Source organism: Centruroides sculpturatus, unplaced genomic scaffold (assembly GCF_000671375.1).
Source record: "Centruroides sculpturatus isolate CEXI.00-Female unplaced genomic scaffold, Cexi_2.0 scaffold135, whole genome shotgun sequence".
NCBI classification, from domain to species: Eukaryota; Metazoa; Arthropoda; class Arachnida; order Scorpiones; family Buthidae; genus Centruroides; species Centruroides sculpturatus.
In genome coordinates, this window is record NW_019384343.1 from 947,918 (window position 1) to 1,006,291 (window position 58,374).

The 58,374-nt window shown below is 35.3% G+C and overlaps 1 protein-coding gene and 1 long non-coding RNA gene across 2 annotated transcripts; both read right to left on the reverse strand.

Moving 5' to 3' along the window:
* Nucleotides 1-21,523: 21,523 nt before the first annotated feature.
* Nucleotides 21,524-38,610, reverse strand: LOC111634916. The gene is made up of 7 exons (XM_023379752.1): nt 38,507-38,610; nt 38,311-38,416; nt 35,154-35,243; nt 34,951-35,055; nt 32,151-32,234; nt 30,636-30,786; nt 21,524-21,744 (listed from the first exon to the last, which is right to left on the reverse strand). The coding sequence occupies exons 4-7, from the start codon at nt 34,973-34,975 to the stop codon at nt 21,609-21,611; spliced, it is 396 nt and encodes a 131-aa protein (XP_023235520.1). The 5' UTR covers nt 34,976-35,055; nt 35,154-35,243; nt 38,311-38,416; nt 38,507-38,610; the 3' UTR covers nt 21,524-21,608.
* An 8,559-nt stretch (nt 38,611-47,169) lies between these two features.
* On the reverse strand, nt 47,170-56,166 carry LOC111634922. The gene is made up of 3 exons (XR_002758301.1): nt 55,994-56,166; nt 52,810-52,878; nt 47,170-47,253 (listed from the first exon to the last, which is right to left on the reverse strand). It is a non-coding gene; the product is annotated as an uncharacterized LOC111634922 (long non-coding RNA).
* Nucleotides 56,167-58,374: the final 2,208 nt, after the last annotated feature.

Here is a 58,374-nt window from a genome sequence, read left to right on the forward strand (position 1 = left end):
GGAAAATTTAACAGTTTCGGCGAACTGTACCGACCACCCGAGTAGAATCGGCCATATTCTTCAGGTTAATTCTCAAAGGAGTAATCATGCATGCCTGACCTTTATAATTTTTGGTAGTTTATGGGGGACAATTTAACAGCTTCGGCGACCTGTATCGACCACCCGAGTAGAATTGAAAAACCATTTGATTTTCCTGGCACAGTGTCAGACTGCGTAGGCCGACCTAAACGTGTGTGAGAACAATGTCTCGTCAATGTTTGGAAGAATTATTTTCTATAACCTTATTAACTTTTATTATTTATAACCTAATAAATTAATTTTTCAGGTTATAAATTATTTTTGGATAAAAAATTTCTTGAGTAAATTAAAATTATAAATAATTTTAATATTTAGAAAACTTCTCAATTCATTTCTTCCGTTTTCATAAAACATCTCGATACTCTTTATCATTTTCTTCTACATTTTAAAAAATTTATTGTTTTAATATTCAAGTAAATTAAAACGTGACAACTTAAAATAAGACAAAGTTTAATAAATTCTTTTTAATTATTAAATTATAAAATTAATTTGCGATAATAATGTTTATAATTTATACTAATATCGGATGTGGTTGAGAATTATTAATATATATTCGTCTATAAAATTTAATCCACGAATTTTTTTGGTAGTAAAATCGACTCGCCATTGATCTTTCGCTGATAAATTGGTGCTTTTTAACAGAATCTATAGCCCAAGATTTCTCTTGAAAAATTAATTTTGTGATCTGAAACAATTCCGTTAAAAATTATTCGTATGAAAAATTAATTTTGTGATCGGTGCTACCCAAACCACTACTACTACTATTTTCACCATAGACTTCTATGCATACTTTTTTCCCGCGAGTTTTAATAGAATTTTTGCCAATAAACATCAGTGGCGTAATAATAAACACAATGGCGTAGCGAACATAACTGCACCCGGACCGCGACACTATATTGGCGCCCCCTCCCCTCCAGAAACAAATTTTGTTTTTCTTGGAAACCATTTGGCTCCCCTCTGCCAGTGGCGCCCGGGGCAAGCTGCCCCACTCTCTGCTGAGAAGTTTTCTTCGTTTCTGAGCGATAGGAAATTCTGAAGTTTCTCGAGGCCAGGCAGCCTCAAAGGATTAACCCATCGTGTATAGCCGCCTTATTTGGTCATTTCTCGTCCGGTCGCTCGGACTTATGGGGGATCACGGGACATCGTGGTCCCTCGGACGTTGAAAGTCACCCCGCTTATTACGAAGTTAGTGTGAAAACACAAAATAGCGTCCGTATTCTCACATAATCTTTTATTTTTAGAAATTTCACCGATCCCATTGTTTTATATTTTTATTGATCAACAATTAAACTAAATGGCTGTTTCTAAAATCGAATATACGAATGTTGCTAGTGCAGAATTATCCGAAATATTTTTTTTAGATTGCTTCGGGTGGACAGTTATTTCTATCATTTCACCTTTTAATTCGCAGTTTAAACACTCGAGTAGATTTAGAAAAAGCGATATCGTCGGGCGCCATTTTCTTAACGAAGTAAACTAACTCTTTCCTTCGTGAACTTCGTTAGAGTTTCGTTCGAAACGTCATCACCGCAGTGCACGCGCACTGGGCGAGACTCCTACTATTTGAACGATTCGTTACTAACGCGTTTAACTCGTTCGACTTTACGAACGTAACCAAACTTTTGCCGGTATGAGGGACTACAACCCAACTGCATATCGAGAGCGTTACGAAAGAGCACTTAATCGGGAGAAACACAGCCATTTGTAAGATAGTTACGGGCCTCTAAACATTTGTAAGTGTGAGACTAATCGGGCGTAGGATGTTTACTTGTTCTTGACTCCTACCTCTTACTCGACTCGAGACCTTGAGGTCCGGCTCCCTTGTCTAAAGGATGGATTCTTTTGAGCGGAAGGGTTTTAACGTTAAGGATCGCTAGATCCTTATTTTATGTCAGGATCTGACACCAATCTATCATTTCCGTCGCGGATAGATACGCGGTTAAATGAAGGAGGAATTATTACGACCGATCGCGTGCAGGACTTTGGGTTCAGTATGGAGTGGATAATGTCGGAAGAAACGCGCACCAATCCAAGTTCGTTAACAATATACCCGTTTATTATTGAACAGTTACATAGATAAGTATTTCCTAAATCTAGGTTGGAGTTCCCTCACGGGATTCCATAAGTTCGATTCATAAGTTCGGGGTTGACAAAATATAAATTAGTCGCGATCCAGAGAGAGCTTACATACTCTCGCGAGTAGAATAAATACCTCTGGTTACGTCGTTATAAAGTTGATCCGGGGCTCGTCCTTCCGAGTTCAAAGTTCAAATTAGTCCAAAGTTCGAATCAAAGTTCCAAGTCTGTTGAAGACTGTGGCGACGAGAGGCAGGTAAATCTACGGCACACTCACAGTATAGAAAAAGAACTGTTTTCCCCTCTGTGTCTTCATCGCATTTTCCTTTTATATGGGGGCTATGTTGTCAAGATTTCCCCACATACGTCACAGGTGACGATCTTCTTTGACCAATAGTGGGCGAAGTGACAAATTTATGACACAACGATTAACTCATCTACAAGGAAGTATCCCCGTGGGAACAGAGTTTTATGAGCGATTTTTATGAGAGAATTTGTCGGTTGTTTTTCTCGTTTGGAGTTAACTTTAACTTTTAATCTAACTTTTAACCTAATGAATAAAAATATTCGAATCTTAAATCCGGGCCCTCACATAAGCTTTCATTTGTGAAAGAGTGTAATAATTTGTCGTCAAAACCAAATAGTTTATGATGTCACCAAATTTTACTTTAGGCCGCAACTCGATCTACAGCGAAGATGATGGTTTCATATGGATCGACACTACATAATAATTGTCTTGTCAGACTGCAAGAATACCCGCCAGAGAAGCATCTTTTTTAACTTTGTCCATGATATAAAAATACTGCAGTTCTACTAAGTTTAGATTGAAAAAAGCGCTGTCAAATAACAAACTACGTGCGAGCTAAGCGAGAGGAAACTAGACCATCAACATGGCGAAGAGGCTGAACAAACGTGCGTTTTATCACGTGACGTGCGACCTCGAAACCTTTATAATGAAAACTACTGTCGCCCCAGCATCCCATTAGAGGGCGAGCGAGCAAAAACAAAAAAGCTGCTGTCGATCATGATGCCAACTTAGGAGTTTCCTCTTAATTTAGGCGAAAATCAGCAGAATGGAGAATTTAAGGAAATAACTGAGCCCGCTGGCCTTATTGTTATGATTTCAGAGTCATCACACATTTTTCTGATTATTATTTATTAACGCATGATATCCTGGAATCCATTTTGACTTTTTTAATAGACCTCTTCATCCGAAATGCATTCCAGGATATCATGCGTTAATAAATAATAATCAGAAAGGTGTGTGATGACTCTGAAATCATAACAATAAGGCCAGCGGGCTCAGTTATTTCCTTAAATTCTCCATTCTGCTGATTTTCGCCTAAATTAAGAGGGAACTCCTAAGTTGGCATCATGATCGACAGCAGCTGTTTCGCTTTTGCTCGCTCGCGCTCACACAACACATTAATTGTTCTCGCACAAGAATCTCGCGGCGAGATTAGAGCAGACCGCTTCGTCACACGATGCTTTTGCTCAACTAAGCCATGGCAATTGCGCTCAAAAATGAAAATTTGTTTCTCCGGATTGTCAAGACTAATGTTTTTTTAATATGCATTTTATCTGGAGCAAAACTCTTCTTGAAAACGTGTTTCACTTCTAGGGGAAACTCTCGTAGTTTTAGGGAAAATATCAAATCTGTTTAGGGGTTTCACCATAGAAGGTTGGAAACTCTGTTGTTGAGATGTTTACTATTAGCAACTAATCTTTTTGGTGGTAGTGCCGTTAATAAAAAAAATATCTCGAAACATCTAATAGAAATTCTTAACGGACAAGAAAGAAAACTCGCCGAGCAAAACTTCCAAGGTTCGTTTAATTAAACTTCCCGTCGTCCGAGATGCAATTCGACTTTTCTCGCGCCACGATCGGGTCTAGTTCTATCTGGACACAAGAAAGAACCAATCGGGAAGGAGAGAAAAGGATTCGGGATCAATTAAATTGTCCGGTCTATATGTTACCGGTAAAGCTCGAAATCCGTTAATGTGTACATTACCTAGCTAATCTGCAGATTAACTAGGGTGATCCGTTAAAGCTGCGAAAATTGTTCAATTTCTCAAATTACCTAGGTAATCTGCACATTAACGGCTTCCGTAAAGTTCAAAAGTTTGTTTATTTCACTTCCTTTCCCCACTCCTTCTTTTTTCGTAGATNCCACTTGGTTGGCCGTAGTTATAAGCGAAAGAACTACCGTCGATTGGGCAAATTACGTTAAACACGTAATGATGGTTTCGTTGAGCAATTTAAGTAATACGAAAATTGGAGAACCAAGAAAGACCGTAGAGATAGACGAGACTGCGGTTTGAGAAAGGAAATACGAGAAAAGTCGGCAATTGAAAGGTACGAAATGGGTTGTACCGTACGTGGTATTAGTAGGGAGGACAAGAAATGCTTCGTGTGTTACGTTAATGATCGATCAGAGGAGAGCCTTAATTGGGTTGCGAGTAGGTTTGTACTGTACAGTACATTCTGGAAGGGTTAAATTCCAGATACGTATGCGGATATGGAAGGAACCCGCAACTGTTGCCGCTGCTCCAGAAGCAAAAATCAAGGAGGACAAATTTTGTAAGAGGAAGAAGGGTGCCAATTGCATCGAAGAAATTAAAGAAGCAGAATGTTCGTTACCAACGTTCGCCAATCTGAAAGTACAGTTGATGAATGAAGGATATTAATGGTGAGTAATGTTTAATTGATTCATTTTTATTTATATTTAGTTACGGGTTAGCGGGACTTCGGTTAAAAAACACAACCTATTTCGATGATTGCAAATTTTTATTTGTAGTCTTAAATCTGTAGTTGCACTCGATAGTATATTAGAATAAGTTAGGTTAGTTTATCGCGTGAACGAGTAGGTATGGTAGTCACGTGATCGCTCATCACTTCCGACAGATGTCGTTGGGAGCGAGAGTACACTCGGCCCGAAGGGCGGCCACGATGGTCCCAGATAGTAAAGAGTACATTCGTAAAGTCGAACGAGTTAAACGAGAATGACGTCATCGTTATTCTTATTTCGTTAGACTTTTCGACCGATTCGTTTATAACTACTGTAAATGGCTAAAAAGAAAAGATTATCTTTAGATAAAATAAACGAGTAAATATAAAACTCTTTCTTAAACCGATTTCGAGTGATTTATATCAGCAGACAAATAATTAACAAAGATACTATACTTCAGCCAACGTTATTTCTTTTATTATTTTCAAAGAATTTTCCAAAAGGTTTGGAGAAGATAATTGTGAGTAGCAGGGGGCCACTGGGTGAACCCTAATGACCACTTAATCTGCACGGGTTGGGAAGACCCGTTGTCGGATGGCATAGCAGGGCTAAAGATATGAGTGGGGAGGAGTCGGAAGTCGTGACCAGGTGTCCAAAAGACAACACAGGTTTAAATAAATAACACATTTACTAAAACATTAAATAATTATTCATAAAGATAATAAATACAACACACACGCGTATCAAGATATGAATAGATATTTATATACAGTGGTACCTCAGGTTACGAACGCCCCAGCATACGAAATTTTCAGGATACGACATGAAATTCGAACATATTTTTGCTCCACGATACGAACAAAAACTCACCATACGACGTTACATTAGTTCGCATTTTTCATTTGTTTTTCTTACTACAGTTATTTTTTTTTAATGTACTGTATTACTTGGCTTTAATTTGAGTATGTTTTTCGCGTTGGAACGAATTATTTGGTTTTACATGTAATCGTATGGGAAAAGATGATCCACCTTACGACATTTTCATGATACGATCTCAGTTTCGGAACGAATTAATTTCGTATCCTGAGGTACCACTGTACTAGCCTAACCTTCCTAACGCTAAAGATCGAGAAAGTCCTCACGTTAGTGAGATAATTATGGCAAGGGTTTACCTCGTAGGAAACGCTCTCATATTATAGGGCGTTGATAAAACACTCTGTGATCGTCGTCTTCTAATTCGAGGTGTCCTTTGAAGGCTATGTGGAGCGATGTCCTTCAGGTCGTGCGGTTATGTCCAGATGCGGTGTATGCTCCGTCGCTCCTAATCTGTAGAGTTCTTCCTGGTGAAGTTCGCTCGGAGGTTTCTTCGGTTAACCTCTTCGAGGAGTGATTCCGTATATGAAGAGAATAGAAAATATTCAGTCTTTTACCTTTTCATGGAGCGGTGATTTTGAGCTTCGTATATCCTGAGAGTGCTGGAAGAGTAGTCCACTGCGTTCTCTTCCCCGACGATCGCTCTCGAAGTGTCAGATCGTTCCCCTTTTATACCCTTTAGCGGGGGAAAAATATGGGATTTCGTTGACGTCTTTTGACAGTTCTCCCTGATTTATTACCGTCTCCCCCGCCGTAGAAAAATTCATTGCCTTATTAATTAAGGCGGCTATACACGATGGGTTAATCCACAAAGGAGTAACCATGCATGCCTGATTTTGAGTCATTCCTGGAAGTGTGTGGGGGAAAATTTAACAGTTTCGGCGAACTGTACCGACCGCCTGAGTAGAATCGCCCATATTCGTTAGGTTAATCCTCAAAGGAGTAATCATGCATGCCTGATTTTGAGTCATTCCTGGAAGTGTGTGGGGGAAAATTTAACAGTTTCGGCGAACTGTACCGACCACCTGAATAGAATCGCCCATATTCGTTAGGTTAATCCTCAAAGGAGTAATCATGCATGCCTGATTTTGAGTCATTCCTGGAAGTGTGTGGGGGAAAATTTAACAGTTTCGGCGAACTGTACCGACCACCTGAATAGAATCGCCCATATTCGTTAGGTTAATCCTCAAAGGAGTAATCATGCATGCCTGATTTTGAGTCATTCCTGGAAGTGTGTGGGGGAAAATTTAACAGTTTCGGCGAACTGTACCGACCACCTGAATAGAATCGCCCATATTCGTTAGGTTAATCCTCAAAGGAGTAATCATGCATGCCTGATTTTGAGTCATTCCTGGAAGTGTGTGGGGGAAAATTTAACAGTTTCGGCGAACTGTACCGACCACCTGAATAGAATCGCCCATATTCGTTAGGTTAATCCTCAAAGGAGTAATCATGCATGCCTGATTTTGAGTCATTCCTGGAAGTGTGTGGGGGAAAATTTAACAGTTTCGGCGAACTGTACCGACCACCTGAATAGAATCGCCCATATTCGTTAGGTTAATCCTCAAAGGAGTAATCATGCATGCCTGATTTTGAGTCATTCCTGGAAGTGTGTGGGGGAAAATTTAACAGTTTCGGCGAACTGTACCGACCACCTGAATAGAATCGCCCATATTCGTTAGGTTAATCCTCAAAGGAGTAATCATGCATGCCTGATTTTGAGTCATTCCTGGAAGTGTGTGGGGGAAAATTTAACAGTTTCGGCGAACTGTACCGACCACCTGAATAGAATCGCCCATATTCGTTAGGTTAATCCTCAAAGGAGTAATCATGCATGCCTGATTTTGAGTCATTCCTGGAAGTGTGTGGGGGAAAATTTAACAGTTTCGGCGAACTGTACCGACCACCTGAATAGAATCGCCCATATTCGTTAGGTTAATCCTCAAAGGAGTAATCATGCATGCCTGATTTTGAGTCATTCCTGGAAGTGTGTGGGGGAAAATTTAACAGTTTCGGCGAACTGTACCGACCACCTGAATAGAATCGCCCATATTCGTTAGGTTAATCCTCAAAGGAGTAATCATGCATGCCTGATTTTGAGTCATTCCTGGAAGTGTGTGGGGGAAAATTTAACAGTTTCGGCGAACTGTACCGACCACCTGAATAGAATCGCCCATATTCGTTAGGTTAATCCTCAAAGGAGTAATCATGCATGCCTGATTTTGAGTCATTCCTGGAAGTGTGTGGGGGAAAATTTAACAGTTTCGGCGAACTGTACCGACCACCTGAATAGAATCGCCCATATTCGTTAGGTTAATCCTCAAAGGAGTAATCATGCATGCCTGATTTTGAGTCATTCCTGGAAGTGTGTGGGGGAAAATTTAACAGTTTCGGCGAACTGTACCGACCACCTGAATAGAATCGCCCATATTCGTTAGGTTAATCCTCAAAGGAGTAATCATGCATGCCTGATTTTGAGTCATTCCTGGAAGTGTGTGGGGGAAAATTTAACAGTTTCGGCGAACTGTACCGACCACCTGAATAGAATCGCCCATATTCGTTAGGTTAATCCTCAAAGGAGTAATCATGCATGCCTGATTTTGAGTCATTCCTGGAAGTGTGTGGGGGAAAATTTAACAGTTTCGGCGAACTGTACCGACCACCTGAATAGAATCGCCCATATTCGTTAGGTTAATCCTCAAAGGAGTAATCATGCATGCCTGATTTTGAGTCATTCCTGGAAGTGTGTGGGGGAAAATTTAACAGTTTCGGCGAACTGTACCGACCACCTGAATAGAATCGCCCATATTCGTTAGGTTAATCCTCAAAGGAGTAATCATGCATGCCTGATTTTGAGTCATTCCTGGAAGTGTGTGGGGGAAAATTTAACAGTTTCGGCGAACTGTACCGACCACCTGAATAGAATCGCCCATATTCGTTAGGTTAATCCTCAAAGGAGTAATCATGCATGCCTGATTTTGAGTCATTCCTGGAAGTGTGTGGGGGAAAATTTAACAGTTTCGGCGAACTGTACCGACCACCTGAATAGAATCGCCCATATTCGTTAGGTTAATCCTCAAAGGAGTAATCATGCATGCCTGATTTTGAGTCATTCCTGGAAGTGTGTGGGGGAAAATTTAACAGTTTCGGCGAACTGTACCGACCACCTGAATAGAATCGCCCATATTCGTTAGGTTAATCCTCAAAGGAGTAATCATGCATGCCTGATTTTGAGTCATTCCTGGAAGTGTGTGGGGGAAAATTTAACAGTTTCGGCGAACTGTACCGACCACCTGAATAGAATCGCCCATATTCGTTAGGTTAATCCTCAAAGGAGTAATCATGCATGCCTGATTTTGAGTCATTCCTGGAAGTGTGTGGGGGAAAATTTAACAGTTTCGGCGAACTGTACCGACCACCTGAATAGAATCGCCCATATTCGTTAGGTTAATCCTCAAAGGAGTAATCATGCATGCCTGATTTTGAGTCATTCCTGGAAGTGTGTGGGGGAAAATTTAACAGTTTCGGCGAACTGTACCGACCACCTGAATAGAATCGCCCATATTCGTTAGGTTAATCCTCAAAGGAGTAATCATGCATGCCTGATTTTGAGTCATTCCTGGAAGTGTGTGGGGGAAAATTTAACAGTTTCGGCGAACTGTACCGACCACCTGAATAGAATCGCCCATATTCGTTAGGTTAATCCTCAAAGGAGTAATCATGCATGCCTGATTTTGAGTCATTCCTGGAAGTGTGTGGGGGAAAATTTAACAGTTTCGGCGAACTGTACCGACCACCTGAATAGAATCGCCCATATTCGTTAGGTTAATCCTCAAAGGAGTAATCATGCATGCCTGATTTTGAGTCATTCCTGGAAGTGTGTGGGGGAAAATTTAACAGTTTCGGCGAACTGTACCGACCACCTGAATAGAATCGCCCATATTCGTTAGGTTAATCCTCAAAGGAGTAATCATGCATGCCTGATTTTGAGTCATTCCTGGAAGTGTGTGGGGGAAAATTTAACAGTTTCGGCGAACTGTACCGACCACCTGAATAGAATCGCCCATATTCGTTAGGTTAATCCTCAAAGGAGTAATCATGCATGCCTGATTTTGAGTCATTCCTGGAAGTGTGTGGGGGAAAATTTAACAGTTTCGGCGAACTGTACCGACCACCTGAATAGAATCGCCCATATTCGTTAGGTTAATCCTCAAAGGAGTAATCATGCATGCCTGATTTTGAGTCATTCCTGGAAGTGTGTGGGGGAAAATTTAACAGTTTCGGCGAACTGTACCGACCACCTGAATAGAATCGCCCATATTCGTTAGGTTAATCCTCAAAGGAGTAATCATGCATGCCTGATTTTGAGTCATTCCTGGAAGTGTGTGGGGGAAAATTTAACAGTTTCGGCGAACTGTACCGACCACCTGAATAGAATCGCCCATATTCGTTAGGTTAATCCTCAAAGGAGTAATCATGCATGCCTGATTTTGAGTCATTCCTGGAAGTGTGTGGGGGAAAATTTAACAGTTTCGGCGAACTGTACCGACCACCTGAATAGAATCGCCCATATTCGTTAGGTTAATCCTCAAAGGAGTAATCATGCATGCCTGATTTTGAGTCATTCCTGGAAGTGTGTGGGGGAAAATTTAACAGTTTCGGCGAACTGTACCGACCACCTGAATAGAATCGCCCATATTCGTTAGGTTAATCCTCAAAGGAGTAATCATGCATGCCTGATTTTGAGTCATTCCTGGAAGTGTGTGGGGGAAAATTTAACAGTTTCGGCGAACTGTACCGACCACCTGAATAGAATCGCCCATATTCGTTAGGTTAATCCTCAAAGGAGTAATCATGCATGCCTGATTTTGAGTCATTCCTGGAAGTGTGTGGGGGAAAATTTAACAGTTTCGGCGAACTGTACCGACCACCTGAATAGAATCGCCCATATTCGTTAGGTTAATCCTCAAAGGAGTAATCATGCATGCCTGATTTTGAGTCATTCCTGGAAGTGTGTGGGGGAAAATTTAACAGTTTCGGCGAACTGTACCGACCACCTGAATAGAATCGCCCATATTCGTTAGGTTAATCCTCAAAGGAGTAATCATGCATGCCTGATTTTGAGTCATTCCTGGAAGTGTGTGGGGGAAAATTTAACAGTTTCGGCGAACTGTACCGACCACCTGAATAGAATCGCCCATATTCGTTAGGTTAATCCTCAAAGGAGTAATCATGCATGCCTGATTTTGAGTCATTCCTGGAAGTGTGTGGGGGAAAATTTAACAGTTTCGGCGAACTGTACCGACCACCTGAATAGAATCGCCCATATTCGTTAGGTTAATCCTCAAAGGAGTAATCATGCATGCCTGATTTTGAGTCATTCCTGGAAGTGTGTGGGGGAAAATTTAACAGTTTCGGCGAACTGTACCGACCACCTGAATAGAATCGCCCATATTCGTTAGGTTAATCCTCAAAGGAGTAATCATGCATGCCTGATTTTGAGTCATTCCTGGAAGTGTGTGGGGGAAAATTTAACAGTTTCGGCGAACTGTACCGACCACCTGAATAGAATCGCCCATATTCGTTAGGTTAATCCTCAAAGGAGTAATCATGCATGCCTGATTTTGAGTCATTCCTGGAAGTGTGTGGGGGAAAATTTAACAGTTTCGGCGAACTGTACCGACCACCTGAATAGAATCGCCCATATTCGTTAGGTTAATCCTCAAAGGAGTAATCATGCATGCCTGATTTTGAGTCATTCCTGGAAGTGTGTGGGGGAAAATTTAACAGTTTCGGCGAACTGTACCGACCACCTGAATAGAATCGCCCATATTCGTTAGGTTAATCCTCAAAGGAGTAATCATGCATGCCTGATTTTGAGTCATTCCTGGAAGTGTGTGGGGGAAAATTTAACAGTTTCGGCGAACTGTACCGACCACCTGAATAGAATCGCCCATATTCGTTAGGTTAATCCTCAAAGGAGTAATCATGCATGCCTGATTTTGAGTCATTCCTGGAAGTGTGTGGGGGAAAATTTAACAGTTTCGGCGAACTGTACCGACCACCTGAATAGAATCGCCCATATTCGTTAGGTTAATCCTCAAAGGAGTAATCATGCATGCCTGATTTTGAGTCATTCCTGGAAGTGTGTGGGGGAAAATTTAACAGTTTCGGCGAACTGTACCGACCACCTGAATAGAATCGCCCATATTCGTTAGGTTAATCCTCAAAGGAGTAATCATGCATGCCTGATTTTGAGTCATTCCTGGAAGTGTGTGGGGGAAAATTTAACAGTTTCGGCGAACTGTACCGACCACCTGAATAGAATCGCCCATATTCGTTAGGTTAATCCTCAAAGGAGTAATCATGCATGCCTGATTTTGAGTCATTCCTGGAAGTGTGTGGGGGAAAATTTAACAGTTTCGGCGAACTGTACCGACCACCTGAATAGAATCGCCCATATTCGTTAGGTTAATCCTCAAAGGAGTAATCATGCATGCCTGATTTTGAGTCATTCCTGGAAGTGTGTGGGGGAAAATTTAACAGTTTCGGCGAACTGTACCGACCACCTGAATAGAATCGCCCATATTCGTTAGGTTAATCCTCAAAGGAGTAATCATGCATGCCTGATTTTGAGTCATTCCTGGAAGTGTGTGGGGGAAAATTTAACAGTTTCGGCGAACTGTACCGACCACCTGAATAGAATCGCCCATATTCGTTAGGTTAATCCTCAAAGGAGTAATCATGCATGCCTGATTTTGAGTCATTCCTGGAAGTGTGTGGGGGAAAATTTAACAGTTTCGGCGAACTGTACCGACCACCTGAATAGAATCGCCCATATTCGTTAGGTTAATCCTCAAAGGAGTAATCATGCATGCCTGATTTTGAGTCATTCCTGGAAGTGTGTGGGGGAAAATTTAACAGTTTCGGCGAACTGTACCGACCACCTGAATAGAATCGCCCATATTCGTTAGGTTAATCCTCAAAGGAGTAATCATGCATGCCTGATTTTGAGTCATTCCTGGAAGTGTGTGGGGGAAAATTTAACAGTTTCGGCGAACTGTACCGACCACCTGAATAGAATCGCCCATATTCGTTAGGTTAATCCTCAAAGGAGTAATCATGCATGCCTGATTTTGAGTCATTCCTGGAAGTGTGTGGGGGAAAATTTAACAGTTTCGGCGAACTGTACCGACCACCTGAATAGAATCGCCCATATTCGTTAGGTTAATCCTCAAAGGAGTAATCATGCATGCCTGATTTTGAGTCATTCCTGGAAGTGTGTGGGGGAAAATTTAACAGTTTCGGCGAACTGTACCGACCACCTGAATAGAATCGCCCATATTCGTTAGGTTAATCCTCAAAGGAGTAATCATGCATGCCTGATTTTGAGTCATTCCTGGAAGTGTGTGGGGGAAAATTTAACAGTTTCGGCGAACTGTACCGACCACCTGAATAGAATCGCCCATATTCGTTAGGTTAATCCTCAAAGGAGTAATCATGCATGCCTGATTTTGAGTCATTCCTGGAAGTGTGTGGGGGAAAATTTAACAGTTTCGGCGAACTGTACCGACCACCTGAATAGAATCGCCCATATTCGTTAGGTTAATCCTCAAAGGAGTAATCATGCATGCCTGATTTTGAGTCATTCCTGGAAGTGTGTGGGGGAAAATTTAACAGTTTCGGCGAACTGTACCGACCACCTGAATAGAATCGCCCATATTCGTTAGGTTAATCCTCAAAGGAGTAATCATGCATGCCTGATTTTGAGTCATTCCTGGAAGTGTGTGGGGGAAAATTTAACAGTTTCGGCGAACTGTACCGACCACCTGAATAGAATCGCCCATATTCGTTAGGTTAATCCTCAAAGGAGTAATCATGCATGCCTGATTTTGAGTCATTCCTGGAAGTGTGTGGGGGAAAATTTAACAGTTTCGGCGAACTGTACCGACCACCTGAATAGAATCGCCCATATTCGTTAGGTTAATCCTCAAAGGAGTAATCATGCATGCCTGATTTTGAGTCATTCCTGGAAGTGTGTGGGGGAAAATTTAACAGTTTCGGCGAACTGTACCGACCACCTGAATAGAATCGCCCATATTCGTTAGGTTAATCCTCAAAGGAGTAATCATGCATGCCTGATTTTGAGTCATTCCTGGAAGTGTGTGGGGGAAAATTTAACAGTTTCGGCGAACTGTACCGACCACCTGAATAGAATCGCCCATATTCGTTAGGTTAATCCTCAAAGGAGTAATCATGCATGCCTGATTTTGAGTCATTCCTGGAAGTGTGTGGGGGAAAATTTAACAGTTTCGGCGAACTGTACCGACCACCTGAATAGAATCGCCCATATTCGTTAGGTTAATCCTCAAAGGAGTAATCATGCATGCCTGATTTTGAGTCATTCCTGGAAGTGTGTGGGGGAAAATTTAACAGTTTCGGCGAACTGTACCGACCACCTGNGTATTAACTTGATTCTTTAGATATTGAAAATTAAATAAATAACATTATGTTAATTTAAGCGTACAGAAACGTTGCTGTTGTTCCAGCAAAAATCTTATTTTCACTTTACCGAGTGCCTAGTAGGTAATTTGCAGATTACCTAGATAATCTGAACATTACCTAGGTAATTTGAGAAATGGAATAATTTTTGCAGCTTTAACGGATCACCCTAGTTAATCTGCAGATTAGCTAGGTAATGCGCACATTAACGGATTTCGAGCTTTAGCGGTAACATATATAAATTCGCATTCCAGTCATAACCGCCACTCAACTTCAGATTCACTTCAATGCTCGACTTCATCGTTTGAAAACTCGGGAACCATCGTAGTAAGCTTACGCAAAAACCAAGTGTCTGACAGCAAAAGGATTTATTAAACTAAATATTTAATGGCATTTCGAGCTCGCCGTTATTTTATCATGTTAACGAGCACCGAAGCCCAAGTTTGTCTATCCGGTCCGACACACGGATTCGGGTCGTACGAGACTTACATCTATTATTTTTTTCTCGTTGTTTATTTTATGAAATTCCTTTCCTTAATGGAAAACTTTAAAACATAATTTAGTGCGGAGTTCGGTCTCATTCGAAACCTCATTCGGAACAAATAAGATTAAATATGTTAGCGACAAATTTTGTAACAAGAAACGAGAAATTTGTAAAGGTATCTCGATTCTGAGTCCTTCGGCACCCGCAAACCCTTCTTGGGTTCGGTTTCCTAATGAACTCGGTATCGGGCGGTATCAACAAAAGCCGCACACCCTTACAAAATTGTTATTTGATAAGGTAATGATACCGAAACCAATTGACAGAGTTCTGAATAGGTTGGTCAGACCTCCCCGACCGAAAAAATTAAAATTCCACAAGTCCTGGTGTTTTCTCTCTGCCTCATCATAAGCTGGTGAGTGCCCACGTGCAATCTGTGTTTCTGTCCCTTCTCATTATCAGAAACAAGCGGCAAACTACGCAAACCAATGCCCAATGAAACGAACTATGTCAACTTTGCGAACTTCTAGTCAACTGCTTGTTTTTTGAACTCATCCTTACTTTAATCTGCCTTTATTCTCTTTTTTACCCGTGTTTTTGTCTCCCTCTTCCTTCCTTCTAGCTTGGATCACCGAATAGTCTTTCACCTTTCTTCAATCTACATAAATTGTTAAATGTTATTGTCATGCTATTTTAGGTTTTTTTTTATAATGATGTGTTTGCGATTTTTATATGCCCGTATAAAAAAGATTACTAATTTCTTTATAAACGCGGAGGTTTTGCAAGCAATCCCCATTTATATTCAGTATTTCAACAACCGTAGTAATTGTTATATAACACCTACCGCCGAGAATGATGAGAATTGCCGAGAATCAAACGAACTATTTTCAATTTGATCAATTTTCTGGAACGTTTACAATCGTTCTATAATCGAACCGATACGCGATAACAAATTGGAATTAAAAGGTTCGAACATTTGGTTAAAAAATCGAAATATATAAAAATATTTATAACAATGTCTGAAAGGTTATTATTTAATTTAATACACTTAAGTACTTAATGCATGTAAAATAGTACAGTAGAAGCCATTCTTCCGATTAAGCCTTAATGCTCTCCCTCTCCCCCCCGCGGGGGAATTTCGAAAAATCCCTTCTTAGTGTGTGTTTTCGTGACGTACAGTACCCTAGCTGTGTACCAAATTTCACCTCTAGGTTCAGCGGTTTGCTCTGGGCGATGATGAATCAGTGAGTGAGTCAGTCAGGACAAGCAATTTTACATATATAGATTAAACATTAATCCACGTAAAAACAACCGTTTTGTCATTTTTTAAAAGAAAATAAGAAAAATTCCAGCAACGAGTTGCGTAACTTTCCGGACCACATTAGGTAACGCCATCTGTTACGATATTTTATTTTAAAAGCTTTTTATATTTTTAATTATTATAAAATGGCGAAAACCCTAATTTTGAGGCTAGGGATGGGTTTTATAAAAAGTTTTAAATGCTAATAACGAGTAAAATCGATCAAGTCCGACCCTATTGGAGATATACACGACCCCCCTTATTCTTCTTCTATTACACACTCCTCAACCTTTAATTACCAAAATTTAATAGCATCAAGTCCCCTAATACACAAACCTCCCTGCAAAATTTCGGAAATTTTCGACCAGAAGCGCAGGAGTTATTAAGCTTCAAAGAGGGTAAACAAAATCGTGTCCCCACGCGCACGCGCATTAACATCTATATATACATTTTGGACAAAAAAGAAAACCCCGAATATTTTTTATTTCTCGACGTTTCAAGACTCCCCGAATGTAAAAATATTGGGGGTCTTTTTTTGGCCGATCGACGTACTTTCCCTCTGTTATGTATAACAGCCAGGAAAGTAATAGTCGGAAACTTTTAACAAATCGAATAACGATAAAGCTTTTCGGCTACAGAGTGTCAATTAATCTTCGAATTCTCCCATTGTGTATTATAACCAGAGTGTCGTAAAAATCGAAGAAATTTAGTAAAACCGTCTGCACAAAACAGACTTAGCAACGGTGTCTAAAGATTTAGATAAGTTTTTGTTTGCTTTATACAGACACTTGGCAGAAAATTCATCGAAAAAAGAAAACGTGCACCAGTGGAGTGCCGTGACATTTGACGACAGAGAAGCCGACTTCCAGGGGCAATCGTATGTATTTTTAATTATTAATTAAATGTATTTTTAATAGATTATTTATCCGACGTACTTAATAAATAAACGAGTTCAATATAATTAGATTCAATAGATTCCCTACGCCCTCTAAATGCCGATTCTCGCTTCGATAAAAACATACAACATCTATTAATTTAGATAAAAAATAGGCTCTATTAGCCGTAAGTATCTCGTTATAATTTTCAATATTTATTTTATATTATTTACTAACGTTAAATTCTATTGCGCTTCGATTTCCAAATCGCTTTAAATACGAAAGAATCGACGATTTTTCGCGTCTTTCGCCAGCTAAATCGTCGAAGCCATTCTTATTCCACACACTAATTTCATTCGAAAACAGTAGACGAGTCAACAAAACGATTTTTGCATTTCTACGCATTTACGGAGCCATTTCATAGCGAAAATGTCCAACAAATTTTTTATCGAAGCGTTTATATTTAACTTAGGCATTGGCCTTTCTCTTTTAATAACATTTTCCTTTTCATTATACGATCTCGAGCCAAAATTTTTTAAAAATAAAATTTCGATACCGCGATTACATTCCGAATCGCTAGCCACGATATAACGGCTAAAATTATAAATAAAATTATAAAAACTTACTCGGTAAAATAAAATGTGTGGTATACATACCCGGTACAAAATATTCTTCAATTGTTTGAATATACTTTTAAAGAAAATTATAATTAAATATAGCTTTGTAAAGAAACGTACATAAAAATAACATAAAATCTTCTTTACTTATTAAATCTTCACCACTTAGTCAAATAGCTCCCTACCAGTGTGAGGTGTGTGCACGCACGCAGCTGCCAAATCCCGAGGGTGCCGGTACCGGTCAATGACAAATGCCCGTTTATTCGCATCACTCGTATACCTCGAAGGAGGCGACGGGGTTCTTGTAAATTTTAAACGTTTCTCGCCATAGCCGTAAAAATCTAAATATGTTAAGCTTAATAGATTGTCTGTCATTTGTTTTCTGACTAACTCGTTTTAGGACCGGATGTCGCCCACGGAAATTTCCAAAATTTACAACTTTTCGGTCACTCTCGTCCAACTGGAAAAATTTCTGTCTTTATTACGTCTAATATTTCGAAGAAATCGGTCCCCCGTACTCGGCTAGTGATTGGTTCGGTTAGGCTTTTGTTAAAGTAAAATTTCGGCTCTTTCGTCGGGGTTTTGTTTACGTCCCCAATTCCCTAATCGCTTAATTATTTAACTACTTCTTAAATAGAAATAAGTCGAAACCGGTTACTTCGTACTCGAATATTTGTAGTCTCGGGGAAAAAGGTTGAAAGACAGATTTTTATGACAACGGATATATAAATCGTAAATTTAAGGAAAATAAATTCTAGAGCGTTTTCGGTACCTGGTGCATCTCTCTCATTCGTTAAATTTAGTCGTAAACGATGCTGTCGAAGTAATGGTTAATTTTTTAACATTATACAAGAATTGTACACGTGTTTTTCTACATCCCCTTAATTAAAGATGGGACGTACGAAATCGTAATATCACCGGTTTAACATTGAAATCCGTGAATAATATAAGATGGGAGAGCGGAATAAAAATATCAAATATTTTAACGGATTTTTTTAACTCCCGTCAACTATACAGAAAACTATGGTAAAAACGTACCAGTAAATTCTTATCGGTCGGGTTAAGTTATAAATCTACTCGCGATTGGGGTAATCGGGCCAGGGCGGACGGTTAACGGCCCGAAACCGGTCCCGGATAGAATCGGATGCGGTATACGCGTAGCGTCCACCCCAGGTCCTAGGCTTCCGCCGGCCGAACCGGGTGAGGTCGGTGCTCCGTAAAACGCGCGCGCGAATCTGGCTTTTTGGATGTCGATGATACGGCGCTTTCACTCCGCCACTAATATTCGAATATACGATAGCCATCTTATTTTTTTTTCACGCGTAGTATAGAAATTTGTAATAAGATACGTAATGCGGCTATAATAAAATATTGCGCGATTATTTTCGTATAATTAAAATTAATATGTATTTATTTTTTAGAAAATACGAGGGAAGCGGCGCATCCACCGCTTCTAATAACGGCACGCCACTGATGTGCACAGTTCAATATAAAGAGAGAAGATACAAGGTGAGATAGATAGACTGTTAGTAGATTTATATTACCTAAAAGTACACCTTCCAACTGAATAGAGATGAATAATCTGCCAAGTGTTTGAAAGAAGTCACTTTATTGTGTCCGTGTAAAGCAAAGTAAATTACAACACGGTTTCATCAGAATCAAAACGTTTTTGTTTCTCAATTTCTTTTTATATAACGATCGAGGAAGTTAAATATAAGTTCGTTAATCCGACACACTTACAAAACTAGAAATGTGCCGGATTACCGGACGTTTTTGTAATTTTTCTCGAAATTCCATGCGATCCGAATATGGCAGATATTGCTGCACGACTCACGCTGTATTCTCTCGATTTGTTTACACACGCTCTCAAATCAGTCTGAAGAATGAGTATAGGTCTACTATATTAAGAGTGATTAGAAAATCTTCAAAAATGTTAATTTACACGTTATTGCCCAAAATTAACATTATAATAATGTCCGCCAGTTCGGTGTATCAAACAAATTCCGTTTGGCAGAATGCCAGCAGGCAAGATCTAATGGTGTTTTTCAACCTTCTTGGCCAGCAGGCAAGATCTAATGCAGTGTTTTTCAACCTTCTTGGCCAGCAGGCAAGATCTAATGCAGTGTTTTTCAACCTTCTTGAATACGTGATCCCTTTACGAGTTAAAAACTTCTGGCAACCCCCAGGGCCATATTAAAACTATATGTGATTTTAAAAACTATGTATTTAATTTTCTGTTGAGACCTAAATATCGATCGAAAAACCAATTGTACTGTAAAATAAACAGGTACAGCCTTCTCACTGAAATTGTAGTTTTTTTTTTTATTGTAATGTAGGACCTACAAACACTTGTCTTTTTCTTTTACCCGCGACCCTCCGTGTAAGGCTTTGCGACCCCCATGCGGGTCGTAACCCACAGGTTGAAAACCACTGTTCTAACGTATTACGTTTGCACCTTTAAAATACATATTAGACCGACTCGATAAGCCTAATTATCGCGTATTTGAAACGTACTGTACTTTCCATTTACATATAAGTTATTTAAAATTTTAACTGTGTTCGAGTATATTTTACTCGGAAACTGCGAACATTGATGTACGCCATCCCTCGTTTAGCGGAAATCCTAGAGAATTTTGTTTAATTAATAGAACTAATAATAATTTATTTAAAAATTTAATTTCAAAAACCAGAATTAATAACGCAAATATATCGATTCCGTGAAATTTAATCCGTTATCGTAAGCAATGTTCCCTCTAATTTTTTTGTCGATGAGCGGAGCATATACTTCTCTGAGCAAAAAAAAATTTGCTGAGAAGATTCTGAGCATATATATATATAAAATATTTTTTTCTAAAAAAATTAAAATAATTAATTATAAAGTAGAGATTAAAATTCATTTTAAAACATACTTTTATACGAAATATTATCTTTTGTCAATGATTTAATGTATTTAATCGAAATATACGCAGCAATAATCATGTTGCAGACAGAGTGAGAAATAAGTAAACAACAATTCAAATAGGTGTGCATGCTCGCCTGCGCGGCACATAAATTTTCGTGCGTGGCAACAATTTGCGCAGCTTAGAGGGAACATTGATCGTAAGTAACACAATCGTTATCGTTTTGTAACACAAAGTTGACAAATGAACCATCACAACAATATCAAGTTGGCTGCGCTGTGTTTGCAGTCATTTACAATATTTCAATTTTTAAGTACAACAATTTGGATACTCTTTCAAATACTAACTAGTGTGCCAATTCCTCTTTTTGGGCTATTAAGGCTAAATAATTATAAGCAATTGGGCAGGAGGCCATCTGTTGTTAAATTTGTTATTTAATAAGAGATGTTTAGTGATTGTTCGAAATTATATTTTTCTTTCACTTCTGACTTTTGGATATTATATAACAAAAGTCAGAAGTGAAAGGAAAATATAATTTTTTCGTGTAATTTGCATTTACAGTATGTAAGTAGTGTTGCAACGAATAGTATATTCGGCCTCAGGCCGAATAGCCGAATATTTGGCTCGATTAACGCACGTACAAAAATTGGCGTGCAAACCGCATTATGGTAAGGACCCTGCTGTCTATTGGCCCACTGTCACTACGCTTCGCCAATTGTGTTAATTCTTGACAGTTCAGACAAGAGCATCATGGCAGTACGTGATAAGTGATGATATCAAATGTGGATAACAATGAAATGACATACACGTGTAAATAACGAAAGAAGAACAGAGAAGAACCGCAAAGTGAAAATGTGAAAATAAATATGAAATTGAGTCAATACACAGAAATTAACCTGATTTTTTTTGCACTTTTTGATATTTCAAGGTGCCCCCAGTCCAAAAATATAAAAATCTTTGAAAGGGTTATTTTTTTAACCGATGGCCTCTACCATATATAATTGCCAGGAAGTAAAAAGTGTTTGTTCCACACCCCATGGGCACACCAATTCAACTAATATACTCAAATAATTAAGTATATATAAACATAAAATACAATTTTTAAATCTTTATTTAATCGTCATTAAAATATACATTTGATCACAATCTATAAATTCTTTGTCACGTGAAGAGTATCTTTACAAACTGCAACCGCTTTTGGTAAGTTCCTTTTTTAGCCATATCATTGCCTTTTGAAGGTTTTTATCTTCTGCTTCTTTTATTAAAGATGTATATCTTTGCATTTTTGTAGTTTTGTCCACTAAGTATCGATAACTAATTGAAAATAAAAATAAATATTTTGTTTATAATTTAGGAAAGTATTAAAACTTCATAAGTTGCTAAATTATTCCAATAACTCAATATTACTGATAAGTATTCGTTCATCCATTAATAAATTATATGATTTTACACAAATTTAGTAAAATGTAGAAAAATTTAAAGCTTGTTGGTCATCACAAAAAACAAACAAGATTTTTTGTGATTCCAAGCCAAAAAAATTAGTCTTTTTCTGAGAAAAGAACTGTGTTTGACAAATAAGAAACTGTTACAGTAAAACCTTGCTAAGTTGAACTGTATTAACCCAAAAACGTCCCAGAACATACTAATTCCATACAGTATAATACAGTCGCATTAAATTGAAATTGTTGAACCTTTTTTCCCATGTACCTTTCTTCATTTCCTCCACCCCTTTCGTACCCTCTGCCTTGTCCGCAATCTTCGTTTTCTCATAATTCTCGGTGAATATAGACTGTGGCTGTCTGCCATCTTTGTTTTGTATAATTGTATATATAATAGGAATTCCTTTCTCCTTTCCTGTAATTCTTCTTCCTTCTGTCTTTAATTAACTCTTTCCTGTCACATAACAGAAGCTTTACTGTTTGTGGGCCCTGATTGGCTAGTGTACAAAGGGAAAGGAAGAGGTCCTGCCCGAAGGGGACCCGGGGAAACCAAGAGTGGATACGAGTCACTTTTCGGTTTGCCACTGACGAGATAAGAGGTCGGGCGGGGAGACCATGTTACAAGCTACGATGAATCGGGCCTAGGAAGATAGGAGAGAGAAGGTCAGTTTAGACCACGTGCGGATGGTGACTTGGAACTAAGTAAGCGAGTCTTTCCATACAAGCTCAAGGACCTGCCTTGGCATATATTTAATAGTAACTGGTTGATATTACCATGGATGTGAACAGATCGGATATGCACCGTCCATGAAGTGACCATAGTTGACATTACCCCAGGATTGGAATCCCCTGATCTAAGCTACCGCTAGACCATCCAACCATCCTTCATCCTTTCTTTTCTCTTTCTAGTTGTAAGTAGTAATAGTATTAGGTTTAAGTTGAATTGTATATAAATCAATTGTCGCGGGAAGTTTGAGCGAGAGCGGGGACTTGTACATATATATACTTTTGTTCTCTGTAATGGGCAGTATGACCTCTGTTCTCTCATTTTGATCAATAAGATGCGATTGACTGTTATTTGCATTGTCTCCTCGTCACGTGTTTCTCATCCTTTCACAGAAAATTACGGTAAACAATCACTATGAATCCATGCCGTTACAACCTCGTGGCAACATTCTTTTACTGATACTTATTGTATCAGTAAAAACATACCTTATAGTGCTGAACTTGGAAAAATTAACCAAAGGAAATATTTTGTAAACTTTAAATGTATCCTCCTTCTTTTTGAGTCCCTTTTTACAGCGGAGTTGACCTTTATTTGGAGACTTCTCACATGCCTGAGCATACAATGTACCCTCTGGTGATGGCACAAACAATTATAAAAATTATTGCTGGCACAATAAAATTTTTATTAAATGTATGATATAGCTGCTCTTTCTGATTGGGACACAAGTGGAGTGCTTGATAATGCACTCAACAGCACCATAAACTTTTTACAATTTTGTAATCATATTGTGAACAGATTCTTGAGAAACTTGATAATGGGAAATTTATGGCCACTGAAAAATTTGACAAAATCAGTTATTAAACTTGTTAACTTGATGTTGGGATTTTCCCAATATACTTAACATGGTTTGTTTTACTATATATCATTATTCATTTTAATTATATCAAAATGCTTTCATCTCTGTAGATCATTTTTTTTACATTGGGAATCGTCATTTTCCCTTTCGGGGATCAGTCTTCCCTGCACCGCTCATGCATAACGGGGCTTTAGTTACTTTATTCTCAAAGTCCATACAGTGGTGCCTCGAATAACGGACGCTGCGAACAACGGACTTTCTGTTTGGCCGTTATGTGACTCGAGCAACAAACTGGCTGCGAACAACGGACTTTCTGTTTGGCCGTTATGTGACTCGAGCAACAAACTGGCTGCGAACAAGTGCAAATGATGTTTCCACTCTTTTGTCATTGCCAATGACAATCTGCTATTTTTATAATATATTAGTATTATTAGAATATATTATTAGTATGTCTGAAGTACAGAGCTCCCGCTGGGATTCGGCTTGCTCCCTAGTTTATTACGTACATCACCTCAGTGCAGGGTATTTACATTTATTCAAGTGTTGTGCAAATCCTGGCTTATAAAAAAACAGAAAGGTGATTTCAATTGAAACAAAGCAAGACATCATGAGAGGAGTGAAAGTTGATAAAAACTTCCTTGTCAAATGGGGAGAGGTTCAGGAGTTTACCAACACTCATTATCCAAACAGAGCTGAGGCCAACAGGATCAATTATCTCTACAATGACACCCTTGCTCGTTATTTCTGACAGGTGTTGAAGAAGAGAGAGAAACAGACCACCTTGGATATGTTTTTCAAGCCAGCTGCCAAAAAATAAGAGGAGATGACCCTTCAAGCTCCAGTAGCCTCTCCTGAATCTGACTCCGATTTAAAAACAATAAAAAGAGACCTGCTGCAATGTGTAAAAAGTCTGTATCTGTATGAATGTGTGAAGAAAGTGTTCCTCCACCTCCTCCTCACATCTGACTACCCAGCATAATTGGTGACTGTTCCATTTTTATTTTTTTTATGGTACAGTATGGTTATTTTATGCTGCGGAACGAATTATATGTTTTAACATGTATTTCTATGGAAAAATGTGTTTCGTATAACGGACTTTTCACTTAACGGACGTGCACCTGGAACGGATTAAGTACGTTATACAAGACACCACTGTACTTCATAATTCAAGTTACAATGTTAATATAAAAGATAGAAATTACAAACTACTGAGCTACTTGCTCAGGAAGTTGTTTTACAAATGAATATGAGCTACTTTGCTCTTTAATATCTTTCTTAGAAAATCAATGAGTTGATTATATGTTTTTTCCCTTCTGTTTAAATGATAAACCCCACAGGGTCATTGCATCCCTTCCTCTTTTGCAATAAATTCCAAGTAATGCCTTTCCAACTGCCATTGTATGCATTTGTACACAAGATGGTTGAGGTTCTCTATCTCCTCTCCATATACACACGTATTCTCACAGTTCAGGTTAAATCTTCTATATTCTCCTAGGTTGTCATGCCCAGAGAGACATATCATCGCTTCCCTCTTTCTTCTGAACCATTTCAGATGGGAGAGTCTTTCCTCTACATTTGGAAGGAATTCGAAGGTCTTGCAGCCTTTCGTGCTATTTGTCCACATATCTTGCCACTTTTCTATTGTTTGAGCCCTAAGTGCCTTCTTTCCCCAACATTTCGGGATAGTGTGAAACATCTTATCATTCCTGTTTGTCACCTATTTAGCCAATTGATCGGCTCTTTCATTTCCTATAATACCACTGCGTGCTCTGACCCATTTGAATTGAATTTTCTCAATCAAACCATTTTCCCTTAACTTAGTCTGTATCCTGAACACTGGATCTTCTATCAGTAAGGGCCTGTAGAGCACTCTGACTGTCCGTATTAATACAGACTCTTTTCCTTTGGTTTTCTATGCACTATTCCACTGCCTTATCAATGGCCAATAGCTCAGCCTGATGATTGGAGCAATTCGACTCCAATGTAAACTTGTCATTACAAATTTCTTCATTGCATTTGTAAACAACATAACCGGCCCCGGTCCCAGATTCTGACCTGGAGCTGTCTGTGTATATATCTGCCTTAATTGGGTTATCAGCCATTACATTAACACCACCACTCTTGGCTGGATGTGGCAGATTCTTTACAGAAATATATCGTTCAAAATTACTTAGATCTATAGGTAGATCTATCATGTTATTTTCTCCATCTTTCTTTAGCCAATACTTCTTGGCCCTTTCCTCAATCAGTAGTTCAATAGGTCCCTTGTCTGCTAGAACCATTAGCACCTCGGTAGAAGTAGTTCTAAAGCATCTTATCAGCCTTAGAAGTGCTGTCCTTTGTGCCTGCCAAAGACACATCTTTTGAATAGTACTGTTGGCCTTTCCACTCCAGGTTGATGTTGCATAGGTCATAATCGGTATAAATGTACTGTCATATATCGCTTTCATAGCTTCTGTTTTTTAGCCCCCAGGTGCCATTGGCAACCTGGGCTAACTTATTGAATATAATATTGCTTTTCGTCTTAATTGTTTTATATGCTCATTCCAGCCTTATTGTTTTATATGCTCATTCCATTCAGTAATAAAACACATGAAACACCTGGGCGTAACCCTCAGGCATTTCATGTTTTTTACTACTTCAATCTTTTCACTTCCCATCTTCATGATTGGAGGACTTTTCTGTAGGACCAATGAAAAGTTCTTAGCAAATATCATTGCTTTGGTTTTTTCGGATTGAAGAGCAGTTTGTTCTCTTTTCCCCACTGGTCAATATCTTTCAGTAGTCATCTGCATTCTATCTCAGTGTGCCTATGAGAACGTCCTGGGCAACCACCATGACATCGTCGGCATACGCCATACATCTAATCCCTCTCCTTAGTATTTTATGTATAACGATGTCAAATTGGATTATCCAAAAACTTGGCCCGGACTTCGAGCTCTGCAGGCATCCTCTTTCCAGAGTCTTTTCAACATTGATGTAATTTGAAATATACCTTGCCTTTCTCTCATTAAAATAGTCCTTCACTAGTTCGTACAAGTTCCTTGGACAATGATTTATCTTTAATCGATGTAGAATAATCTGCCACCATGCATTATCAAAAGCTCCTTTAATTAATTAATGTCCAAGCTTATAGCCATAGCATAATTGGCCTCCTGTAGCACTTCTCTTATGTCCTGTATCACTTTGTTTATTGCATAGTGGCTCGTTGAGCTCTAAAGCCAAATTGGGCCTCATTTATCTTATTGTTGTGTTTCCAATGCCATGTTATCGTTTTAATTATTAGGTCGTCAAGGACCTTGCCCATTATAGGCAAAAGACTGATTGATCTAAAGCTACCAGGGTCTGTAATATCCTTTTTACCTGGTTTTGGGATAATTACAACTCTTGCCCTCTTCCATCTTTTTGGGAATACACCATGCCTTAGATATGTATTATAAATCACAAGGAGACCCTCTGTACATGCCTCACAAATTGCCTTAACTATTTGAATGATGATGCTGTCATCGCCAGGGGCTCTATTTTCCTTTATATTATTCATACATTCTTGAATTTCTTCAGTTGTGAAAGGAGGGTCGTCCCTCTCTATATACCTCTTGTCTGATTTATCTATGTCCATCTTGATGGACATTTCTGCTATCCTCTGGAAAGAATTGTTCCAGAAGAAAATATATTGTTTGTTCAATTGAATTGGTATACCCTCTAGGGGTCTTAACTGAAGTAGTAATAGTCCTTGTCTTTAACTTTCCTGTGTTTAACTTGAAAATAAAATTCCACAGATTGCTAGAATTTTCTTTGCAATAAATAGCTTCTCCATGATTTCAGCTTATACTCCTTGATCTTCTGCTTATAGTGCTTCTCAAACTGAAGATATGCACTCCTCCTCCTCCTTAGTTTGTTATTATTCCTCCTTATGAAGGTTAGATCCTTGTTCTGCCAAGGAACTAAATGCCTTCCCTGTCCCCTTGATGGAATACAATCCTCACAGATTTTGTTTATCTTTTGTATTACATTGTCCATTTGATCCTTTACCTCCTCCCTTTCCAGACAATTCCTCTCAAGCAATTCACTAAGTTCTCTTGTATACCGGCCGAAAACCTCGCCCAGTTTGTCCTATTAATATCGAATCTCCTTCCTTCTATTCTTTCACTAATCTTTGGGATTTGTATTTTAAATGAAATCAGTGAGTGGTCGCTAAGGCAGCTCTCCGTCCTTACTTCCCAATCATTTATCCATGCAAGACCATGGTTATTGCAAACCATAAGGTCGATCCAGCTTTGTCCTCTTGGTCCAACAAATGTTGGTGGAGACAAGGGATCATTCATATGTGCAGTTCATGCTCTGAAAAGAATTCTATCAATTCATCTGCCTCTGAATCCTGCAATAAACCTCCCCATACTGGGGAATGAACATTGAAATCTCCACCTAAGATAATGGCCTGTCCTGAGAATTTTTCTATTCTGTATGTTTTCATACATTTCAGTTATCTTGTCTTCGAACGGGCGGTAAAAACTTGTTATAATGATCCTTTGACCATATTCTATCATCTCACAACACTCAAAATATTGATTGCTTATGTCCTTATGAAATAGGATATCTACATTATTGTTAGAGACAACTACTGCGCCAATGGCCGTCCTTCATTGGCCTGGTAACCTCCTACTAAGAGAAGCCACTTTGCCATTCACCAAATATGGTTCCTGTATTAGTGCTATGTCTGCTCTCTCCAACCATTTATTCAACTCTGAGTTGGCTGCTACAGCCTTTTGAAGATTCACTTGCACTACTGTAATCTCTTCTAGGTTCTCAATTTCTGTCATCTCCATAATCTGTTCTACTTATAGTTATTGTTTTTATCCTTTAGACTATAGGGCATTTTCTGTCCAGGGCATTGTGCCTTGTATCTGTTTGTTTTTCATGTTTACAATTGGTGAACAACTTTATTGTGTTTTTATTCTGTGTTTTTTATATCTGTGCCCCTGGCTGCATTGACTGCAGACTGGGGTCTCTTGCGTACAATCTTAAGCAAAATGGCCCATTTTGCAGCAATGAAAACTTTGCACAATCAGAACAGTCTTCCATAGGGCATCTTACCCATTGAACATTTAGCTTTCTGATTTTGAGCAGTCTATTTTGTGTACTGGGCTTTACATCCACCAACCAACTGGTAGTCAGTCTGGTCCTGTTTCCCAGGGCAAACCATATAGTAAAGTACTGAGTAAATTTTTCCAGCTCTTTATAAGAATCATATATATATCCTCATTTTGTTCAAAGACATACTTAGGGATATATGTTTTCTCTATTTCCTTTGGTACAGCATGGATGATCACTTTTCAGTAATCTCTTTTTTGGTTCCCTGGCTGACATGCCTGTAATCTCCTCTACTGCTTTCTTCAGCTTGATTTTGCCTTATTTTCTATCTAACTCAATTGCCACTGTGCCATTTCTTAACTTCCTCAGTCCTTTAACTCAAATCTTAAGAACATGAGGTTTAATATTTTCCTTTATTATCCTCTTTGTCCATTCTGCATCTCCATCTTCTGCTTCTGTAGGTTGCACTATAACTACTTCTCTATGTTCGACCATCTTGTTGACTAGTGGCACACTTGCAGCCACCTGAGCAAATGTTTTTCCTCTTCTTGGCCTTTTATCTCATCAAGCTTTTCCTTTATGCTGGAAACCATCTTCTGTAAATCATCCCTCTCAGACAATATTTCAATAATTTTTGTAACCTTTCCCATGATTTAGGTGATGCGATCTCTAGATCCTATCTTTGATATCTTGTTTGCCATCAGATACTGTTGAAGTTCCTCTTAAACTTGTTTGGCAGCGATGACTCTTGCATCCTGCCCATCTCCTTGCTGACTTACAAGGCTAGGAAATCCATCTTCTTGCTCCAACGTGAGATCTTCCTCTTCTTCTCCAGTCTGGGAAAGCACAACTTGTGCCCCCATTTGTGGTGGCCTGAAGGCCATACCACTAAACTAGCCTTGAAAAAGGTTTATTAAAGAAAATGCAACCTGCCTTTAGTTTCCCTTTTCAGGTACTCACAGGCCTCACCACTAGAAGATAAACAGTCACTTTCCCAAAGCACACGAGTAAAAAGCAGTGAAACGTAGAGCAAAGCACTCAAATTCGCCAAAAAATGCACTCGTATAGCTCACAATTGGGACTGAGGCCTCTCTGTAGATCAATTTTCAGATAAAAACACCTGTAAAAATAGAACAGAAAGGTTTCTGCCAGCCCAACAAATCCAAATGCAGTTGCCAATTGACCACACCAAGGGTAACCCTATACAGTTAAGTAAATTGTTTATTTGTTTTCATTGACTCAAATGTATTGGGTATGCATATTAATGTTGTTGGATAAATGGTACAGTAATTGGCCATTTCAAATTTAAATCTGTTTATTAGAGATCTATAAAAGCTATTCTGGAAATATTGTATGGCAGTATTAATACAAGATTCTGCAAGTTTTTCTGTCATTGCATGTAGCCAATAACTAAGCAATTTTGCATTAAATGAATGGCATTTGTAATTTATAGATTTTGGCAGAAAGACCATAAAAAATTAATTCATCAATAAATACAGGGTGTCCCAAAATTCTCCATACAGTGACACAAATTAAGCCCCCTGGTAGTCATTGGTTCGTGCCTGACCAATGGGCTAGCCACCATGAAGTGTTCTGGGTTTTCTTCATGTGTCTAACACCTAAACATAATCCAGTTTCAACTTAGGAAGTCCTGCTAGAAGTTATCCCCAGATCATCCACATGTTCCGTTGCCTTACTCTGTCAATCCACTGACACAAATCTTAATGCTGACAGTTTAATGTTTTGTGAATAAAGTTACATTTCACCTTTGTATGTATGGAAACTTTCAGGACACCCTGTATAATAGTTCCCAATTTAGTCTTTCTGCTAAGTCAGAATTTTTAAAATAATTTCTTTAAGTGGCCAAAAACTGTACTGTTTACCTTACATAAGTGCAAGTGCTTCAAGTGAAGAGAAAGCTTTAGAGAAAAATTAAAAATATACTAAATATTTTGTTAATATTTAGGATATTTTTAATGCTTCAATAATGCAGTTTCTTATTTGTTCATAGATCTGTAATGATTTTATCAAATTCAAATACATGCTATAATACTTGATTATATATTATTCTATTACTTAAGTATTATTTTACCTAAGTTCTTTAGTAATTTTGTTTTCATATCTTGCTCCATCTCTTCCCATTATTAGATACTCGTGTTCGATGAATAAATGGGATTTCTTGCAAGCGTCTCTCATCATGAGTTCTCTGTGAGAACCTTCTATATCTTCTTTTGGTTCAATTCCTTTTAAAAAAGTAATTTTTGGTTGAGATGAATAATTTAAATTTATACATACTAGTAAATCAATTTCTTATATAAAATGCCTGAATTTTAGATTCAAAGTAACTTTGTAAAACAAATTGGTTCAATTATTATAAAATTTTCTATTTTTTTACAATTGAATAAAGCNACATTGGACTGTATCATCATAGGAACACTGCATCTCGTCTGGACAACAGTATTGTGTCAGATTTGTTTTTAAGAAACAAAGGAGATCTCCTGTTTTGTGTAAGATGCTTTTTGTATATTAATAAATGAATGTTAATTGTAAATGGAGTTGCAGTTAACACCCGGAGTGCCTCTGTGTCTAATGCCACCACCCACACATGCTGTTCACACCTTCTCACCATCCTGAACAATGTCTCCTCCTAAATTAAAGGAGTGTTGATTTCAACTCTAGGATATTGGGTCCGTGATAAACTCTTCACGGGAGTCCTCCACAGATACACACAAAAAAAAAAAAACAGATATTCAAACACTTCCAGTGAGCACAGATGAATGTGACAGGAAGTGTCAATTTTAAATATTTCAAATTTCAGTATTTTCAAGCCATATTGGTTTATCTTCAGGTTTATTTAATATTCTAAAACAATTTGAGAAAAAATATTCATTGGAGTATTTGAGACATTGAGTATTTTCTTAATGAAAAATTCACATGAATCTGGTGTTACAATCTTAAACTTAGGTACTGTTTATTGAAAGGTAAAATAAATGAATATATTAACATACACCTTTCACACTTTTTCCAGCAACTCTTCTATTTATTAAAAGAAATGTTTTCAGTCTTCTTTAATGGACTTTTAAACACCTAAATGGAAAGTTCATAACAATTTCCATGAGCATTTTATTATTTGAAATGTGTTACAATGATGTAAACAAAATAAATTTAATGTGTTTGTTTTCAAATTTTGCATTTCAAATACTAAAATGCTCTTGGAAAGTGTTACAAATTTTTAGTTTAAATATTTGAAGTTTTTATCAGTTAAAACATAAGGTTAGGTCCTTAAAGAGGAACAAAAACATTTGTTTTAATAAATAGAAGAGTTGCTGGAACTGTGAAAGGTGTATTTTAATACAGACTTGTTTTAGCTTTATTTTTGTATTGAATTAAATGATGATATTTATATAAAACTTTCTATTGCATTGATATATTTTCCTACGATTTCTTAAAAGTATTATTTAGAGATTTTGTATAAGAGACAAGTAATTCTTCATCAAACAAGATATTGCTGTTTATGTAAAGAGATATATTAAAATAAATCAGTACCTAATATAAAAATGTAAATAATGAGTTGATTATGAAATATAGTATTTAATTAGACAATTACCTGCTTTCAAGACTGCAGAAACTACAAAATCAATATATAGAAATCCATTTTCTGCTCGTAATTTATTAATTTTTCCCAACCACACTAAAAGAAAAGAAAGTTATAAAATTAATATCTTTTACAAAATATATTCATAATTGAAATGTTTTATTTAAATTTATCAAATCAGAATTATGCATAAAATATTATTGAGGAAAACCTTTGTATGACATTATCCTTATTGTGTTGTAAGTGTCAATTATTAAATTTAGCATGAGATGGCACCTAATGCCTAACTCTAATACCAAATTATCTTAAATTATTATTATAGCCACTTCTAGCCCGTTAATTCAGCTTTGGTTGCTTTAGTGTTTATCGGGTTAGCTGATGTTTGTTTACATGCACATCTGTACTTTTGAAATCTATAAGACTAATAACATATCCATAATAGTAGCACGAGCAGTTATGGGTAATTTAGGTATATAAGCACCAATGGTTTTAATCTTATCTGTCACTGTGAGAAAGTCACACATTCCGTGACTTTCCACATGTGACTGGGAAAAGATTTTAGTTACATGTCTGTAATAATTAAGTGAGGAACTGAACATGTTTGATTTGTATAATACAGTTTCATCATGTAAAAAATTGTTTTGGAACAAAATTCCAGATTGTAGCCTCATGATAGAATTAGATAGAGTCAAACTGAAAAGAATAGTGGCAAATTTATTACTTGGAATAACTGTAAGGTTAAAATTGTGAATTGAGCAATTCAAATAAGTAATCAGTAATTTTATTGGTGAGATGTTGATGCAGCATATTGAAAACACAATGTAGGAATAGTGTTCAAAAGCATAATATGTTGAATTACCTAATAAACAACACTAGTACTGGCAAGGAGTCAATGAGCTTTGAAAAGGTGTACATAAACTGAAAATAAATGGTTGTTTCATTGCATTTTATACTAAGCATTTGATGTTCTTTGGAGTCACGAAACAAAAGTGGTGATGCAGGATTGGAATTTCAAGAAGTTAAGGTGGTGTCAAACCCTTCTTGCCTTGTCCAACACCTCTCTGCCCACACTTAGGGGATCATCCTCTAATATTCCTTGTATCCCTATATAGTGAGATATGTGAGGTCTCGACCAGAGGCCAAAACCTTGACCAAAATCTGTGTTAAAGGAAGAGTTGTTTAGAGTAAAATGCATTGGACAAATAAAATATCGTAAGAGAACAAATCTGGGATTCAACTATTTTTCCAATGATCGTGAAAACAGGAAAATATTATGTATAATAAAACCAATTTTCACATGGGCATGGATGGCTGGGGTAAAAATGTTTAACTGAATTATGGGCAGACTTGCAAAAAAATTCAATATACATATACTGCAGGTGTCTGATCTCTGAATACTGCCTTGACTGGCCCCAGCAACAACTAGGGACCAATTGGAGAGATAGAAGATGGAGATTGCGACCAACAAGGGCACCGATCAAAGATCCAAAGCCTTTAAGAGGCTCAAATTTAAGGACAAGGAGTCTTTTCCCTTTGGTGGTTTAGTCCCCAGGGATTACCAACTTTTCACCCACTTCACACAGACCAGAGATTTTCCCACAAAGTTAACTGCAAGGGATTCCTGAAGATGGAGCAATTCTCTGGCTGGGACTGAGAACGCTTATCCTGGATACAAGAACCGACAACTGTGTGCTTAGCATCCTTCGCTAGTGGACAGACTGTTTGGAACTCTGATTCACCGACAAGGAGCGATGAACATTGGACTGTATCATCATAGGAACACTGCATCTCGTCTGGACAACAGTATTGTGTCAGATTTGTTTTTAAGAAACAAAGGAGATCTCCTGTTTTGTGTAAGATGCTTTTTGTATATTAATAAATGAATGTTAATTGTAAATGGAGTTGCAGTTAACACCCGGAGTGCCTCTGTGTCTAATGCCACCACCCACACATGCTGTTCACACCTTCTCACCATCCTGAACAATGTCTCCTCCTAAATTAAAGGAGTGTTGATTTCAACTCTAGGATATTGGGTCCGTGATAAACTCTTCACGGGAGTCCTCCACAGATACACACAAAAAAAAAAAACAGATATTCAAACACTTCCAGTGAGCACAGATGAATGTGACAGGAAGTGTCATAAAATGTGCAATTATGTGAAAATTAAATTCAATCTGTTATTTATTAAAAATTTTGACATATGTATATTTATAGTATTAAATGGATGCAATACCATATAGTCATATACCAAAGTATGACCAAGATCAGGAAATCATTTGGCAACTGACTTGAAGAGTAGCCCAGTAAGAACAAAAATGTTTTTACATGTATGTAATAACATGTCTGTTTTATTTTAAAAAACAGTTTAAAGATAATATTCTGGTCTTATAATAAATTAGTTGAAGATTGGTTGAAGCATATATGATTGTTTTTATTTCAATGTCTTTATATAGAACAGTGAAAAATAATTAATAGTTTTAAAATGGAAAGAAATAATGCAAATGAAAAAATAAAACAGATATTAAATAATGGAATAAATAGTTTCAACGGCTGTTCTGTAAAAAAAAGTGCCTACCAATTCTTGGTGGGCACTTTCCTTTACAGAAACTTGAAATGTCAGTGGTAATTTCATACATCTAATGAACAATAATCTGTTGCATAGTTTACAAGTAGTGAATTTTTAAAATGTTCCATAGACTTATTCATAACCCTATATATATATATATATATATCATAATCAGCTACCTCTTTGCCAATTCCATCAGTTATTTTGGATAAAAACAGATTAACAAAATAAATCATCATATTTTACCATAATCGTGTTCTTCACAGGCCATCCATAATAAACGCTGCCTTTGTTTTGAAGAACCAATTAATTCAGAAACTTCAGTAAATGGTTTCTGCAGTGGACATCCTCCTAAAGTATAAAATTATTTATAATAAAAATATGCTTTAACTTTCTTATTATAGTATTATAAATATTAATAAATCAAAGAAAAATATAAAAGATAATACCTTCTGCACATTCACAAACAGAATCTTCACAAATAGTTCTCAACAATGGGCTGTTAGAATCGGGACTGTAGAATTTTGTGCAAGAATCATCTGAGAAATAAAAAAACAGATTTTCCATTTTCATATTAAAAGTATTTGGCTTAGAATATACTTGCATTAAAATGTTACATCTTTTATTTTTAAATGAAAAAATATCATCTAAAAAGACTAATAAATAACAAAAATATTGAAGTAAGAAACTTGCAATATGGTAGGTAGTAACTGACAGTCATAATTATAAATATGTGATATATTGCAAATATACTGAATGAATTTTGAATTTTAAGTAATAAGGATAAATTTTTGTTACAGCAAGAAGTAGTTGCACATTTTGTACAACTGATAAAAAAAAAAATTTATTATAAAATATACTGTAAATTGTATTTTATGTATCAATAGTTACTCTTGTTGGAATTTGACAAATCCATTAAAGAAAGATTATAAACTGTTTTTCTAACAAAAGGAATAAAATCTTTATATCATTAAAATAATTCAAAAGTTCTAATTGGAATTTAATTCTATTTCCTTGATATTTATTGATATTTACAAAAAGTGTGAAACTTAAATATAATTTTGACAGATTTTCATTAAAATATTAATACAAATAAGATACAAATTATGATAAATTTGAAGATATTTTTTATGCAGCTAAGAATAAAATGACTTTAAATGGTAAACTAGAAGAAAAGGTTCTATTCTTCAACATTTGTTTTTAATGGTTTTATACCTCACATTGGTCGAAACCAAATACAGTACAGTAATACCTCAACTTACACGATTTTCAAATCTCGTCGATTTGTCTTTTATTTGAGCGCCATGCAACTCTTGATTACTCCCCTCCCCACTATTGTTCAGCTTACATGTTCGGATGTGTCGCGCGAAATTGACACATAAATAACACAAAATAAATTGTAGCTATTTCTGTGTTTGTTATATCTACGGAGACTTGAGAGACTCTATGTGGTGATTTTTTTTATAACCATGAACAAATCAAAAGACGAGATAAGATTAATGAAAACATTTATTTACCTTACTTACATCCAATTTGGATTTTACACAAATTGCAAAATTATACTCTGACTTACACAAATTCAACTTACACGGTTATTGCTCGGTCCCACCTATCGCGTAAGTTCAGGGTATTACTGTGTTAGCTTTTTCATATAAGTCTTTCAACAGCAATGTTATAGCGATACACCAACCAAAGCCAAATTATTGAGCTAGAAATGGCTATAATAATAAATAATTTTATAAGATGATGATGTTTGTTTATAGTAATGTTAGTTGCAATTTTTAATAGAATATATCATCCCAAGAGTTAATTATTGAAGAAATATTTGCAATGATAGCTCAAAACTGTTAACTGTGACATAATTTTAGTAATCTTATTATTTGAATTTGTACTGATTGTATGGGTTTTTATATAATAATTTATTTGTCTGGATAATCTAATTTAATTACAATAAACTAGAATTTAACAATATCTCAGAGTTTACATTGCATGAATTTGTCTTAATTTGACTGATTTAAAGATAAGCTTATTTTGAATGATATCCAACCTGTTTGCTTAAATCAAAGAGGCATAGTAGGACAGAGTTTATAACAACAACATTGAAAAACAGTTTACATTTAGATTGTAGCACAAAATAAATTAAATTAATTATATATCTTGATAATGTTCTGTTTAATTACTAAGAGTAGGAAATAAATGAACACCTAATTATTTTACTTGAGATTTTATCAAAAGGTTGTAGTCATTAAGATAAAAGGAAAATTGTTTTTTGCATGGTCTATCCCCATTTCTAAATATGACAGGAAGCTTAAGTGTTAATCCTTAAAAATAACATCTTAAACATTATTTTTGAATATTATGCATTTTAAATTTTTAGTCTCCTTTTTACAAACAACTACTTCACTAAAATATCATACTTAGTAGCTCTTGGGAATCAAAACAATTGTTTTGATTTGTAAACGTTTCGGAAAGATAAAGAACAAATTTAAAAATATAATTTTAAATTTTTTATTTTTTGTGCTAATCAGAAAAACATATTAATCAAATTAAAGTTTTTGTAAACTTAAATTAAAAATTAATGAAGCAGAGTTTTAAGTAATTAGTTTTATATAAATTTTTTGATTTCTGAAAGTTACTAAGAGTGATTATTTGAGCAAGTTAATAAATATATTTCTTGAATAAATTCAAGTACATTTTTATTAAAATGCTTTCAAAATTATGTTGTAATATGGATTTTTCAATATATAATCATTTTTGAACTTAATTGATTCATACAACTCCATTTTTATTTAAAATTAGGTTAGAAAGTGAGGATTAACTTAATGTTTTATTTAAGCAGATCCTCATCTCACTCTTAAAACATATTTAAATCTCACATCTTACTTGTTAAATAAAACGTTTAAGAATGAGAATTAGCTTCAATTCAATCAAAATTTAAAGCTAGAATTTTGAATTCCAAAATGCTTCTCCAAGATCATATCCTTAACGAAAAACTTTATTTTAAAAGTCTGTAAAAATTATCTAATTGAAAATATGTTGCATTTGTATCAAGCTTATGTTTCCAGTACATAAAATAATCACTATTTTCATTATATTTCTTTTAACAATCTACTTTATTAAAGATTTTTCATATATATATATATAGTAAATAGTACATTCCATATTGACTTACCTTAGTAAACATGGGTTTCTGAGATATTAACAATTTTGTGTTTGTATTGTGACTGACTAGTATCAATAGTATTGCGGCTTATATGTGTTGCATGTGATGTGGAAAAAGATGATAATTTTGCCAAATCTTTTACCTTGATATTTACAGATGTTCCAAATGTCCTCTTCCAATTCCATGTATGCTTCACATCATCATTATCTTGTCTCTCATTCTCTCAAATATTTCAAGTCTTTTGTCAGATTATTTATTTCAGAATTAGATCAAAAAGTTGATCACATTTACTAAAATTTTTACTCAGTATAATGTTTACTACCTACCATATAAACACTGAATATTTTTTTTAATACCCTGTATATATTATTAAATTTTGATATATAGCCTACTTGATTACATTACTTAACTGTCTAAATAAAAACAAAATGTTATTTATTCACCATTATTATAATAATCATAAACCTTGATGACACTGGCTTGTACATTTCCAACAATGTAATCTCTTCTAATACGGAATTTCAAGCATATTGGAATGCTGTGAGACACCTATAGTGGAAATTATCAAAATAATCGATATTAATATATTTGCTATTTATAAAAAACCAGATTGTAAAATGTTAATTTTAAAATACATACATGATGCAGATAAAATATTATCCCTCGTCCAGCAATTTCATATCTGTCTACAGGATTGCTGGTATCGTTGACTAACTAAAAAGTTCATTGGACTATTTTATTAAATATTCACTTGTTAAAAATCTTAAAAATTACTTGCAATTGTTGCATTTTAGTCTGAATTTCTTTTTTATATAAACATAGATATGTAAATTAAGTATCTTAAGACATTTCAAATTTTTATCATCATCATTTAAATTCATTTAAATATTTATAAATTATGTTAGATATTTTCATAACATAGAATAAGAATTAAATAAACTGTATTTGATCACATTGCTGGTCATCTAAACATTTCAACATAGCATCTTTCCAGATAATACATTGACTTAAATTCAAATCATTTCAAATTTATTAGTCTGATTGATTATATTTAGTACTTGGTTACAAAACAGTGTAAGTGCTTATACTGATATATCCAAATGTAATATTAAAATTCAACACTTTTTTAGTATAAAGTGTTAAATCTAAAATAAAATTTAAACATGCTTTCTATTTTAGTTTATTACGTTATAAAACAGCTGTTTGATTCTTATTAAATCTATTTATCTAAAACTTAAGATTTAAATATTTAGTATAAACACAGAGAAAATAGAAATAGTCTGAATTAACCAACTATTCATATATGTTGATGCAAAAATCAAAATTTTATAAATAGTTTTTGAAATATGATAATATTTTATTATCACATTTCAAAAACTGTTTTCAGTAAATTGGGAAAAACAAAAATGAAAAAAAGAAAAATTACCAAATACAGTCATGTTTACAGAAGAGCTGATAAGTCACACATTAAATTCTCTATAGTTATCAATTGCTGGAATAGAAAAATTTTCAGACTTTTTCAAATAAAGCATTGTTGTAATAAGAGTAAACAATTCAGAGTGTAGTGATCCGTCACCTAAGTTAATTAATCTATGTTTTCTTTGCCTTATGAATGTTAAGTTTTTTTTGTATGTGAAATTATTTGCGCCGGTTTCCATTTTGTGCTTGGACACCACCTTTTTTGTGTTAACCTCACGGGACTTGCTGATTGGTTGTGTGATTCATGACGTCGAAAAAGGTATAAATGGAGGTGCTTCACCTTAGAAAGGATCTTTTTGCTTTACGGACTTGGTTAGTGATGCACACCTCATGTAGATGACGTAAGTTAAGTAGTTTGAAGAGAGAGAAAGGAGACAGTTTGGAGGGGAAAAAACAATCCATTCTCATCCAAAGCTAGGATTAAGACATTGATGTGAATTGCATACACATTCTTTTATAAATAACAAACAGTCTTACACGTGTCCTTTGTTTTGTTTTTTGTTTATACGATCCCACAGAGAGGTGGTAGAATAGAGCTTAGATTTATATGTGTATTACTTAGATATTTATATGTTAGACTGTATTAAGCCTGTATAATGTATATAGATATAAGTATATATTGTCTGTAGATAAATAAGCCTGTAAGACCCAGAATTAAATCAATGTTTTTACCTCACCTGTATGAGAAAAGTGTAAAGTCCTTTTTTTTATTTGTATTGCCTATTGCCCAACTTTGTACCCTGTATACTTAGGTATATCAGGTAATTAACAATACAAAGTTTTTCCCTGTTAAGTATACTAAATACTTAGACTGGACGTAACGCAAACAGTTTTTCCCTTTTTTTTAAACCTGTGATATGAAAAAGTTCCTTGTGCTACAGTGCCATGTAAGCTTAGTAATCCTACAAAAGTATAAAAATGATATACTTGTCTAAAAATAACTTCCATTCAAATAAAAGGATAATAATTTTAAACATTTATAATATAACCTTTTTATATACTAACTACTTTAATAACTTTATTAGTAATTTTTATAAGAGAGTTGTTATTAGGTTTATTCTCAATTTAATTAAAAACCAGAAAATAAATCTCTTAAAGTATGAGGTCTGTTCAAAAAATAACTGAACTTTTTGAATTGAGCAAAAATGGAGTGTTCTAGTGTCATGAAGTTGACAATACTGTTCATGATAACTTATTGAGTAAGCTGGTGTTTTTGGGTTTTTTATATCTTGTTTCATCCTGGAGTTATTGTTTTTCAAGTGAAAGATGTTTCAGCGTTTGTGGCAATTTTTGCAATGTGTGATGTACAGGAGCAATGATGTAATGTGAAGTTTCGTGTAAAATTGGTGAAAACTTTTACAGAAACATTTAAATTTTTGAATCAAACTTTATATCAAACTGCTCTAGGTCATGCAGTTTTACGAATAATTTACCTGATTAAAACATGGTTGTCAATTAGTTGAATATGACCCTTGACCAGGAAATCCTTGGCCTCAACTGATGACACTCACATTCAGAAAATCAGATTTGTGTTCTTTGAATTTTTGCCTCAATGTCACACAGTCAACTATCAGTGCTACGCAGGTGTTTTGAAACAATTGCACGATAAAAATTTGCAAAAAAAGATCAGAGTTGTGGCAAGACAATTCATGGTTCCTTCACCATGACAAGGCACCTGCTCACTCTGCCTTGTCAATTTGCCAGTTTTGTGCCAAAAATCAAATGACTGTCCTCTCCAGCCTCTGTACTCACCAGACCTGGCTCCTTGTGAATTTTTCTTGTTTCCAAAATTAAAATCAGTGCTGAAAGGATGCCATTTTGACACAATTGATGACATTAAAACAAANTGGGGCCGGAGACTAAAGAAAACAATAATTTAGAAAAAAATGTTTAATAAAATCTTAGACAATACATATGTATAACAAATTAGGCCTATATTATTTTACAATTTTTCACATTTACTTGATTATTACGCCATAATTTTAACATTGTTTCCATCTCAGCGATAATACTGTGACGTTTACGAATGATGCTTGAATTTAAAAATTGAGCATTTTTCACAACTTCGAGAATTTTTTCTTTGCCTTTTGTAATTGTTCTGACCGACAATTCCGGTAGATCAAACTTCTTTGTCAATTCACAAATTTTCATTTTTGTATCGAAGTCTTTAATAATGGGTATGTTCGTAAAGTCAAACGAGTTAAACGTGTTAGTAACAAATCGTTCGAAAAGTCTAACGAAATAGAAATAACGATGACTTCATTCTCGCTTAACTCATTCGACTTTACGAACATACCCAATGTTAACTTTACATTCCAAAGATAAAGTTTTTCTTTTCTTGTTTGATGCAGAAGAATTAGTTCTACTTCGTTTGGATGACATAGTAGAGTCTCTCGACGCTCCGTAGATATAACAAACACAGAAATAAACAACACAAAATAAATTGTAGCTATGTGTGGATTCCGCACAACACATCCGAACATGTAAGCTGAACAATAGTGTGGGGGGGAGTGAGTAATCAAGGGTTGTGTGGTGCTCAAACAAAAGACGAATCGACGAGATTTGAAAATCGCGTAACTCTGGGTTCACGTAAGTCGGGGTATTACTGTACTTCTTAAGTAGAAATAAGTCGAAACCTGTTACTTTGTACTCGAATATTTGTAGTCTTGGGAAAAAAGTGGAAAGACAAATTTTTATGACAAACAGATACGTAAATCGTAAATTTAAGGAAAGTAAATTCTAGAGCTTTTTCTGTACCTCGTGCATCTCTCTCATTCATTCAATTTAGTTGTAAATGATGCTGTCAAAGTAATGGTTAATTTTTTAACATTATACAAGAATTGTACATGTTTTTTTTCTGCATCCCCTTAAAGATGGGATATACAAAATCATAATATCACTGGTTTAAAATTGAAATCCGTGAGTAATATAAAATCGGAGAGCGGAATAAAAATATCAAATATTTTAATGGATTTTTTTAACTCCTGTCAATTATACAGAACTATCATAAAAACATACCAGTAAATTCTTATTGGTTGGTTTAAAGTTATAAATCTACTCGTGATTCATGTAATCGTTAATGTTACCAAATTAGTCGTCTCCTCATTGGGATTTTATCAGGTTATGGGCCCAGAAGAGCACTAATAGCTTCACCAAATTAGTCGATCCCCTACAGCAGCACTCAGTGGAAATATTCCTTCAAGAATATGGTATGGAAAGGTTGATTTATCAAAACTAAAAGTATTCGGTTGTCAAGCCTGGTTATATAAGCTACTACAATCTACAAAGTTAGAATCACGTGCCAAGGAAGTCAGAATGGTAGGATACAATGGGTCTACAGACTCTGGGATCCAAAAGAAAATGAGATCCTAATAAGTAGAGATGTAAAATTCAATGAAACTCTTATGCCAATATACTACAAAACTCAAAGTGATGATGACTTCTGTGCAAGGGACAAAGAAGAGGACAACAAAACTAATAGTGATCATGAAAAGATAAATCAAAGTGAACAAGAAACACAAGAAAAAGAAATAAGGAAAAGAACCATAAAATTACCACAGAAATATAATGATTACGAAATGCATATTGCATACTGCTTATATTCTGAAGATCCAGAAACCTATGAAGAGGCAGTTGAGTCAGGAAAATAATGGAAAGATGACACAGAAAAGGAATTAGAAGCTCATCTAGAATTTAGCACCTGGACTGAAACAACACTTCCAAAAGATAAAGATCCAATAGAAACCAAGTGGGTGTTTCGAACAAAATCAGATGGAACAAAGAAAGCATGTCTCGTTGCAAAAGGATATCAGGGAGAAGAATTTAACAACTCATATGCACCAGTAGTAAGAATATCAACAGTTAGATTATTCCTATCAAAGGCAATTAATGAAAACTGGAAGATAATCCAACTTGATGTGCCAACTGCATTCTTAAACAGTGAACCAAAAGCTGATGTATACATTAAAACTACACAAGGTCTAATAACAAACAGTAAAGTTTTAAAATTAAAAAGAGCATTATATGGGTTGAGAGAAGCACTTTGATGTAGGAATGAGTGCTTTAATAACTTTGCTGTCAAAAATGGAATAACTTGTTCAAACTATGATTTTTGCTTATATAATGGAGATAGTATACATTTGATTCTTTTTGTAGATGATATTTTGTTATTTGGAGAAGCTGATAAGCTAAGAAACTTAAGAACAGAATTTAGTGTAAAATTAATGGGAGAGCCAAAGAACTTTCTAGGAATAGACATCACTTTGCACAAAAATACATTATCATTATCACAAGAAAGTATCATCGAAAACTCTTAATAAAATTCAAAATGAAGGGATGCAAAGGTGTTTTAACTCCAATGGAACATGGATTTCAAGCTGATCTTTCAGAAGAAACTTTGAGCGTTCCATTCAGAGAATTAATGGGAAGCTTATTGTACTTGTACATAGCACATACTACTCGTCCAGACATTGTGTTTGCTGTTCCCACTTGAATAGATATCTTGATAAACCCAGTGGAGCACTTTGGATGGCAGGAAAGAGATACCTCAAAGAGACAAAAGACCTAACCTTAAACTATTCAGTTTGCACAGATGAAAAGCTGATTGCATTCTCAGATGCAGACTAGGCAGGAGACAAAAATGACAGGAGAAACATAAGTGGTTATGCAATTTTTCACAATAATAATCTTATATCTTGGTCATCCAAAAAACAACAATCTGTCACACTATCTGTAGCAGAGTCAGAATATTTAGCATCTGAAGCAACCACCACTGAACTTATCAATCTTCAAGGAATAATATTGAAATTAAACTCTGGAAGAAAAATTGTAACAGTCATGAACATGGATTATCAAAGTGCCATCAGCATGATTGAAAACTATGAAAATAGCAAAAGGTCAAAACATGTCGATATAAGGGCACACTTCATTAAAGACCTAGTAACGAAAAATCTTTTCAGTTTAGGCTATGTTCCCACGAGTGATAACATAGCAGATACTTTTACTAAACCGTTGTGTTCAAACAGATTCATTTGTCTTAGGAAACATCTGGGTATATTCAAGACATCAGATTGTGTAATGCATAACTAATTCAATTTCATAATGTAAACCTTTTGAAATTGAGGGGTGGTGTTAAGTATTGTAAAGCTTGAGCCACCAGAGGGCACACAAGTTCTATATATATGATTGGCGGGCTTTCCAAAACTGTCTTTCTTCTCTCTTTCACACTGTATGTGTGTGTGTTACCAATAAAGTAATTGTTAATGTTACCAAATTAGTCATCTCCTCATTTGGATTTTATCAAATGTATTTTTTTAAGTAAAATAATAATATAAAGTTTCTTACCTATCGCGTAAGTTCAGGGTATTACTGTGTTAGCTTTTTCATATAAGTCTTTCAACAGCAATGTTATAGCGATACACCAACCAAAGCCAAATTATTGAGCTAGAAATGGCTATAATAATAAATAATTTTATAAGATGATGATGTTTGTTTATAGTAATGTTAGTTGATATTCTTATAATTTTATTAATGGATCCATAAAATGATTGAAAACTTCTCTACAATAGTAATTATAAAATTTATAAAGAAATTTTGTTGTTGTTGTTCTAACCTTAACTAGGCTAAATAATGGATTTTCTTTCTAAATCATAAGTCATTGCAAAAAATTATTCAAAAAATATTTTATTAAAAGCATTTATTTTCATACAAGCATAAATTGAAAGAATGTGTTTTTGTATTGTGTTTGAAATGAACTAGTTTTGATTGTGGACAGTATTTCTTTCTCAAAATTACAATTGTAAATTGATAGTAGAGATTTAAAAAAATTGCCAGGATGAATTTAGATTTACAAAAAATATATTTCTTGGTAGACTATACATACTGGATGAGTCTATTTCTTCATTTGGTCCTTTCACATGCTGTTGAGGAAATAATGATTCCATGGTGGAGTCGACCTTTTACCGTAGGCTACTCGTCCGTCATCCAATGCAAAAAAGTTAAAAACAGTGGGTGATCGGTTAACTAACATAATCCGTTCCAAGACTTTGTTCGTTAACCAATTATCAATTTACCATAGGTTTTTATGGGAATTTGATTAATTTGTTCCGGAGACTCCAAAAAAATAAAAAAATATATACTTTCTTACTATATTTATTTATATGTAATAGTAAAAATACATACATACACAGTTTGCATTTTTATTAGTCATGTTTGTTTCGTTTGTGGGGGTTAAAGAATCTGCCCAACGTCAATTGCTTTTCTCTTTTCTTCAAGATTTTTTGGAAGTAATTAATAGTATTGCATTTGTAGATATCCCCAACCCCTTAACTCTTACTTGGTTTCTACGATGAGTACAGTTCTTGACACTCCTCTTTTTAAGCTCCATAATACTATCAGTTTCTTTTTAAATAAAAATTTCAGAAAAGCACTTACAAAAATTCAGAGAACAGAAATCAACTAGTGCACAAAAAAATTATTTAAATGCAAGGCCCGGATGAAATTCGAAATTTAATATTAAAACTTAACGAATATCCGATGGGACAGTTAAACCATCACGTTTCGTAAATAAACCTCGACGCAAAACTTAACGAGTACTCCTTGGACAGTCTTGTGAAGACTATAAAAAATTATTTGTCAGAAAGGTAAACTAAAAGCTCGAATTACAAGGAAAAGTTTCAAAATTCGAAGGAATGCTATCCGATCAGTATCGGGTTGAGCATCGATGTTGACGTCTCCCGCGCTCCGAAAGGTTTTGAATTGTTACCTGAAGACAAGGAAAAATCAACTGGTATTCGTTATTTTCTGTCGCTTTTTTTATGTTTGTCCAGTAAAGTGTTTGCTATTTGAATATGTGTTCATTGTCCAATCATAAAAATCTTTCACGAAAGTGTTCATTATCCGATCACCCACCGTAGTTATATTTTTTGTAAATCTAAATTTGTCCTGGCAATTTTTTAAAACATATTTATTGATTTTATCATTGTGTCACCACTAGAGGACTATTTTAACTTTTTTGCATTGGATGGCATTAGAGTAGCCTACAATAAAAACTCTGTCATGGAAATTCAACTCTGCCATGGAATTATTACCTCAACAGCATGAGAAAGGACCGAATGAAATAGACTCATCCAGTATGTATAGTCTATCAAGAAATATATCTCTTGTAAATGATAGTAGGGATTTTTATTCTTATTGTAAAAAAATAAGATTGAGTTAAATCTGAATACTGGACTGCTTTCTTTATTATTCAAATAAAAATAAAACCCTAATGGTAAAAAGTAGAAAAAAATCATAATAAATATCTGAAGAAAAAGTACAATTTTGATCATCCAAGTTATTTAATTCTAAAAATTCTTTTTTATATTCTCATTTAAACATTATTAAATATTTTATACGTATTCATATAATGGAGTTTGTTTCAGTCTAAATAAAAAACCTTGTTTAGCATATAGTTATTTTATTAACAAAGTCAAAAATCCAGTTTGTAATGTAAAAGCTTGCTTTTCTACTTCAAAAACAAATAGTAACAAGTTCTTTAAAAATATCAATTATGAACTTTTAAGTGATTTGTCACTTTTTCAATGTATATTATTACTCAAAACGTTTGAAATTATTCTATTTTAATGGTATTACCTATTTTTATATATAGTAGTCATTCTTAAAAAGTATGCATATAGTTATTATTTATATAGTTATTATAGTTATAATTATTTATTTAGAAATCTTATAGAAAATATAAACTGTCATCCATAATTAGTTAATATAAAATGATTATAAATGGAAGATTTACCTTGTACAAATCTTAACTTCAAGCATAACTTTACTATTGCTTCTCTCTACATCATCAGGTGCAGCAATTTCACCAACTCTACCTCTGTCTTCATAATCTGCATCATCATAATCACCATCTTTTTGGAAGTAACAAATCATTAGATTCAAAATTTCATTTGCAATATAATTCTAAATAAGGACCAAAAGAATAAAAGGGAAGCATATTACTTGGAGATAAAATTAAGTTATTAAAGAAATCAATTTTTATGGAAACACCATCTACATGGTGTTTCCATAAAAATTAGTGCACCAAGAAAGATCTGTTGTATTGCTGCAAAACTTGGCATGCAGATAACTCTCAAGCAGATATGGAAATGATTCAAGTTATAGCATGATGGCTCATTGCATAATGCCAGCAGAGGGCATTAAAGTGCATCTCCCTTGGCCTATAAAATAATGTGCAAAGTGCATCATGTCTGTAGTTTACTTGTTGCAGAGGGATGCTTTATCACTAGAGATGCCTTAATGTTGCAATTGAAGACCATATGAAAAACTAATGAAGTTTGAGAGGGGAAGAATCATCGAGTTGAGAGAAGCCAGATGGTCATCTGGCTGAATAGCCTGCCATCTAGGCCATTCTGATAACATCGTGAAGAGATATTGGGACCAGTGCACAAGAGAGAGAGCTCACACACATGGTGCCCAGGTTCAAGATGACCTCGGCAAACCACTAGCCTGAGAGAACTACCTGGTCCTCTGACAAGCATGCACACAGCCAACTGTATTGTTGTCCACTATCTGGACACAGGTGGCACCATCATTATAAACCCCTGTATTTGTCTGTACCATTTTGAGGCATCTAGGTGAGGAACATTTGGTATTGCATTGGCCATTACGTTTGCTGCCATTGACACCACTCACCATCGTCCCCATTTGGAGTGATATCTCTCCTGATTGGACCACAGTGGAATGGAACCAGATCATTGAAAACAACAAATTCAGATTCAATTTGAGTGATGATGGCTGTGTTTGTATCTGGAGACCATATGGTGAACACCTCAATCCTGCCTACACTTTGGAGTAACACACCATCCATCCCCAAAGATGGTGTGATGGTCTGGGGTGCATCACATACAACAGTGGGTCACCTTTAGTAGTGATCCAGGGACCATGACAGCCCAGCAGTACATTAGTGACATCATGTATCCACATGTTTTGCTTCTCATGGCAGGGGTCTCAAGAGCATTTTTCAATAGGACAATGATTGATGACACATGCAAGGGTGTCACAGGACTGCTTCCACCACATTGCCACACATCCCTGGCATGCCCTGTCTTAATTTGTCACCGATTGAACATGTCTGGGATCACCTGGGATACCAAGTTGGACAGTCTAGGAGTTTAGTCAAACTAGAGAGCCACTTGCAGCAACTGTGGACTTAGATGCCACAGGACATCATACAGCATCTGTATGCCTCCATGCCTGCCTTTATCACATTGTGTATTTACACTAGAGGTGGCCCTAGAGTACTAGAACCTCCTTTCATTTGTCGTTTTTCCTGCAAAATGATCCTTTTGCTTTCATTTTGTAATCAGTTACTTATATCACCATTACACTCACACATGTCCGAATTCATTTGATTCTGACAACTCTTTGGTGTGCTAATTTGTATGGCAATGAATGTATTTTAAACAAGTCCACATAGGTATAGGATATCATTTTGAACATTTATTTCAAGGAATGTAAACATTAACATCTGATTAAGTTTTTACAATCTAAGTGAAATACAGTAATACCTCAATTTTCGTTGATTTTTTTTTTTTGAATTTGTCTCAGTTTAATATTTTATAAAATATTAAATTAAGATATAGGACACAAAGGCATAATAATTAATTTGTCTCAGTTTTCACTGGTTGCCTTGGATTTCATTGGCATGCCCACGTGACCTTGCTGCTAATTTTGCAAAAAAAGGGCGACCCATGCATTTTACTGCTCAGTGTGGCATTGTTTCTCATTGTGTGAGCAATACCCTGTGCATCTAGCAAAACAATTCCATTGCTTTCCTTTCTTTTTATCTCTCTGAGACCAAAGAAAGTTTCCAGAGCCAGCAGCCCTTCGAATGCCAAGTTAAATGTTCATTTATTCTTTACATTAGTCTTTTATATTCATTTTATATTAATTTCTTACCTTTTTTAGTATTAAACACTATATTTATTCTCTATAAAATGTGTTTTTGGTATGTATTTTGGAGTGTCTAGAACAGTGTTTCACAATCTCTAACAAACTGTCGCCCCTTCAATAAAACAGTTATGTAGTATTTCCCCCTTCACTTCAAAAACAATTTTGTTGGGTTTATTAGTTTAAATTTTTACAAAATATATAATTATCAAATAAACATTTATTTACTGAGAATACATATTAGATTTTGATATAATTAACAAAATTAAAATTAAGCAGTAGTCACTGTGAATCCCCGCTGCAAGCTTCAAAATTCTGATGCCAAGGGCTAATGCCAAATTCATATTGCATTGAATAGACTAGTTAGTAGTAAAATGTTATTTGTTTAATTATTGTATGATGTAATGAATAAAATATCTAATTATTCTTAATATAATGTTTTACTATATCACCCAGAAAATTGTATTTTGCCCCCTAAATATAAATTGTTACTAATCGCCCCCAATATGGAAAAACGCCCACATGGGGCGATATCACCCCATTGAGAAACACTGGTCTAGAATGAATTTATTGGATTTACATTGATTCATATGGAAATAATTGCTTTGGTTTTCGTCTGTTTTGGATTTTGACAATTGCTGTTGGACAGATTACCAACAAAAACCAAAGTATCACTGTTTAAGCAAAAATAAAATTATATTTGAGATTCTTTTGAACAAATGCAGTTCAATAAAAAAATTAACAAAAATGTAATACTTTTTCTTGAATACTAATTGCTCATTTAAAGCAAGTTTTCTTTTAGAACTTATTTTCTCTTGAATGTGAATGTGCAATTTAACTTTAAAAACAATACATACTTTGGAATCAAAAACATTCCCATAAGAATGCTTGTATTTTATTTCTAAACAGTTATCAAGAACCGAATAAAGGAATATCACTGGGTATAAGTAAAAAGTTAATAGATTAACACAATTAAAAATATAAACAAAACTAAGTTGTTTTCACACTTTCATCATGTCCAATTACCAGGAACAAAACAGTCTTTGCAGGAGGATTGTTTTGTTCCTTGTGATTGGACATGATAGAAGTGTGAAGACAACTTAGTTCCTTCTATATTTTTAATTGTGTAAAAATACCATAAACCATTTTAATTGAAATTATTAGATTAAGTCTGAAGACATTTATAGAGAATTTACTATGAGGAGAGGAGCATACCTGAACTTTTTTGCTTGGATAATTTACTTACAACTGAAAAATTTTCCATTGTGTTTATGAATCTGCTGCAATAAATTAAGTTTGAATTGGCTAACTTCAGCTAATTTTCTAATCTCTAGAATTTTCCAAACAGATAAAATAATTAACTTTAATAATTTTTAACATATAGTTCATGATGTTTTTAATGTCTTTCATGAACATCTCCAAATCCACTACAACAAGACATTGTCTTTATTGCCACTTCAGTTTAGATGATACTGTAATGATGGAGTGAAAATATATTGTTCCAAATTACTGCTTGAAAAAGCACACAGAAAAACCTGAGCAATGGCCAATCCAACTTTTCCTAGAAATTTAAATTTAAACAGGTCTTTTTCCTTGCAGAAAATTGTTTGTGTTTTTATTTTTAAATACATTCAAAGACACTTTCTAATAGAAGCTATTAACAATTTTGTATAATTTCAAACTTTCTCAATAAATAAATTTATTAAAATTAACCAAAAATTCTTTGTAAGTATTTTATTAATATTAAAATTATCATTGTTGGCTGTTTACATAGAAGAATGGAATAAAGCCTGTTTCACAATTGTCAAGAAAGCTAAAATCTGTATAAGATTTCACTTTCCATTTCTGTTTCACAATTAACTAGCAGATTCCTTAAAAGTGTTCCAATTGATTCAAATACAATTGATTGGTTAAAACTGCTATTAAACCACATTTGTTATTGGAAGCTATCTTACAAAAATGCTTCATGATTTTACCATCTCTAAAGATTGGAATGAGTGCAGATCTGTTAGATTTCAAGAACAGCTTTTATACACTGGTGGAAATTGAAAGTGTTACACCCAGATGGAATTGGTGGAAATTCATGAAACTTGGTAAACATGTACAGGGGCATATTCAGAAGAAATGATCACAAAATTAAATGAATTAAGCAAGGTTTTATTGCTGTTTGGTACATGTTTCAGTAAGTGGTATGCTCACTTTGATCATGGATACATTCTTGGTTCCTTGCAGGCATTGAATCAATAAGTGCTTGAATGTCTTGTTGGGGTATGTCTCTCCATGTCTGCACAACTTATGCAGTCAGTTGTACAGTGCACGCTAGATGGATGGATCATCCTGTCCACATACTGGTGGACGGTCATTGTGCTTTCAATAACCACCAACTAAGTCCTGCTCTTGTAACTGATTGCCTCCCAAACCACGACACCAGGAGTTTGACCTGAGTAAAACTCTGAAATTACAAGCAGGATGGGCTCTTTCTCCAACACACCGGCAGACATTTTGCTGACTATCACATCGGCCTAAACAGAATCGGGATTCATCACTAAACACAACTGTACACCATTCATGTGTCCAATTACGTCTAGCAGCACATCACATTAGCTGTTGTTGGCAATGAAATCTGGTTAAGGGAACACATTGCATGGGGGTCCAAGATCTCAGCCCAACATCAAGCAATCGGTTTACAATTGTCTGTGGGATGACTCTGGCAGTAATTACTGCTTGGATCTGTGCTGCCAATGCCCATCTGTCAGCAACTGCCATCCGCACAATATGGCGGTCTTCATGTGGTGTCGTCCTTCTGCGTGGACCTGTGCCAGGTCTGCGAGTACTGGACCCTTCCTGCATCCACCTTGTGACCACTCTTTTTATTGACATTGCAGTACGGTCAGTCCTTTGGGCGATTTCACGATATAATGCTCCCATTTCTGAAATGCCAATTATCCGACCTCTTTCAAAGTCGGACATTTGAGTGTACGGAGTTCTCACTCGTCAATATGGCATAGCTGGTCACCAACAACATGTGGACCAAAAAAGTCACGTTCCATAACACAGTTCACAAATTATAAACTAAACACTATATGGAGACATTTGTTATGCAAAATTGCTAATTTTCATACCACTGTATGTACTTCATTTAATTTTTGATCATTCAATACCCTTCAAAAAAAAAAAAGATTCTTTTGCCCCAATTTCATATGTCTTCAACTATACTGAGTGGGTGTAACACTTTCAATTTCTGCCAGTGTATATAAAATCTGCATGCAAACTGATTTCAGAAACTGATCTGTATGGTTTTACACAATTGTGAAATGACTGTCAAAGCAGAAAACTTGTGACTGTGATTGAGCCACATCTGTCTGTTATTTGCATTGCAAAGGATGATTGTGAAACACTCTTAAGAAAATTTACTTTTAAATTTGAAATATTATTTAGTCAATAAAAGTGGTCAATATTTAATTTATAGTGAATTATTAAGATTTTGATGAATTGTTATCTAAATTTAACATTACCATTGGCATTTCTTCTTCGTCTAACAACTTTTCCTTTAATTTCTAGTTCAATTTCAAATTGTTTAAATGCTGAAAATAATAATAAAAACAACTTTAGAGTTCAATTTAGTTAAAAAAGTAATATGTAATAAACAAAGTATTATAAACATTATATTGTGAGGTATATTTATTTTAATTTTCAACTTTTTTACATCTGTGTCATTTTATATTTAATTATTATAATTTCTGTGTATACTCATCTTACAAAAACTGCTGGAATACACAGCCACATCCTCACCTACTTGAAATCACTACCCAGGAAATTACAGTAATTAAAAAGCCAGAAACATTTCTTTAAGGCAGCATAAAATTTTATTTTTAATCTAATAGTACCATTATAAATCAGACAAAGACATTAAGTTTCATAAAAAGTTTGAAGATAATTAAGTATTACAGTCAGATCTGTCTAAAGTCAGTGTTGAGATTCAAATCTTGTCGTCACCAGATGGAGCTGTGCAACCCTTCTGTTCTTATAGGTATAACTATAGCCCCTTTTGTCTTAGATTCTCTGTTTTCTCTTTTGTTACATTGAGAAAAAAACCAGTGAATGTCAGATAGATCAAGCTATGTAGACTTGTATGTCCTATGCTTTTGTATATACCTATCTTGAGTAATCCAATTTGATTTCCAAATAAACCCGTGTTTTCTGAATACAGAGCCTATTTATTGAGTTATTAAACAACAGTCAGTCAGAATGGCAAGTCTCTGTTTAGACCCTACACAACTTAACTGGCTTATGAATGATTACACAGGCCTGCATTTTTTTGGTTGTATCATTTTTTAAAGTTTTGGTGATGGACTCCTATCTATTTTTGTGCACTGAATCCAAAAATGACCTTAGTTTTTCTCTATTATGTCAAAACTTTTTCTAATCACAATCTGTCAAAAGTGTCATATATGGAAAAAAATCAAAAATATAAGACTTACTGCCAGATTTAATTAATTAAACACATCAGAAATGCTGGCATCTGTCAGTTTATGATGAAAACAAGTTGTTCACATCATAAACCGGCAGATAGCAGCACTTTTGTCCTTAAACATTTTGAATATCTCAAGTGTCAGTGTTGGCGCAACCATTGGTGTGCATTGCCGCGATCAAATGTGTTGGTATCGGTGGATAGCTGTAGATGCTTGAAAGCTAACATACAGTGTTCGACATGGCGCCAAGAGGCTGTAAAAAGTCTGCAGATTCCTTTGTTACATTTGTGGTGAGTTAATGGTGTCAAGGCAAAAAAGGAATACAGTATAACATTCTTCGTGCAGCAAGTGTACCTTACGTATTTCAGTGTAAAAATAGGAGATCAAGACAAAACTTGGGCACCTCACTATGTTTGCTATACATGTGTTGAAGGACTGAGACGGTGGTCAAAGGGTGAACAACATTCTTTCAGATTCAGCATTCCAATTATCTGGCAAGAGCCACAAAATCATACTGATGATTGTTACTTTTGTTCAACCGGTGCTCACGGTTTCAATGTAAAGAATAAAAAGAACATTGTCTATCCAAATCTACCATCAGCTTTATGTCCTGTCCCTCATGGTCCAGATGTACCAGTGCCTATGCAACCAGAACATTTACCTGAAGTACATGGTTCAGAAACTGAATCAAGTGAAGAAACCAAAGATAACGAAGAGGAGTACAAACCTGGCAAATCTGCACCACAACCATTTACATAAAGTGAACTGAACGATTTTATTTGTGACTTACATCTGACCAAAGAGATTTCAGAGTTGCTTGGTTCAAAGCTTAAAGATAAGAATTTGCTCGCAGCTGGTGCTTCATTTTCCTGGTACAGGTACAGAGAAAAAGATTTTATTCTATACTTTTTGGAGGAAGGAGACTTAGTATTCTGCAATGATGTGTGTGGACTGTTTAAGACATTCAACACTCCGTACGAAAGCACTGATTGGAGACTATTCATAGATTCGTCAAAACAAAGCCTTCAAGTTGTCCTGCTTCACAATGGAAACAGGTATGTATCAATACCCGTAGGGCATTCTGTACACTTAAAAGAACAGTGCGACAATTTACAATTTGTTATCCAGAAAATTAAGTACGATGATCATAAGTGTGTGGTGATCTCAAAGTAATATCGATGACCCTTGGACAGCAAGGCAGGTACACAAATTTTCCATGTTTTTTATGTGAGTGGGATAGCAGAGACAAGGAAAATCATTGGAAAAAGAAAGGCCACAACGACTTTCATTGGAACCTGGGGTAAGAAATGTGCTCCAAAAACCTCTCATCGAGTCGACAAAAGTTCTCCTTCCACCCCTACACATCAAATTAGGCTTGATGAAGCAATTTGTGAAAGCCTTACCAAAAGATGGTAAATGTTTCCAGTACATTTTGTAGCAAATTTCCAGCCTTGTCAACTACAAAACTAAAAGAGGGTATCTTTACAGGTCTGGATATTAGAAAACTTTGCAAAGATGGAAATTTTGAAAAAGAAGCCTGTGTCACCTTTAAAGACGTAGTAATGAAGTTTCTAGGCAACAAGAAGGATCCTAATTTCAAGTTTATTGTTGAGACAATGCTGCAGAAGTACCAAAATTTAGGCTGTTCCGTGTATTTGAAGGTTCATTTCTTACATGCACATTTAGACTACTTTCCTGAAGAGATGGGTGAGAGATTTCATCAGGACATTAAAGAAACGGAAAAGCGTTACCAAGGCAGATGGAATACTACAATGATGGCAGACTATTGCTGGATGTTGCATTGAGATGATCCCAGAATAGCACATGCGCAGAAAAGCCTGATATAGAGTATAGTTGGTCCAAAGAGACGTCGACATGATGACTAAAATGTTTTATTTTCTATTTTTTATATTCTATTTCTATATTATATTACATTGTCTATTGTAAGCCACAAAATAATACGTTTTATACGAAACAAACCTATTTCAATTTGTCATTAAGTCTCATATTTGTGATATTTTTTGTCATATACCACATTTGGCACATTGCGAATTGCAAAAAATTCTTACATGATGGAACTGAACTAAGGTCATTTTTGGGTTCAGCGCACCAAGATACATAGGAATCAATCATCAAAAGTTAAAAAACAGAACCTTTGCAGGCTAGTGTTATTGTTGAATATATTAAATAAAGTAAAAACATAACTAAAAAAAACAAATATATTTACCATTAACATTCAGATCTTTTTTATTTATACCAATTTCATTGGCTGCTTCATCAAAGTCTTTAAAAACATCTAATTCAATGTCTTGATTAATTTGTGGTGGTTTATGTTTTTCTTTTGCTTCAGATACATTCACGATAATTTCAAACTAAAAGATTTAATTATAGCAATGATTTTTAAATCATGTTTTTAAAGTACATTATGGATATATATAAATTACTTAAATTTTTTCTTTAATTTTAATAAATAAATATAAATAGAATTAAAATTAAATTAACAATATGTAGTATTTATAATTATTAGCATTAATAAATGATATAAAGAACTTTGATTTTCCCAGTTCTGAGCACAAATCTAGAAGTTAGTAGCAAAGACAGGACATTTTTTTGCTGAATTAATCAATGCACCATTAACAGTGAAGTTTAAATAATGCTAATGCTTTCAACCTGGTTAATGGACCATGCTCAGTGTTGACAATTAAAAGTGAAATGCCAACATTGGTAAGAAAGAAAGATGTGACAGAGAAGTAACTACAGTGGTGGCATTTAATGTGAAAGATTAAGGAGATATTGACAGGAAGGAGTAAGGAGTCTTTGTGCCTTATGTAACCCACTGTTAAAGGTACATTAATTAACTCAGCAGAGTAACCACAATGGCAAGTTCATCCTTATGAATATTTTTATACTTATGAGATAAATACAAAAGATTAATGTAAATTGTCATTTTAAACTAGTTTTCTTATCATCCAATCAGCATGAATTGCTGATTGTCTTTTGTCTTGAACCCATCTGCATGTAATCTAATCAACTGACTTTATTCATATACTTGAATAACAATCCCATTATCTTATGCTATCTCCAGATTGTGAACCAGACAATAATACTATATGAGACTACAGACCATCAGTATTATGAATATATATAAAAGTCAAAAAAGAATTGTAATTTTTTACTATTAATAAAACACACCTTTAATAATCCATCTAATAAAAATTAATAATATAATAACGTTTTCGANATTAATTAGATGTAAAATATATTGACAATGGAGTTCCTAGTAAGACTAATATTAATATATTCTAACAGAAAGTCTTGACACAAATAGAAATAGATCAGTTGCATTATTTTTTTTTATTTATGTAAAAAATTACTTTTATATAACGAACGAACTGGATAAATATACTATTAATAAAACACACCTTTAATAATCCATCTAATAAAAATTAATAATATAATAACGTTTTCGATTGTTTCTTAATGATATTCTTCAGTTACCATAACATAGAATAAAATCGAACACAAAAAAGAACATAAATACAAAATTAAAATATAATTAACGGAAAAGTAGATAAAATAAACGAAAAATAAAAATTAATCTGAAAAAATGTCCCTTAACAAATAAAAATAAATAAAGTCATTAATTCTTGTAAAAGGATCGCCATGCGATAGGTAAAGAGTCTACATCTCTATGATGGTTGATGCAACCAGTTTTCTTGTGTGCCTTAAAGATCTCTAATTTCTCCAGATATTTCATTGTATGTAAATTTGTCGTAGGTTTAATAATTTTCGCCTGATCTCAATGGACTTGAATGTCGTGTTGCGTTGTGTAAGACGATAGCACTGTGTTGTCAAGTTTCTTATTAATCGTATATTTATGCTCTTTGATACGTTGTTGCAATTTGCACATTGTTGCGCCTACGTAGACGAGATCCGAATTAAAATGCCGATCGTGTAACGGTATAGAATAGATTCCTGATGCCGATTTCCAGTCATAACGCTTCTTATCGTTTCTTAATAGCTTGAAAACTGTAGGATTGCGTCAATATACTACACTGAAATCATTAGCCTTGGCCGTTTCTTTATGTATTTGTCTCAAAAACGGGACATAATTTAAAACCATCTTTTGTCTACGATCTACTGTGGGATGCCGTTGTTTAGTTGTTTGGAAGGTTGTAATAAGATTCTTTATGATTTCCTTTTGGTATTCCTGTTGTTCCGCAATTTTTAGAATGTAGTTTAGCTCCGCCATCGTGTCTTTTATACTAGAACAATGTGTATAAGCCCTTTTTATCCAGGACCTAAAGGCCGCCAATTTGATGTGATGCGGATCGATTGAATTATGCGGAATTAAAGTGGGTTGAAAGCATGGTTTTCTGTATATGCCGGTCCTGATTTCTCCCTGTCTGCAAGCGATGGAAATGTCCAAAAAATTTACAATACTATCACTCTCCTGGTCCACTTGTAGTAATAAACCGTAAGGGTTATTATTGATCCTATCCAAAAATTGCTGTAGGTTAGGTTTTCGTTGCCACAAGATGAATATATCGTCGACGTATCTGGCGTACAAAATGATAAGGTGTTGGAATTCGGGTAGAATTTTGTTTT

Bases quoted from the DNA above. Each gene is read 5' to 3' on its own strand.
- LOC111634916 (XM_023379752.1), bottom strand. From the start codon at position 34,975: ATGGCCTGTGAAGAACACGATTATG. The intron at 32,235-34,950 runs GTAAAATATGAT...CTTTTCTTTTAG, and splicing joins CTGTGAAGAACACGATTATG to TGTGGTTGGGAAAAATTAAT. The intron at 30,787-32,150 runs GTAATTGTCTAA...CTTTTTTAAAAG, and splicing joins TTCTGCAGTCTTGAAAGCAG to GAATTGAACCAAAAGAAGAT.